Genomic DNA, 72,089 nt, shown 5'->3' on the forward strand with positions numbered 1-72,089 from the left:
AAGATCTGAATAGACATCTCTCAAAATAAGACATATGAACGGCCAACAAGTGTATGAAAAAAATGCTCGACGTCACTAATCATCAGAGAAATGTAAATCAAAACCGCAATGAGATATCATGTCGCCCCAGTCAAGATGGCTTTTATTCAAGAGACAGGCAATAGTGAATACTGGTGAGGATGTGGATACACCCTCATACACTGTTGTTAGGAATGTAAATTAGTACAACCACTATGGAGAGCAGTATGGAGGTTCCTCGAAAGAATTAATAAATATATATATGATCCCGCAATCCCACTGCTGAGTATATATCCAAAAGAAAGGAAATCAATATTTTGAGGATGTATCTGCACTCTCATGTTTACTACAGCACTATTCAAAATAGCAAAGATATAGAATCAAAGTGTCTATCAACAGATGAATGGATAAGTAAAGTGTGGTATATAAACACAATGGGATATTAGCCAGTCATTAAAAGAATGAAATTCTGTCATTTTCAATAGCATGTATGAAAATGTAGGACATTATGTTAAGTGAAATGAGGCACAGCATGACAAATATCACATGTGCTCACTCATTTGTGGGGCTAAAAACGTGAACTCATGGAGATGGAGAATAGAACGAGATGGTTAACAGAGGCTGGGAAGGATAGTGGGTAGAGGGGATAAAGAGGGACTTGTTAATGGGTACAAAAATACAGTTAGATAGAATGAATAAGATCTAGTAGTTGGTGGCACTATACAGTGACTATAGTTAAGAACAATTTTACTATATATTTAAAAATAAAAGAGAGAACTGGAAAGTTCCTAAAACAAAGAAATGCTAAATGCTTGAGGGGATGGATACCCCAATCACCCTCATTTGACCATTAAACACTGTATGCCTGTATCAAAACATAACATGTACCCTATAAATATGTACAACTAATATTTATCCAGAAAAATTAAAAATTTAAAAATCAAAAGAGAAAAAGCAAACAGCAAGTATACCTAGTAAAGGCCTGAAATATAAAGTCTATGTGGTTTGGCAAGCGACAAAAGATATCAGCATATTATACACCCTACATAATCAAAGAATTCTGGCATTGATGCATAATTAGATAAATGGGGGAACAATTAGAAATTGAAATGCAAATGTAAATTGAGTATACTGAATTATGTAGCTGAAACCTTAAATTATTTGGTAAAGACTATATTTTTAATAAATTTAATGGGAAATTAATAAAATATCGGAAAATTTTAAAAATAAGCGTATATTCACAGTGTGTACCTGGAGAAAAATTAAACCATTGAGAGATCTAAATGCGAATGATAAAACCACAAAACCCGTAGGAAAATCAGAGATCAAAAGTACTACATAGCAAAAAAAAAGAAACAAAAGAAAAAAAAAAGACATAACCATAATCAAAAGACAGTGGGAAAATTATTTACCTATATCATAGAAATGGGAAAATATTCTTAATGTATGTATAGGGCTACATAAATAAATCACCGGATCTGAAAGGATCCCTCCGCGTCCAAAAGACCATAGGCTCGCACCACCTGCCAGAGAGGAGTCCTTCCGAGGAGTCCTTCCAAGGATTCCGGGTCGCGCAGTCCCCGGTGACGGCTATGCCCAACATTCTGGGGCGTGTACCTGGACGACTTCCGAGGACTCTGGGGAGTGTAGTCCACCGAGGGGATGCGACACGGAGGGTCGTATAGCCCCGGGCCGCGCCGAGCATGCTGGGTAGCGTAGTCCCGGCCGCGCTCAGGATTCTGGGTAGTGTAGTCCCGGGCGGCGCCGAGCGTTCCAGATCCCTGGGCGTCAGCGAGCCGTGAGGTGCGTGGTACACCGTCGGTGACCTCACCGCCTCGGTTCGCCCTCAGCCGCCCTGGTGAGCCGCGCTCCTGCGGGTCCCTCTCTCCAGCGCGCCCTTCCCGCGCAGGAAGAAGGGCCGGGAAGGCCTGGGACGCGAGGGCGCTGCTGGGGCCGTAGCGCGCACTCCCTCCGGCCCGGCGTCTCCGCGTTCTGGGGAGGGGCGGAGACCCAGGCCGCGCCTTGGAGTGGGCGGTGGGGCTGCGGCTTGCCGAGCGCCTCGGGTCTGGGCAGCGACTGAGTCTCTGTCCCCGGTTACGTGTAGTGGCGACTCGGGCGGTGAACAGCCCAGATTTCACAGGGGCGCCGAGCAACCCAGGTCCCCGTGTGCCAGGGTCGCCGCTCCTCGGGTGAGGACGGGCCAGCGGCCTAGCGAGCTGCCACGGGGGTCTTTTGGCCGGAGGTGGAGGGGGACTCGGCCACAGCCAGGGTCCACTGGTGGGGTGGGGGTTATAGCCCTGAGACTGATGGGCTAGGTCCGACTCGGGTTCCCTCCGACTCTGATGCTCCAGACTTTGTTGTGGGAGGCGGGACCGGGGAGGACTTCGCCCGCGTGTTTTGGGGAAGGGCCGCTGCTTTGAGTTGGGGGCGCCCCGCCTTGGGACGATCTTCCGCGGATAGGAGTGTAGGCCGGGACCGAATGTCCTCACACGGGCACGTCTAGACGTGTGGGGGGGCGGGGGCTCTGCGTGGGGCAGCGTCCGCGGGAGGTGAGGTGGCTGTGGGGACCCAGGTGGCCTCTTCCCTGGGACCTTGCTAATGACAGCAAAATCCGGGTTCTGCCAAAATATATTTAAAAAGGTTTATTCCAAGTCATGACTGTGGCCCAGGTTATTCAGTCTCAAGAGGTCCTGAGAAAATGCCCGAGGCGGTCGGGCTTGCAGGTTAATTTTATACAATTCAGGGAGACAGGAATTTCAGGTAAAATAATAAATCAGGCTGAGCACTGTAGCTCATGCCTGTAATCCCAGCACTTTGGGAGGCCAGGAGTTCCAGAGCAGCCTGGGCAGCACAGCAAGACCCTGTCTCTACGTGAAATTAGAAAAATAAAAAATTAGCAGGGCCTGGTGTCCCATGCATGTGGTCTCAGCTACTTGGGAGGCCCAATCAGTTGAGTCCGGGAGGTGGAGGCTGTAACGAGCTATGTTGGCTGCACTGCACGCTAGCCTGGGCAACACAGCGAGATCCTGCCTCCAAAAAGAAAATCATAAATCAACAAGAGAAAGATATACACGGGTTCCTCCCAAAAAGCCGGTATATCTCCAAACGGGTTTATACCTCTTGGGGACACTTAGGGATTCTTTAGTGGACAGTTGGTTGAGAGACTTAAGCTATTGCCTAAAGACTGGAATGAGAAGCATGCCAGAGTTAAGGGGATTGGCATAGATCAAAGTTCTTATTATGTAGATGAAGCCTCTTAGTGGCAGCTCTCAGAATAGATGGTAAATGTCTATTTTCAGCTTTTTGAGTTTTTTTGTTTTTGTTTTTTAGAAAGAGTCTTGCTTTGTCGCCCAGGCTAGAGTGCAGTGGCATGATCTCAGCTCACTGCAACCTCCACCTCCCAGATTTGAGCAGTTCTCCTGCCTCAGCCTCCTGAGTAGCTGGGACTACAGGCGCCCGCTACCATGCCTGGCTAATTTTTGTATTTTTAGTAGAGATGGGGTTTCACCATGTTGCTCAGGCTGGTCTTGACCTCCTGACCTCAGGTGATCCACCCGCCTGGGCCTCCCAAAGTGCTGGGATTACAGGTGTGAGCCACCGTGTGTCAGGCTGACTGTCTCTTCTAGACCTAGGAAAGGCTTAGAACGAAGGAGGTCTGGCTCTGTTAATGGAGATTCGCTGCAGATGCAAATTTTCCCACTCAGGACAGCTTTGCGGGGCTATCCATTTCAATCTGTTGCCCCTGTGGCAGCCACTTCAAAACATGTCAAAGTATATTTTGTAATTTCCTTCAGCATCTGCTGTCATGTGATGCTGTACCAGAGTCAGGTTGGAAAGTGAGCCTCATTATATAAGAGTAATAAAACTCGTCTGATGAGATTTTATGGTTTCTCAGGCAGGACTCCCCAAGCCTCATAGATAGGCATTTGGGCAAGGGAAAAAAGGTGAATTTAGTCCTCACCAGGTTGGCAGGGCTTCCTCGGTTATTGGAGTGGGAGTAACAGCAACCATTAGGCCCAGCAGTTTTTTTTAAATGCCTTTGGGGCTGTGCAGTGACCATCCAAATAACTGATTTAATCATTTCATTATGGAAAAATTGTCAGCAGAACCCCAAAGTAGAGAGACCCATCAGTCAAGATATACCTCATGACCTTGCAAGCTAATGTAGCTTAACCGAGATCCCCTCCTAACCTATGCAGATTCATTGAGAAATGTCATAGCCATGCCTAACTGGTTAAGACATAGCCCTTTACAGTGAGAGTTGAAACCCAAGCGCTAGCACTTTCTTGGCTGTGTTGCTTTGAGAAAGGTATTTAAATGTTTTGTGCCTGTTTCCTCATCTGAAATTGGTGGGTAATAGTCACTTCATAGGACAGTTGTGAAGATAGAATGCAGAAAAATTTGTGCCATGCCTGGAACCATCCCTGGCATATATTAAATTCTCAATAAGTGTTAAATTATAATGAATATCAACACTTCCTAATTCTGGAAGCACCGACGGGATAAGCTGTGTTTAGGGTTAGCATCATGTCAGGACAGGCTCTGTTGTGATGCCCACACTCAGGATCTGTTCCCAGGAACCTGCGTACAGTTGTTTTCTTCTCTGGAAGACTTTGGGTCCTTTTTTTTAACAAGAAGAGGCTCTACCCTGGGACTGGGAATTTCCAAGGCCACCTCTGAGGATCACAGAGCCAATTTTAGAGCTATTTTAGTCCCCAGCTCCTCTTCCTGCACTCCCACGTTACCCATGAGAGGACTGTCTGCAGGATAAGGGAGGACAGCCCAACCCCAGGTGGGGACTTCTTATGTATTGCCTTCCTGCAGTGCCTTCTCTGCCCTAAACCATGGTGGGTTTCCTTTGCTAATGTCTGACATCTTGTGCCCTACACTGTCCCGTCTGAGGCTCAGAACCTCTCAGCCAGTTCTCATGGGGAACGTTCCCCAGATCTGATGCCCTCATTCAGGACACGTCCATCATTGTCCCTACATTTCTTCTCTCAGTGCTTTATTCAGGCTGCTGCATTCGTGGTGCAGACCAGGTCTTGTAAAAAATTTTTCAGTCAGCATGTGCTGAGCCATTGTCCTGTCTCAGGGACAGGGCTTTATAGTCATTGCCATATTCATCTCTTCAACCAATGTGGAAGTTAGGAATTGGAATCCCCATTTCACAGACTAAGAAGTGGTGTGTTAATCAGTTGAAATAATTTTTACAGCTGGGCGTGGGGGCTCACACCTGTAATTCCAGCACTTTGGGAGGCCAAGGCGGGCAGATTACCTGAGGTCAGGAGTTCGAGACCAGCCTGGCCAACATGGTGAAACCTCATCTCTACTAAAAATACAGAAATTAGCCAGGCATGGTGGCTCACGCCTGTAATCCCAACTACTCTGGAGCCTGAAGCAAGAGAATCACTTGAATCCAGGAGATGGAGGTTGCCGTGAGCAGAGAACATGCCACTGCACTACAGCCTGGGGGACAGTGAGACTCTGTCTCAAAAAATAATAATTTTTACTTTATGTAACATATCTGGGATCAAGTGGACTGGGTTCGAGTTACTTTATGTAACATATCTGGGATCAAGTGGAGCCAGCTGGGATTTTGGGGGTTTCTGTTAAGAATTAGCTTTATTGAGGTATAATTGAGACAATAAAATTCTCTCTCATTTTAAGTTCTAGTTGATGAGTTTTGAGAACTGTATATAGTGAAGTCTTGATCATCAAATCAACATATGAACATTTTTCATCTCCCAAAAATGTAGGAGCTGTTTTTTTTATCTTAGGAGAATTTTAGTGAAATGTGCGTGGAGGAGCTAAATGTTTCAAGTTTGCCTCATATTCATATCTAATTTATTGGTAACTAAACCACTTTCTTCTGGCTCTCAGTTTCTGTTCCTACAGGATATTAACTCCCACAGATGTCAACAGATGGCAGGAGTGAGACCAAACAGTTTGCAATGTTCTCCACTCACACCCTGGAAATGAAAGTTTTCTCTATTTTCCCTCTCCAAATTATCTCAGAAGGGATATTCAATTTTTTTCAAATTTACAATGAAAAATATTGAAGTAGGAACTAAAGTAGAGAGAATATATAACAGATCTCTCTGTTCCCTTGCACCTTAACACTTTGCTCTTCTTATTTCATCCAACCCCCTCCCCACCCCATGCTTTCTGTTTTCAGGCTAGAGCATCTTGAAGCCAATCCAAGACACCATTTTATCTGTAAATTTACTGCAGCTACTTCTCTGAGGACTATTTTTGTTGTTATTGTTTTGCCTTTTAACATAACTAGAGTACCAGAATCATACTCAACAAAATTAGCAATGTATTAATTTCACCCATTACCCAGTTTATGCAGAAATTTTCCAGGTCTCAAAAATTTCTCCTTACAATTCTGATTTCACACTCAGGTTCATTAAGATGGGAAGCATGAGAGAAGAAATATCTAGAAACCAGCTCAGTAGTGCCCCTTGTCTGTTTTACTTCTCTCTTTGTGATCTAGGTAAAGGAAGTTTCCCTACCTTGGCAAACTTCCCATCTGCTTGCTTAGGTGCTGAGGCTTGTTCATTCTTTCCCTGCCATAGCTTTTTCCTGCCCTTCCTTCTTCTGCCTGCCAGGCTTATCTCCTAATTCTCCTTCTGCCCATGAGGATAAATAATGATCACACCACTTACCTAATTGCCTGGCCCTAGTTCTGGTCCCAACTATAATCAGAAATGTGGATTCTGGAATGGCAGTGAGGAGCAATGTGGACTGTATCTCCAGCAAAACACCATAACTGGTAATTTAGAAAACCAAAAACAACCATTTAAACTACACAGAATTTGTCTTAAGACTACTCAGGAATTTAGAGAAACATTTATTCAGAAAAATCAACTGAGCCCTGAGAACAGTGAGAGTCTGTAACATTTGACACACAGACTGCTACCCTCCCCACCCCCATTTTGGTCCACTCTGAGAGAAACTCCACTGTGGGCTGTGAAAATGACAAGATGGAACCCTGTCCCTCTCCAGTTCTCAGTCTATGGTGACAGCTTTTCCCTGAGAGAGGCACGATGCCACTATTCTTAACTTCTCTCCCCCTGCCAGTCCTGTGTTCCTGAAGCTGGTTTCACGTAAGTGTAGTTGAGAAGTGTGTTTGGGTGTGGACCTCCTTGAATTTATTCTTGGAGTTTGTTGAGTGTGCTGGCCTTGTAGATTCATGTCTGTCTTCAGATTTTGAAGTTTTGGCCATTATTTCTTCAGTAATCTATCAGCATCTTCTCCTAGACACTCATATATATGTCCAGTTAATGGCGCCTTATAACTCTTTTGGCTCTGTTCTTTTTTCTTCCTGCTTCTCTGTCTCTGAAATTTCAAATTCTTCTCTTTATATTTACTGATTATTTCTTCTGCCTGCTCATCTGCTGTTAAACCCCTCTACTGAATTTTTCAATTACTGTGTTTTCAGGTCCAGAATTTTTGTTTGCTTCCTTTTTGTAATCTCTGTTGATATTTCGTTCGTATATATTTTCCTGATTTCCTTTTCTCTACCTGTGTTTACATGAGTTTTTGAAAATATTTTAGACAGACTAAAATCTGTCTAGTTTGCCTGAAGCTTAGCTTCTCCAGGGAAGGTTTCCGTCACTTTATTTTCTTCCACCTATTGGGCCATGTTTTCTGAGTTTTTGTTGTTGTTGTTAGAAATTAGGCATTGTGGAAAAAACAACCTCCTTTTCCGGTTTTTGCAGACTGACTCTTTTCCAGGGAGGATTTTTGCTATTATCTTGGCATTCATTGTAAGCTTTGGGATCAATCTGAGGAGAAGGTTTAAGATTTTCTCAGGCCTTTTTGGAGCATGGATCTTACCTTTGCTTGTGGCTTTTTCCATTTTCTCATAGGCAACTGCATTTAAATATTTATTTGTCCCAAGAGTCTCTCCTCTGGGCCTCTGATGGTCTGTTGTATGTCTCCACCCATAATATCTTGCCCAGGCATCTGCTCTTCAGTCTGTCTGCATCTTTACCAAGCATGATCCAGTGCTTTTCCTCCCTAAGGTGTGAGATCCTCAAAACAGAGAGAACAGTCCCTCAGGCAGCCTCCAACAGCTTCGAACCTTGTGAGAAAGGTCTACTGTGCTTTCTCAGGTTTGAGGGAAGGAAGTGGAAACTGGGATGCTGCTTTAGAGGTTCTGTTGTATTCTGCACCTGTAATTTTTTGCCCCAGGGATCTATAGGCAAGTTCACCATGAGATTTTTCCATTAGGCAGCAGTTGGACAGGATAGAACATTGGGAATAAGGTGTATTGGGCTGCAGATATGACTGTCTCCTGTTTTGTTTTTGTTGTTGTTGTTTTGTTTTCTTGAGACTGTCTTGCTCTGTTGCCCAAGCTGGAGTGGAGTGGCATGATCAAGGCTCATTGCAGCCTCAACCTCTTGGGCTCAAGCCAGAAGTAGTTAGGACTACAGGCACGTGCCACCACATCCAGCTTTTATATTTTTTGTAGAGATGAGCCTTTGCCATGTTGCCCAAGCTGGTCCCGAACTCCTGGGATCCAGCGATCCACACGCATCAGCCTCCCAAAGTGCTGGGGTTACAGGAATAAGCCACTGTGCCCAGCCAACTGCCTTCTGTTTTTAATGTGGCTTTTTCTTGATTGGGCAGTTTCTTGAATGCTGGGGACTTTTGAGTATTTTCAAATGAAGTTAGCTCCTATAAGATTATTTTAGCCAATTTTTTGGTAAGCATAGAATTAGCAATATGATTAATGCTTTTTCTGTAAACTACTGTTATGAAAAATCTGAAATGGGTAGCAAAATTGGGAGATGGTAATATGAATCCCCATGTTGCCTTCATCCAGATTTGATCATTTTAAAACCATGGATAGTTTTGTTAGATTTATCCCTTCCCCCTGTTTATGTGCCAAAGTATTTTAAACAAATCCAGATGTCTTATTTTACCCATATATACTTGATCTCTGAGAGGATTTTTAATCAATGTCGAGGTGTAACTTGCATACCGTAAGAAGCACTGCTTTTAACTGTATAGTGAGTTTTGACTCATTAAAGTATACACAGGTCACTTATCACCTCAATCAAGATATAGAACATTTCAACAGAGTTCTGAAGTGCCCTTACATGTAATCATTCCAGAGGAAAATAGTCAAGAATTCTCACCAAAATATGGACAAGTAGTATCCAGCAATACATGATATATTCTAGCCAAATAGAGTTTGTTCCCAAAAAAACGAGGATAGGGTGAACATACAGTAAGCTACCTGTGGAGATATTTAACTTTTTTTTTTTTTTTTGATGCGGAGTCTCGCTCTGTCGCCCAGGCTGGAGTGCAGTGGCACGATCTCCGCTCACTGCAAGCTCCGCCTCCCGCATTCACACCATTCTCCTGCCTCAGACTCCTGAGTAGCTGGGACTACAGGCGCCGCCACCACTCCCGGCTATTTTTTGTATTTTTTTTTTTTTTTTTTTTTTTTTGAGATGGAGTCTCGCTCTGTCACCCAGGCTGGAGTGCAGTGGCGCAATCTCGGCTCACTGCAAGCTCTGCCTCCCGGGTTCACACCATTCTCCTGCCTCAGCCTCTCCGAGTAGCTGGGACTACAGGCACCCGCCACCACGCCCGGCTAATTTTTTTGTATTTTTAGTAGAGACGGGGTTTCACTGTGGTCTCGATCTCCTGACCTCGTGATCCGCCCGCCTCGGCCTCCCAAAGTGCTGGGATTACAAGCGTGAGCCACCGCGCCCGGCCTTTTGTATTTTTTTGTATTTTCAGTAGAGACGGGGTTTCACGGTGTTAGCCAGGATGGTCTCAATCTCCTGACCATGAGGAGGAGGCCCGCCTCGGCCTCCCAAAGTGCTAGGATTACAGGCGCGAGCCACCGCGCCGGGCGGAGATACTTAACCTTACTTAACTTTCTTTCTGTAGTTCTCCGCTTAGGAACAAAAGGAAAGGCAGCTTCTTGGATGAATGGGCTTTCAGCTTAATATTTTTCTTTTGGCAGAGTGGTTTGGGTTCCGACGTTTTTATTTTCCTTTCACTGCTTTCAGGGAGCAAAAGAGAAAAACCTACGTGACTATCTTAATGCAGAAAAATACTTGATAACATTTCACACCTATTCAGGGTAAACATTCTCAGCAAATGAGGAATAGAAAGAATTTCCCTTAATGAAACAAAGGTGATGTGTGACAGCCTGGCTGTCAGTGTGTTCACACTAAGATCAGGAACAAGCATTAATGTTGATTCTTATCACTCTTAATTTAGCATTATCCTAGAATATCTAGCTAACCTATTAAGGTATTAAAAAGGAATAAAAGTCATAAACGTTGAAACAGAAAGAAAAAATTTTTATTCACAGAAGATGTGAGTATGTACATGGAAGAATCTGTAGTTAAACAACTAGATACTGGTAACACACAGTTTAGGAACTTCAGAAAATAAGGTCAGTATTTTTAAAAAGCACTTGTATTTCTGTAACCTAGCAGCAAACAGTTAAAAAATGAAATACATATTTATACTACCATCAAAAACAAAATATTTAAACTTCTAAGAGTAAATGTAGGGGAATATCTGTGTGACTTTGGAATAGGTAAAGATAGCACAGATGGGACATGAAAGGTGTAAACTATGTAAGTATTTAGAAAGAAATAACAAAAACGTTTTAAATCCCCTTTCAGCTGCCCTCAGAAGAAGAAATTTCACTGTTTTTCTTCTCCAACTACATGTAAACCAAAAAGTATCAGAGTCAAGTACCAATTTAGATGTTTATTTTGCCACAGTTGAGGACATGCCACAGAGAGAGGTCAGTGGCTTTCCCCAAAGATGAGTTTGAGAGCTTCATTGTTTAAAAAGGAAAAGTAGGCTGGAGGGGAAAGAGGAAAGGTGTGGTAATCCACCTGTGACATGAGAAAAGGAGCAGGCAGGAGAACAGTTATGCATTCATCTCACACTCAGTAAATCAGCACTTTACATAAGATAAGGTGTGCATAGAGTAGCTACTGTGGAGATATTTAACGTTTTATCTGTAGCTATCTCCTTAGGAACAAAAGGAAAGGCAGCTTCTTGCATGACTCAGCTTTCAGCTTAATGTTTTCCTTTTGGCAGAGTGGACTGGGATCCCTAGTTTTATTTTCCTTTCATAACACCATAGTATTTGTTCGCTTCTGTCTCAAAGTTGCTGGCTAGTGGATGTATGTTGTGTTCATCATAATCACCACATGATAGCATCTTTGTTCCTTCACATTTCCTTCTTTTCACCCCTATGCCTGTGTTTTTACTTTTACTTTTTTTTAATCAAAACATTCACTTAAAAGTATAGTGAATACTCTAATGAAATCATTACACCCACCACCTTAATTTACAGTTCTTTTCCTGTATTTCTACTGGAATTTTTTTCAAAAAATTCAGAGAAAATAATATATTGAACCCAGTACACATTATTCAGTTCTAAAAATTATGAAGTGTGGCCAGTAATGCTCAATTGACTTTTGAGGGTGAGAAGGGGTGTTTAAGCACATCCAGACATCATTTTCACTCATGAATGTTCCAAAAGTTTGTATACAAGGAAGGGCTCATGTTTTTAAAACCCCAAATTTTTTATAACAACAAAATTAATGTTTGATAATCTAATATCCAATTAGTGTTCAGATTTCACTAGCTGTTAAAACTCCTCACATATTCTTTGTTGCAATCAGATCCAAATTGCATTGGATCACTCATTGCCTTAGATTGACCATGTGTCTGAGGACTTTTATTCCTGACAGCTCACACTCCCCATGCTATTAATTTGTTAAAGGCTTTGGTGTTGTACAGTACTGAATAACTGCCAATGCCATCTGCCTGTGGCCTTCTCAAGTTTGTCTGCCCCTGTGGTTATCCTGACTTCAAACCCGGGGAGACAGAGGCTAGAAGAGGCAGACAGCTTTTGTGTGTTCTCCTGTCCAGTGCAAAGAACACCTGGAACTCTGAGCCCTAATCTTAAACGCAGGACCTCATCTGCAGGTGTTCCTCATCCTTTTAGCCCCTCAGTGATATAAGCAACAAACCTCACCCAGCTCCTGGGGCTCAGGGTCTTCACTCCCCGATGAGCTTGTCCTGGATTTGCAGGGAGCCTGGCTCCCTAGACCTTTTGGCCAGACCCCCACAGGGGAATTGTGCAGGTACGCCCTCCCTAGATCCCCAGTTGTGTCACACATGGGGAGGGCAGCTGCACCCAGCCACCCTCTGACTTCTCTCCTCCCACAGATCGGCCATCTGCAAGCTTCCCTTCTCCATGGAGAGCAGGAAGACAGTCATGGGACCCCAGGGAGCCAGGAGACAGGTGAGACTTCCCAGAACTGTCCTTGCTGTCACAGGATGGACCCATCTCCTTCACTGGCCCTAGCAGTCACATTGTTAGCACAGGACCAAGGCCAGCACCGCTCCTGGGGAGTGATCTGTCTTTCCTGGCGTCCTCCAGCAGGTGACTGGCTTGTGGCTGTCACTCATCAAGTAGTGATCTGTGTACAGGTGGCAGAACCTGGAATCTTCCAACTGCCCGAGTGCAACACTGTCCCTGGTGAGCATGCCTGGGTTTTGTGTTACAGGCTTTCTTGGCATTTGGGGATGTCACTGTGGATTTCACCCAGAAGGAATGGAGGCTGCTGAGCCCTGCTCAGAGGGCCCTGTACAGGGAGGTGACACTGGAGAACTACAGCCACCTGGTCTCACTAGGTAAGCGTGGCTTCCCTCGAGCCTAACATTTGGCCTGCAGTGCCTCTGATGTTGCCATAGGGTTAGGTTCAGAGACAAGAATGTTGTTTTCTCTATTCCCCTGAGGAAGGTCTGGCTTTGGTAAAGTTTCATACTGACTGCCACTGGGCACCTGCAGGCCTCTTTCACCACACTGGGGCTCCCCCTGGGGATTTGTACTCTGATCATGGTAGACAGGGTCCTCCTGAGCCTTCCCCTCTGATTCTCCCTCCCTTCCTGCCCTGAGTGGCTCCAGCAAATGGCCCGTGGAGCCTACAACCAGGAGTCACCTCATGGCTTTTTTCCCTGTGAGCAGGAATTCTCCATTCTAAACCAGAACTCATCAGGCGGCTAGAGCAAGGGGAAGCGCCCTGGGGAGAAGAGAGAAGACGCCGGCCGGGCCCCTGTGCAGGTGAGGGGATAGACAGGGCAGACAGAGCACAAGGCACTCAGCCTTTCAGGAGGGAGGAGGCTTCTCTGAGGCCAGGGGACCTGGAAGCTGTTCTGGCCTCCTTGGCTGCTCTTCAGACCACCTGGCCCTGCCTTCTTCCAGTCCTTGCTGAGTGAGCGATTCTCCTGAGGTCCCTGGACTCCTTCTCCCAGGAAGCCTCCTTTCCCCCTACTTGCTAGGCTTCTTTCTCCCACTCAGTCTCCTCATTTGTGACTTTCCTCGTGACTGCCCGACTGCAAGCCTAAGTCTATCACCCCTTCCTGATACTGTCCGGGTATTCCTATTTTAGCTTCTTTTTGTTTTCTTTTGTTTTGTTTTTTTAATTATTTATTTTTCTGTGTAAGTAAATATAAATTTTTGACACAATTTGGATCTCATTCTTCTATATACTTTTTTTTTTTTTAATTTAAGTTCTGGGGTACATGTGCACAACGTGCAGGTTTGTTACATAGGTATACATGTGCCATGTTGGTTTGCTACACCCATCAACTTGTCATTTACATTAGGTATTTCTCTTAATGCTGTCCCCTCCCCTGCCTCCTATCCCCCAGTGTGTGATGTTCCCCTCCCTATGTCCATGTGTTCTCATGGTTCAACTCCCACTTATGAGTGAGAACATATAGTGTTTGATTTTTCTCTTCTTGTGTTACTCTGCTGAGAATGATGGTTTCCAGTTTCATCCATGTTCCCGCAAAGGACATGAACTCATCCTTTTTTATGGCCACATAGTATTCCGTGGTATATATGTGCCACATTTTCTTAATCCAGTCTGTCATTGATGGGCATTTGAGTTGGTCCCAAGACTTTGCTATTGTGAAAAGTGCTGCAATAAACATACATGTGCATGTGTCTTTATAGTAGAATGATTTATAATCCTGTGGGTATATATCCAGTAATGGGATTGCCGGGTCAAATGGTATTTCTAATTCTAGATCCTTGAGGAATCGCCACACTGCCTTCCACAATGGTTGAACTAGTTTACACTCCCACCAACAGAGTAAAAGCGTTCCTATTTCTCCACATCCTCTCCAGCATCTGTTGTTTCCTGACTTTTTAATGATGGCCATTCTAACTGGCATGAGATGGTATCTCATTGTGGTTTTGATTTGCATTTCTCTAATGACTAGTGATGATGAGCACTTTTTCTAAGTGCTCATCACTTAGATGACATTATGCAGCATAATGTCTTCTTTTGAGAAGTGTCTGTTCATATCCTTTGCCCATTTTTTGATGGGGTTTTTTTCTTGTAAATTTGTTTAAGTTCTATTTTAGCTTCTTAAAACCTCTGTCCGTTATTCTCCTTCTTCAATTCTATAGCTTTTTTTCCTTGTTGTTTAATGTTTTAAGCAGTACTACTGTTGCCAGAGGTCACTTCACCTTCTTCCTTCCCCCACTTCCCCCAGATGTACTGCCTGAGTGGGGCTGTGGTCTAGAATTGTGCACCCTCTTAAGTCCCTGTAGTCACTGCAGTGGTTCATCAGGCCTCATGATGATGATGATGATGATGATGATGATGATGATGATGATGATGATGATTCTTACCTCTAGGGTGGACTTGTTCTCTTTTGGAGCAGTTTTAGTTCACAGTTAGGCCCTGTGTTCCTCTCTTCTCTTTTCATGCTGTTTTACTGGCTTCCCTCACTCCTCACAGTGGGACCACAGGAGACTGCTGAAAAGTGGTGTTAAGTTTTCTGCTTATGACAATGATAAATTTAGTTTTCTCTATCTTGTTATGTGTTAGTTTCAGGGGTCATCTGTTTCTATTGACCTTTATATGCTATTTGGAGAATGTGTGGACAGATTTAGCCTTATGCAGCTGCAGTTCTCGAGTACTTGGAAGTCTCTTTTATGTCTTGTTTAAGAAACCCTTCCTAGATCAAGTTTATAAAGATACAAAGATTTAAAGATACAAAGTTTTTTTTTTTTTTTTTTTGAGACAGTTTCACTCTTGTAGCCCAGGCTGGAGTGCAATGGCGCGATCTTGGCTCCTTGGAACTTCCACCTCCTGGGTTCAAGCAATTCTGTCTTAGCCTCTTGAGTAGCTGGGACTACATGTCCTCACCACCAGGCATGGCTAATTTTTTTTGTATTTTTAGTAGACGGGTTTCACCATGTTGGCCAGGCTGGTTTTGAACTCCTGACCTTAGGTGATCCTCCCACCTCAGCCTCCCAAAGTGCTGGGATTACAGACATAAGCCACCATGCTTGGCCAATATATAAAGATTTTTGTTGTTGTTATTTAACTCTTCCGTGGCTTTATAGTTTTTTGGGGGAGGGCAGTTTGAACTATCTAATACTTGAAAAGATGATTTTTACATCTTCTATATTCATAGTGGACTGTTCCATATCTACTAAGTTTTGTAGGACTTACTTTATATATTTTAGCCTACTATTAAATACATGCAGGGTTAGAATTATTACAATTTTATTGGCTCACAGGGAATCTTGTGTCCTCTGTACTTTCACCGTCATCTCCCATTCCTGGATTATTTTGAAGCAAATCCTGGTCATCATATTTCATCTGTAAAACCTAATAATAGTTACTGTATTATAATCTATTTTGTTTAATATTAATATTAGTTCCTAAGATTTTTTTTGGTGACTGTAACCCTCATTTAACTTTCCTTATTTCATGGCATATATATTTTGAGTTTACATCCTATAATACTTCCTTTCCTCCAGCATTTTTTTGTGAAGCAAATGTTGAACAATTATATTTTGGTGGATACTAAAAAGTTGAAAGGCTTATAGAATGAACACCTGTCGATCTGCCACCTACAGTCAGCATTTAGCTTTGTGCTCCATATTCTTTATCGCTTACTTACCCAGCTGTGCATTGCTCTCTCCATCCATAAGTCCATCTTCCTTTTGATGCTCTTTAATATTGTGGACATCATTATCCTTTACGCATAAGCACTTCAGCATGCATATCAATAAGTAGTATTATAATGTTTCTTTGTGGTTCTTTTTAGGATTTATATAAGATGCATAAATCTTAAGTGTAACATTCAGTGAGCCTTGACATATGCATAATTTTGTGTAATCTGGACCCTTATGACAACACAAAAGAATTACTCTCACCCCAGAAGTGCTTTTGTGCCTTTTTCCAGTCATTTCCTGCCCCCACATCCACTAGAGAAAATCACTATTTGGATTTTGTTCAATATGCCTTAATTTCACCTATCTTAGAACTTCATGTAAGTGGAATTACACAGTATACTCTCTGTCAGAAAATTAGCAGGTTGATTTTTTTTTATGGTTATTGTTGACTTTGTCCTATTGTCTGCAAAAAAAGCAGGTTCATACAGACTGTGGAGTTCTTTCCCATTCCTTGCTTCCCACCACCCCATAAAAAATGTGGGGGCATCCACTGAGAAATTTGGAGCTGGCCTGAGTTTTCACGTGCATAAGATCTCTGCTTTTGGATCCGTGCCACTCCCTCAGTTTACATAGGTGGGAAGAGACTCCTTTCTTAGTCATCTTGAGTATCGTAGAAATGACGAAATATCATAGACTGGGAGGCTTAAACAGCAGACATTTATTTCTTACAGTTCTAGAATCTGGGAATTCCAAGATGAAGGTGCTGGCACCTTTGCTTCATTGTGAGGGTCCCCATCCTGGCTCACAGGCTGCCACCTTCTTGCTGTGTCCTCTCATGGGCTCACCCCATGATCTCAACTAAACCTGTTTATCACCCAACAACACCACCTCCAAATACCATCACATTGGGGGTTAAGGCATCAACATATGAATTTGGGGGGGATGCTAACGTTCAGTCCATTATCAACTCCCTTCTCTCGCCCCTATCAATTACTTGCTGATTTGTCTGTCAGTGAATTAAAATAAAAGGCTTCTTGTCTGCCACTGACTTCTGAAAGTGTGAATGTTTAATATAATGGGAGTATATGTTAGGATTTTATTTAACTCATAAGTGAGGTTACTGGCAGAATGACAAAGCTGGTTCAGTGCAGGTATGAGAAGGTGGGATGTATGTGGGTAGTGCCAAAATAACACCATTGTAAGTTACCCTGTAACTTATACAGAATCAGCAAACTTAACTGTCATTATCTGAGTGATCAGAAAAATTAGAAATTATACAGAGGATGTAGGAAAGCTCATATAATCATATATCTGACAAGTTTTGGAGTATTTTTCCTGAATAATAAGCACATTGACTGTCATCGTACCAGCAGTATTTTCTATCAGTTTGCTATTTCTCTTTTCACTTTAGTTTTTCCTTTCTTAATATGAATATTCATTTTAATGTATTAAAAAAGATAATTCTTTATTATTCTCCATTTATATATAAATATCTCCCCTTTATAGATGCCTACTATTTTGTATTAGTTTTGGGGGGATTATTTTCTTATTTGTTGATACATAATAATTGTACATTATTTATGGAGTAGATGTGGTCTTTTGATATATGCATACCATATGTAATGATCAAATCAGGATCCATAACCTCAAATATTTATCATTTCTCTGTATACTCAATTTTTTTCTATTTTGAAATATAAATTACAGTTAACTATAGTCACCTTACTGTGCTATCAAACACTTATTTCTTCTATCTAACTATATTTTTGTACCCATAATCAACCGCTCTTCATTCTCCCTTCCCTCTCCCTTTCCTAGCCTCTGCTCCCACATATGAGTGACAATATGCAATATTTGGCTTTCTGTGCCTGGCTTATTTCACCTAACATAACAAACTAATGATACTGATTATATCATTAGTTAATGATAGTGATTCTAATGATACTGCTGTGACAGTAATATTCTTATTCTTCTTTATGGTTGACTAACATTCCATTATATATATGTACTACATTTTCTTTATCCATTCAACCATTGATGGACATTTAGGTTAATTCCATATCTAGACTATTGTGAATAATGTTAACATGGGGGTACAGGTATCCTTTTGCCATACTGATTTCCTTTTCTTTGGATAAATATGAAGTAGTGGGATTGCTGGATTGTATCATAGTTCTATTTGTAGTTTTTAAAGGAATCTCCATACCATTTTCCATAATGGCTGTACTAATTATACTCCAAGAGTGTATAATTATTGCCTTTTTTCTACATCTTTGCCATTATTTGTTATTTTTTGTCTTTTTGATAATAGCCATCCTAATTGGGTTAAGAGGATCTCTCAGTGTGATTTGCATTTCCCTGATGATTGGTGATGATGAGCATTTTTTCATATACCTGTTGCCCATTTGTATGTCTTATTTTGAGAAATGTCTATTCAGATCCTTTTCCCACTTTTTAGTTGGATTTTTTGTTGTTGTTGTTTGACTTCTTGTATATTCTGTATATTAGTCCCTTGTAAGACAAATACTTTGCAGATATTTCCTCCCATTCTACATTCTGTATCTTCACTGTTGATACTTTCCTTTGCTGTACAGAAGCTTTTTAGTTTTTAGTTTAATGCAGTTGCATGTGTGTATTTTTGCTTTTGTTGCTTGTGATTTTGAAGTCTTAGCCATAGAATATGGCTAGTTTAGGCCAGTGTCCTAAAGCACTTCTCCTGTGTTTCTTCAAGTTGTTTTATAATTGTGGAACTCATGTTTAAGTCTTTAATCTATTTTGAGTTTATTTTTGTATAGTATGAGAAACAAGCATCTAATTTCATTCTTATTCATTTTGGAATTCACTTTTTCTAATACCATTTATTAAAGATTCTGTCCTTACCCTAAGGTATGTTTTTAGTGCCTTTGTCAAAAATCATTTGGCTGTAAATATATGGATTTATTTGTAGATTATCTATCTCTTCTATTGGTCTATATGTATTTCATTTTTGTTTTTGTTTCTATGGACAGGGTCTTGCTCTGTCCACCCAGGCAGGAGTGCAGTGGTGCCATCATAGCTCACTGCAGCCTCTAACTCCTGGGCTTAAGTGATCCTCTTGTCTCAGGTAGCTAGGACTATAGGCATGTGCCACCATGCCCAGCTAATTTTTTTTTAATCTTCTGTAATGATGGGGTCTCATCGTGTTGCCCAGGCTGGATTCGAACTCCTAGCCTCAAGCAATCCGCCTGCCACAGTCTCTTGAAGCACTGGGATTACAGGTGTGAGCCACTGTGTCTGGCCAGTGTCTATTTTTAGACCAATACCATGCTGTTTTGGTGACACTAGCTTTGTATTATATTTTGAAGTGAGGTAGTATGATGCCTCCCACTTTGTTCTTTATGCTCACTGTTGCCTGTTGGAGGTCTTTTTGGTTCCTTATGAATTCTAGGAGTATTTTGTCTGTTTTTATAAAGAATGTCACTGGTATTTTAATAGGTATTTCAGTGAATCTGTACATTGCTTTGGGCAGTATGGTCATCTCAGCAGTGTTATTTTGCTCCATGAACATAAGATGTCTTTTCATTTGTTTGTGTCCTCGTCTATTTATTTCATTGTTTTTATCATAGAGAACATTTAATTTGGGGTTAAGTTTATTCATATACTTTTTTGTACCAATTATAAGTGGGATTGCTTTCTTGATTTCTTTTTCAGCTGGTTGTTATTGGCATATAGAAACACTACTGATTTTTTTTTCTGATTTCATATTGTGCAACTTTATTGACATCATTCATCAGTTCAAAGAGTGTTTAGGTTTTCTATAGGTACGATCATGTCATCTGCAAAAAGAGACAATTTGACTTCAGTTTTCCAGCTTGGATGCCTTTTATTTCCTTTTCTTGCCTTATTTTTTTCTCTTACCATAGTTCTGACTAGGACTCCCAGAACTATGGTAATAAGAGTGGTGAAAGTAGACATTCGAATCTTCTTCCAGTTCTTAGAGGAAAGACTTTTATATTTTCCCCATTCACTAAGATGTTTGCTGTGGGTTTGGAACATATTGTCTATATTATGTTGAGATATGTTTCCTGTACACCTGATTTAAGTTTTTATCATAGGCCGGGTACGGTGGCTTATGCCTTTAATCTCATCACTTTGGGAGGGCAAGATGGGCAGATTGCTTGAGCTCAAGAATTTGAGACCAGCCTGGACAACATGGCGAAATCCCATCTCTACAAAAAATACAAAAATTAGCCAGGCAATGGCACCTGTGGCTTGACTACAGGCAGGCACCTGTAGTCCAGCTATTTGGAAAGTTGAGGTGGGAGGATCGTGTAAGCCTGGGAGGTCGAGGCTGCAGTGAGCCATGATCATGCCACTGTACTCCAGCCTGGGTGACAGAGTGAGACCCTGTCTCAAAAAAATAAGTTTTTATCATAATGGGATTTTGAATCGTATCAAATCTTTTTCTGTATCTGTTGAGATGATCATATGTCTTTGGTCCTTCACTCTGTTGATATGATGTATCACAAGTATTGATTTGTGTATGTTGAATCATGATTGCATACCTGGGATAAATCTCATTCGATCACGGTGTATTATCTTTTCTGTGTTGTTGCATTGGGTTTGCTAGTATTTTGTTGAGGATTTTTCCATTTAGCATCATCAGGGATACTGGCCTGTAGTTCTCTGTTTTTGCTGTGTCCTTGTCTGGTTTTGGTATCAGGATAATGCTGGCCTTGTAGAATGAGTTAGGAAGAATTCCTCCCTGCCCCGCTTCAATTTTTTGGAATAGTTTGAGAAGAATTGGTGTTCGTTGTTCTTTATGGGTTTACTAGAATTAAGCAGTAAAGCAATCTGGTCCTGGGTTTTTCTTTGATAAAAGACTTTTCGTTACCGATTCAGTCTCATTGTTGGTCTATTCTCCAGGAATATATGCAGAACATGTCCTGCGGCCCAAGAATCTTGGACTTGCACATCAGAGGCAACAGCAACTACAATTTTCTGATCAAAGCTTCCAGAGTGACACAGCTGAAGGTCAAGAGAAAGAAAAAAGCACTAAGCCCATGGCATTTTCCAGCCCACCCCTAAGACATGCAGTAAGCTCAAGGAGGAGGAACGGTGTAGTGGAAATAGAGTCTAGTCAAGGCCAGAGGGAAAATCCTACAGAAATAGACAAAGTATTGAAAGGAATGGAAAATTCAAGATGGGGAGCATTCAAGTGTGCAGAGCGTGGGCAAGACTTCAGCCGGAAGACTATAGTAATCATACACAAAAAAGCACATTCCAGGCAGAAACTTTTTACATGCAGGGAGTGTCACCAGGGCTTTAGAGATGAGTCAGCATTGCTCTTGCACCAGAACACACACACAGGCGAGAAGTCCTATGTGTGCAGTGAGTGTGGGCGAGGCTTCAGCCTCAAGGCAAATCTCCTCAGACACCAGAGGACACACTCAGGAGAGAAGCCTTTTCTGTGCAAGGTGTGCGGACGAGGCTATACCAGTAAGTCATACCTCACTGTGCATGAGAGAACACACACAGGAGAGAAGCCTTATGAATGCCAGGAGTGTGGGCGAAGGTTTAACGATAAGTCCTCATACAACAAGCACTTGAAGGCGCATTCAGGGGAGAAGCCTTTTGTGTGCAAGGAGTGTGGGCGAGGCTATACTAATAAGTCATACTTCGTTGTGCACAAGAGAATACACTCAGGAGAGAAGCCTTACAGATGCCAGGAGTGTGGCCGAGGCTTTAGCAATAAGTCACACCTTATCACACACCAGAGGACACACTCAGGGGAGAAGCCCTTTGCGTGCAGGCAGTGTGAGCAAAGTTTTAGCGTGAAAGGAAGTCTCCTCAGACACCAGAGAACACACTCAGGGGAGAAGCCTTTTGTGTGCAAGGATTGTGAGCGAAGCTTTAGCCAAAAGTCAACTCTCGTCTACCACCAGAGAACACACTCAGGGGAGAAACCTTTTGTTTGTAGAGAATGTGGGCAAGGATTTATTCAGAAGTCAACCCTTGTGAAACATCAGATCACACACTCAGAGGAGAAGCCTTTTGTGTGCAAGGACTGTGGACGAGGCTTTATCCAAAAATCAACCTTCACTTTACACCAGAGGACACACTCAGAGGAGAAGCCTTATGGATGTCGGGAGTGTGGGCGAAGGTTTCGGGATAAGTCCTCCTATAACAAGCACCTGAGGGCACACTTGGGTGAGAAACGTTTTTTCTGCAGGGATTGTGGGCGAGGCTTTACCCTGAAGCCAAATCTCACCATACATCAGAGGACACACTCAGGAGAGAAGCCCTTCATGTGCAAGCAGTGTGAGAAAAGTTTTAGTTTGAAGGCAAATCTTCTTAGACATCAGTGGACACACTCAGGGGAAAGGCCATTTAATTGCAAGGATTGCGGGCGAGGCTTCATCCTAAAGTCAACTCTCCTCTTCCACCAGAAGACACACTCGGGGGAGAAGCCTTTCATCTGTAGTGAATGTGGGCAAGGATTTATCTGGAAGTCAAACCTTGTGAAACACCAGCTTGCACATTCTGGCAAGCAGCCTTTTGTATGCAAGGAGTGTGGGCGAGGCTTCAACTGGAAGGGAAATCTCCTCACACACCAGAGGACACACTCAGGGGAGAAGCCCTTCGTGTGTAATGTGTGTGGGCAAGGCTTCAGCTGGAAGAGAAGTCTCACCAGACACCACTGGCGGATACACTCAAAGGAGAAGCCTTTTGTGTGCCAGGAGTGTAAGCGAGGCTATACCAGTAAGTCAGACCTCACTGTGCATGAAAGAATACACACAGGAGAGAGGCCTTATGAATGCCAAGAGTGTGGACGAAAGTTTAGCAATAAGTCATACTACAGTAAGCACTTAAAGAGACACTTACGTGAGAAGCGTTTTTGTACAGGGAGTGTGGGTGAGGCTTCATCTTGAAGTCATATCTCACCAGCCATCAGAGGACACAGGAGAGTAACTTTGCTTTGTTACAAGCTTTAGTTGAGGCTATATAACTTGGTCGTGAAGATATAACAAAGGCAGACAGAATCCAGAGGGCTACAGAGAACCTGAATTCAACCCATGTGTCCCCAAGAGATTCAGAGAAAAGAGGTCAATGTTTAGGGAACAGAGATGCCAGTTGAGGGGAGGGCATTACCTGGGCTATTGGGGAAATGTGGTCTCTTTCCTACTGAGCACATATTCTTGTTGTATTTGTGTGCCAGGCTGTGCTTTCTAAGGACTGCTCTTAGCCAGTGACTGCAGAGCAGGGATAGCAAGGCAGGCCTGTTACTGACACTCTCCCCAACCTCCTTGGACTGCAGGCAATCTAGGACACCTCCACCAAACCTCCTCTTGCACTTTCCTTCCCTCTGGCTGCCCTCCCAGCCTTCCTTGGTTTGGATGTTTTGTCCCTTCCTTAATTTATGTTGAAACTCTACATAAACTGTTTACTGTTGAAACAGTGTAACAGTATTAGGAGGTGGGACCTTTGGGAAGTGATTAAGTCAAGTCACGAAGATAGAGTTTTGTGAATGGGATCAGGTGCCCTTATGAAGAGGCTTGATAGAGGGAGTTTGTCCTGTGGCCCTTCTATTTTCTGCTCTGTGAGGACACAATGCTCCTCGCTTCCAAAAGATGCAGCATGAAGGCATCATCTTGGAAACAGACATGAGCCCTCAACAGACAACTGAACCTACCGATGTTTTGATGTTGAACTTCCCAGCTTCCAGAACTCTGGGAAAATAAAGTCCTCTTTATACATTTCCTAGTCAGTGGTATTTTGTTATAACAGCTCAAATAGACTAAGTAACTGCTCCCCTCATCCTCTCACAATCATATCTTGAAATAAAATCTCTGTATATGCAGTCCCATATTGGTCTTTGCAGAGAACTCCCTCCAACACAGCTGATACCAAGAACAGTCTGACAAAACAGGTGGTAAAATAGGGATCTGGGGACCACTCACCTGCCTGGCAGGAGTAACGCAGGTTGGCTGGTGGGGCACAGGTAGGTGGTTAGCTGCAAAATATTTCACAGGTGATTTCCTGAGAAAATGCCTCAATGATAGAGAATGTTGCGGCAGGTGTGATGATGCAGGCCTTTGAAAATGTAGGGAAAGTGCCTACAAAGAACAGAGTAGACTGATTATTGCCGATCTGCATTACCACCTGCAGAAGGACCTTGAGAAATTGAAGACTTCATTCAGCCATTAGCAAACAGTTAATGGTTAAGTAAACCAGGACTCCTTGGTGAGTGCTTACAAGGCCTTTATCTTCTTGGATAGAAGGCGGAATTATTGCCCAAATATGTAGGCTGAAGCCCTTGTAGTTAGAGTGGCAGAGCTCTACAGATGTTGAAATGCTCAGCTAATGCATGTCTATTTTGTAGAGGTCAGACCCTTTGTGAGGAAAATCTGGGGTCCTGAAAGATGACACAGGAACATCACCATGGATGCCCAAGATTGCCTCTGCTATGCTCCCAGCCACAGACCATCTGGGTGTGTAGAGATGGCCCATCCTTCCTTATGAATAGCATTTCCACCATTCATTAACACAGAACCTTCACAATGAAGGCCAGCTTAATGAGCATGTGCCCTACATAGCTGCACACAACACTTGTCCAGCACAGGGAAGATACATGCAATATGCCTATCCTTTTGTAAATGGTATTTGTGATGCTTGCCCTTCAACTTCATACCTTTCCTCATACTTATTTTGAGTTTCACTGCACATTGTGGGTTCACCAGAATTCTGTGCTCCTCTTCCATATTAAACACATTTACATCTGAGTAATCTGGGACACTGACAGCCCCAAGAGACACCACTGTCCATTTGGACCCAGAATTTGATTTGAACTCAGAAGACAATGTCTTAGCATAAACAGCCAAGGAACCCGGTCAACGCATTTCCTGCTCAAGTTCCTCTTATTAGCCAACCACTTGTGTTGAAAATGATCACACAGAAGGGATTGGAAACATAAGGCAACTCATAGCTACTTTTTCTCTGTTTCTTACTCAACCTGAAGTTAGAGTGCACTGGTAGAATGTGCATATGGAGAAGTGAAGTAAAACAGTTGAATTAAACATTAGACACAGTGGTTCACGTCTATAATCCCAACACTTTCTGATGCCAAGTTGGGTGGGTTGCTTGAGCATAGAAATTCAAGACCAGCCTGGCCAAAGTGGCAAAATCCCATCTCTACAAAAAACTAGCCAGGTGTGGTGGCACATGGCTGTAGTCCAAGCTACTTGGGAGGCTGAGATGGGAGGATCACCTGAGCCTGGGAAGTTGAGGCTGCAGTGAGCTGTGATTGCGCCACTGTACTCAAGCCTGGGCAATAGAGCGAGACCTTGTCTAAAAAAAACAAAAACAAAAACAAAAGGCTGAATTAGTTTCTGCAACATTTCTAACGTTCTAAAAAAAAAATCCTAATAGGAGCAACAAAGTAGAAATTGTGTCATTTCACTGATTGTGCTGATTTAAATGGGCAATGCACAACATAATGATGAACACGAAAGGTCGACAAATATATATACACACACACACATACATATACATTATGTCAAGAAAATACATAATTTTATTTATATGTGTGTATATATATATATACACATATATATATACATATATATGTGTATATATATATATGTATATATATATACTTTTTTTTTTTGAGATGGAGTCATGCTCTGTTGCCTAGGCTGGAGTGCAGTGGCATGATCTCAGGTCACTGCAACATCTGCCTCCTGGATTCAAGCAATTCTCCTGCCTCAGCCTCCCAAGTAGCTGGGATGACAGGCTTGCACCACCATGCCTGGCTAATTTTTGTATTTTTAGTAGAGACGGGGTTTCACCATATTGGCCGGACTGATCTCAAACTCCTGACCTCGTGATCCACCCACCTCAGCGTCCCAAAGTGCTGGGATTACAGGCATGAGCCACCGTGTGCGGCCTTATATATATTATTTAAAACACTTAAGCAAGAGAAAAGGACCACAGAAAAAAAGAAACTTTGTTTTTATGGCATGTTTTCCTCTACCTTTTGAACAAAGGTCCCCATATTTTCATTTTGTACTGTACCTACAAATTATGTTCACGAAGGAACAGGTGCTGCTCTCCCAGAAGCTGGTCCAACCTCCTCTCCCAGCCACCAGGCCCGTAATTATGATTATGTCTAAGGATAACCCAGTGCGCAAGTGTTGGTCTCGATAAAGGAGGAAAATGGTACATAGATACCTAAAGAATTGCCGAGAACTACCCAGCATGTATCAGCAGAAAGTTGAGTCCCTAATGTGACACTATTCCTCAAGAAGATAAACTACTTACTTAGGGACAAATTGATTACATCAGCCACCTGCCATTCTCTAAAGTACGGTGTTTCAACCTCACAGGGATAAATACCTGGATTTATTCCAAACATGGATTTGCCTTTCTAGTCCTGTAAGGCTCAGCCAGCACTATTATTCACGCCTGATCCAAAGACATGAAATACCAAGTAATATAACATCCAACCCAGGAGATTCACTTCATAGCAAAAATGCTACCGGAGTGTTAGAGTAAATAACTCTAAATATATATATACCCAACAACAGAGCACTCAGATACATAAAGCAAATATTATTCACTATAAAAATAAAGATTCCAAGAAAATAACTATTGAGAACTTCACTCCACTGTCAGCATTTGATCATCTAAACAGAAAATCAACAAACACTGGATTTAAACTGCACTTTAGACCAAATGGATCTAACAGACATTTTCAGAATCTTTTATCCAACAGCTGTAGAACACACATTCTTCTGATCAGCACATGGGACATTCTCCAGGGTAGACCATACATTAGGCCACAAAACAAGTCTCAACATTTTTTTTTTTTTTTAGACACGGTCTCGCTCTGTCATCCAGGCAGGAGTGCAGTGCTGTGATCATAGCTCACTGCAGCCTTGAACTCCTGAGCTCAAATGATCCCCTCTTCAGCCTCCCAGGTAACAAGCACTATAGGTGCACACCACAATGCCTAGCTAATTTTCAACTTTTTGTAGAGACAATGTCTCACTATGTTGCCCAGTCTGGTCTCAAACTCTTGGCCTCAAACAATCCTCCCACTTAAGGATCCTCAGATTCCAAAATACTAGGATTACAGGCGTGAGCCACCAAGCCTGGCCTCAACAAATTTTTTAAAAATTAAGGCTGGGCGCGGTGGCTCATGCCTGTAATCCCAGCACTTTGGGACACCAAGGCGAGCGGATCACAAGATCAGGAGTTCGAGACCATCCAGGCTAACACGGTGAAACCCCGTCTCTACTAAAAATACAAAAAATTAGCTGGGCGTGGTGGTGGGCGCTTGTAGTCCCAGCTACTCGGGAGGCTGAGGCAAGAGAATGGCGTGAACCCAGGAGGGTGAGCTTGCAGTGAGCTGAGATCACGCCACTGCACTCCAGCCTAGGCGATAGAGTGAGACTCCATCTCAAAAAAAAAAAAAAAAAAATTGAAATCACATCTAGCATCTTCTCAGACAACAATGGAATAAAACTAGAAATCAATAACGAGGAACTTTAGAAACTACAAATACATGGAAATTAACATATTCCTGAATGATGGTCAATGAAGAAATTAAGAAGGAAATAAAAACATTTCTTCAAGTAAAAAATATTGGAAACACACATCTCAAAACCTATGGGATACAACAAAAGCATTGCCATGAGGGAAGTTTGTAACAATAACTAACTAGAGTCAAAAAGCAGAAAGACTTCAAATAACCTAATGAGACACCTCAAGGAAAGAAAAAACAAACCCCGAATTAGTAAAAAGAAGACATAATAAAGATCAGAGCAGAATAAAACAAAATAGAGACAAAATCTACAAGGAAACAATGACAGGGAAAGTTGTTGTTGTTTTTTAAGATAAAGAAAATCAATAAACCAGTAGCTAGACTAACCAACAATAAAAAGAGGAAGACCCAAATAAATAAAATTAGAAATGAAAAAGGAAACATTACAACTGATTCCACAAAAATGCAAAGGTTCATTAGAGACTCTTATGAACAATCATACACTAACAAAGTGGAAAACCTAGAGGAAATGAATAAATTCCTAGCTGCATTTTATATAACAAGATTGAATCATAAAGAAATACAGGCTGTTCTAGACATGGTGGCTCCACTAGGTGGTATGTTCTCTTGGCAGCCACCAGGGCCCCCACTACCCACATTGGAGCTCCGGGGCCAGGCTTCACTTCAGGCAGCACCAGATACTCTGAGACCTTCTAACAGTACCTGGTGAATAAGTGGGAGTCATCTTTCGAGGCTTGCTTTGCTTCTCTGGTGAGTCAGGACTATGTCAATTGCACTGACCAGGAAAACATTCAAACTGCTGTTGATCAGTATGTCTAGGAGTTTCTGGATATTGCAACACAGGCAGAATGTTTTCCTACAAAAAACGATTGCAATTATTTGTCCAGACACCAGAGCAAGTTACCAAAGAGGATGTCTCAGAACTAAGGAATGAATTACAACAGAAACACACACTGGTCCAGAAGCACTTGACAAAGCTGAGGCATTGGCAACAGGTGCTGAAGGGCATCAAATGTGCAGCACAGAACACCAGGCAGCAGCCCTCAGGGCTCCTCCACGTACCTCAAGCAGGCATCTGCCAACATCCCTGCACCTCAGAAGCTGACCTGAGCACAAAGGCCAAGGCCGTCAGCCCGAGATTGGGCTGGTGTCTGAGGCAACTCTGTGCAGTTTGCCACAAATCCCTTCTTGTGAACTTGGCATTTTGAACGAAGGAGTTAGTTTTATGCTCCCACCTAAATTTTTTTCACTATTTTTATAAGCTGTTAATGTCTTGAGTACTTTATAAAATGCCCAGAGCTTGAGTAAACCAAATAAATTCTTTTTCTCTTTAGCACAGTTAAGACTGTTAGTGTGATGACACTTACAGATTCTGTTTTTATTTTTGTATGACTTTTCATCTTTTTGTGTGTGTTTCCTATTATTTGATCTGAGGGAAAGAGAATTGGGATGAGGATTTTGGCTGTAGGCCTTTTATGATAATTACCCTTCAGTGGTAGTATAGAAAAATATGTAAATTTGCTGTGTTTCAAGGCTTCAGAATACCTCAAAGGAGGAATCTAATGCAACAATGTTTGTACTGCTTCCAAAGCTCTTAGAATGGGGATTTTTTGTGTGAATAGGTCAGAACAGGATTAAGGTTTCCTGGGTTAGGGTAGTCACATTACAGTAGGATCCTTAGGTCCATGCTGACTTTTATTCAGGGTAAGGTTATATTTTGTGTGGTGTTTGTTTACTTTTTTTTTTAATAGGGAGGGACATAGTAAGATCAGTGATATGCTAAATTTTGTCATGTTCTGCAGTAATGAATCCATTTAAGTAATGGGGCAGACCCTGTTCTCAGTAACATGGCAGTTGGGGCATAGGTGAAGTATGAGAGGCTAAAGCTTGCTCTGATTATCTCTTTTTGTTTTCAGTTTTGTTTGCTTATATTGTTTTTGTTTTACATTTTGGGAAGGGAGAGATTTTCCATTAAGGAAGATTTTTGCTGTGGATTTGATTCCAAGGGACTGGGGTCTCAGAGTGGAGGTGGGCTTGCGGTGTGATCCTTGGCTACTTAACCTCCACCAAGAGCATGTGGTGCCTCTGCCTTTAGGAAGATATTTTGTTCTCTCGTTCATTCCTCAGATACTCTTTTGAATTGCTGTTAAGAAATACTCACAAGCATTGTTTCCTGCTCTTGTTGCGTGAGGTTTTCCAGTGTTTTATGCAGTCTTTTATTAGATTACATATTTTTACTCAGAACAAATGCTTCACTGTCATCTGAGCAGGGAGTACTCCCTGTGGCTCAAAACACTGTGGCTCAGTGTTTTGGCTCACTTTGTTTTCTCCAGCCTTGAAGGTCCCTCCCACAAACATTGACATCCATTCATATCTTGATCTGACCTAGATGCCACTTGGTCCCTAAAGCCTCCCAGCACCCTTTCTGCTGCATCCCTAGGGCACAGGACTTTTATCTCTTCTATTGCCCTTGTTAGGTTCTCCCTTTTGGGTTAGTCATTTGTATCTGTCTCCCTGCCCATCACTAATTGTACACCCATAAAAATTAGACATTATTCCACTTGACTATACCAGGACCATATGTTATTTATCCTTATAAATGACACCTATTACTCTGTTTTGTTTGTGTATATACAGTATCTCACACTTGAACCTGTGATTAATCACCTGAGACCAATGAATCCCCTCTGTTAGAAAGTATAGTTCAAACAAAGCTTTTAAAATCCACATTATATGACCTCAAGGTTGTTAGCCTAGTCATCTAATGGTGATTCAAAACTCTGATTAGCAGCTTTAGATTTCTTGATTAAAGACCTAAATAAACTTTTAGGCTTTTTTTTTTTTTTTTTTGAGACAGAGTCTCACTCTGTCACCCAGGCTGGAGTGCAGTGGTGTGATCTCAGCTCACTGCAACCTCCACCCCTCCAGGTTTGAGCAATTCTCTGCCTCAGCCTCCAGAGTAGTTGGGATTACAGGCGCATGCCACCACGCCCAGCTAATTTTTTGTATTTTTAGTAGAGATGGGGTTTCACCATTTTGGCCAGGCTGGACTTGAACTCCTGACCTTGTGATCCACCTGCCTCGGCCTTCCAAAGTGCTGGGATTACAGGCGTGAGCCACCGTGCCCGGCTTTTTTTTTTTTTTTGAGACAGAGTCTTGCACTGTTGCCCGGGCTGGAGTGCAATGGTGCCATCTCGGCTCACTGCAATCTCCGCCTCCCAGGTTTAAGCAATTCTGCCTCAGCCTCCTGAGTAGCTGGGATTACAAGCTCCCACCACCATGCCCAGCTAATTTTTTCTGGAATTTTTAGTAGAGATGGGGTTTCACTGTGTTGGCCAGGCTGGTCTCGAACTCCTGACATCATAATCTGCCCATCTCGGCCTCCCAAAGTGTTGGGATTACAGGCCTGAGCCACCGCACCTGGCCAGTTTTAGGCATTCTTTAAAAGGGGTTCTTAGTGAAAAGATTGGAAACTATTCTATTTAGTGCTCAGTGAAAATATTTTGAATTAATGTATATACCAGTTATTGCCATTTCCCTACTTAATTCAGAAGTTTTTTTAAATAAATAGCAATTTTTCAATCTTGAAAAAAAAAGGAATACAAAACCTGAACAGACTAATAATAAGTAATGAGATTGAATCCATAATAAAAAGTCTCCCAACAGTGAAAAATCTAGGACCAGATGGCATTGCTGTTACATTCAACTTATAAAGAACAACTAACATTAATTCTCAAATTATTCCAAAAACATGAAGAGGCAGGAATTCTTTCAAACTTGATCTATGAGACCAGCATTACTCTGATACTAAGGAAACAACAGCAAAAAAAGTCCCTAATGAACATACAGTAAAAATCTTCAAGAGTACTAGCAAACTGAACCTAGCAACACATCAAAAAGATAATATAGGCCGGGCGCGGTGGCTCACGCTTGTAATCCCAGCACTTTGGGAGGCCGAGGTGGGCGGATCACGAGGTCAGGAGATCGAGACCACGGTGAAACCCCGTCTCTACTAAAAATACAAAAAATTAGCCGGGCGTGGTGGCGGGTACCTGTAGTCCCAGCTACTCGGAGAGGCTGAGGCAGGAGAATGGCGTGAACCCGGGAGGCGGAGCTTGCAGTGAGCCGAGATTGCGCCACTGCACTCCAGCCTGGGCGACAGAGCGAGACTCCGTCTCAAAAAAAAAAAAAAAAAAAAAAAAGATAATATACCATGATTAATGGAATCTACCTCAGGGATGCAAAGGAGGTTGAACATATGCAAATCAATAAATGTGATATATCACATCAACAGATTGAAAGACAAAAACTATGATCCTCTCAATAGATGCAGGAAAAGCATTTTATGTAAGTTAACATCCCGTCCTGATAAAAACTGTCAACAAATTAGGCATAGAAAAAACATACCTCAACATAATATATAAGCCACATATTACAAACCCACAGCTAACATCATAATGAATAGGGGAAAGCTGAAAGCCTTTCCTCCAAGAACTGAAACATGAATCAAATGCCTACTTTCACCTCTCTTATTAACATAGTAGTGGAAGTCTTAGAATCAGGCAAGATAAAGAAATAGGCATCCAAATTGGAAAACAGAAAGGCAAATTATCCCTCTTTACAGACAAGATGATCTTAAATATAGAAAATTCTAAAGACTTCACCAAAAAACTTAGAACAAACAAATTCAGCAAAGTTGCAAGAGACAAAAATCAACATACTAAAATCAGTAGCATTTCTGTACACTAATAATGAACTAGTTGAAAAATCGAAAAAGCAATCCCAACTATAGTAGCTACAAAAAAGTTAAATACCTAGGAAAAAATTTAACAAAGAAATAAAAGGCCTAGGCAATGAAAACCAAAAAATACTGATGAAAAAAATTGATGAGGACACAAATGGAAAGGCATGCCACGCTTAAGGAGCAAAAGAATTAATGTTGTTAAGATGACCATACTACCCAGAGCAATCTACAAATTTAATGCAATCCTTATCAAACGACCAATGACATTCTTCACAAAAATAGAAAAAACACTCCTAAAGTTTGTAAGGAACCACAAAAAATCTCAAAATAGCCAAAGCAACGTAAGCATAAAGAACAAAGTGGGAGGCATCCTTTCTATATATACTAGACCAATGAAGAGAATAAATAGCACAGAAAAACATTCATGTATTTACAGCCAACTGATTTTTAACAAAGTCACCAAGAATATACATTGGGAAAAGGACACTGTCAAATGGTACTAGGAAAACTGGACAGCCATATGCAGAAGAATAAAACTATACCCCTATCTTTTACCATATGCAAAAAAATCTGCTAAAAACAGATTAAAGACTTAGTGTAGGACCTGAAATCATAAAACTGCTAGAAGCAAACAAGGGAAAATGCTTCAGGAATTGATCTAGGCTAAGATTTTGTGACGGAGACCTCAAAATCACAGGCAACAAAACCAAACATTGACAAATGGGACTATATGAAACTAGAAAGCTTCTGCCTAGCAAGTTAAAACAACAGAGTGAAAAGACAACATATAGAATAGAAGAAAATATTTGCAAACTATTTATCTTATAAGGGACTAATAATATACAGAATATACAAGGAACTCAAACAACTTGACACAAAAACCAAATAATCTAATTTAAAAGTGTCAAGGGATCTGAATAGGCATGTCTCAAAAGAAGACAGACATACAAATAGGCAACAAGTATATGGAAAAATGCTCAACCTCACTAATCATCAGGTAAATGCGAGTTACAATGAGAGATCCCCTTACCCCAGTTAGGATGGGTATTATCAAAAAAGACAAAAAAAAAAATCATGGCAAGATGTGGAGAAAAGGCAATTCTTATATACTGCTGCTGGGAAAGTAAATTAGTACAGCCGTTATGGAAAATGATATGGAGGTTCTTTTTAAAACTACAAATCGAACTGCCATACAATGAAGCAATCTTAAAACTTGGTATTTATCCAAAGGAAAGGAAATCAGGCAGGGTGTGGTGGCTCATGCCTATAATCCCAGCACTTTGGGAGGCTGAGGCTGGTGGAACACTTGAGGTCAAGAGTTCGAGACCAGCCTGGCCAACATGGTGAAACCCTGTCTCTACTAAAAATACAAAAATTAGCCAGATGTGGTGTCACACACCTGTAATCCCAGCTACTTGGGAGACTGAGACAGGAAAATCGTTTGAACCTGGGAGGCGGGGGTTGCAGTGAGCCAAGATCGCGCCACTGCACTCCAGCCTGAGTGACAGAACAAGACTCCTCAAGAAAAAAAAAAAAAAAGGAAATCAGTATACCAAAGGAATACATGCACCCTAATGTTTATTGTAGTAGCACTGTTCACAATAGCCAAAACATGGAATCAACCTAAGTATCCATCAGTGGATGAATGATATATAAAATGTCCTATATATACACAGTGGAATATTATTCAGCCATAAAAACATAATTAAATCCTGTTATTCTACACCAAAATGGATGGAACTGGAGGTCATTATGTTAAGTGAAATAAGCCAGGCACAGAAACACAAACATCACATGTTCTTACTCATATGTGGGAGACAAGAAAGTTGATCTCATGGAGGTAGAAAGTAAAACGATGGTTACCACAGGTTGGGAACAGGGCAGGCCTAGAGGAATGAAAAGGCATCGGTTAATGCGTAGGAACATAGAGTTAGATGGAAGGAATAGGTTCTAGTGTTTGATAGCACAGTAGGATGGCTATAGTTAACACCAATATATTGTATATGTCATAATAGCTAAAAGAGAAGATTTGCAATGTTCCTAACACAAAAACAGTAAACGTTTGAGGTGATGGATAGACGGAGTACTCTGATTTAATCATTTCATATTGTATGTATACATTCAAATATCACATGTACTTCATAAATATGTGTCGTTATTATGTATCAATAAAACTTTAAAGGAAACTATTATGCTAAGCAAAGAAACCAGACATAAAATACCTCAAATTGTATGAGTTTACTTATTAAATTTCCAGAAAGGCAAATCTTAAAAATAGAAGGCATATTAGTTGTTGCCTAGGGGTGGGAAGGTCAGATGAAGAATGACTACAAAGTGAACTTTTGGGAGTGAAGGAAGTGCTGTAAACTAAATCATGGTGATCGTCACACAACTGTATAAACTAAAACTCATCAAACTGAATACTTTCCATGGTTAAATTTCAAAGTACGTAAATTATACCTCAATAAAATGTTCTTTTTAAAAAAGGATTAGGCCAGGCGCAGTGGCTCATGCCTGTAATCCCAGGAATTTGGGAGGCCAGTGCGGACGGATCACTTGACCTCAGGAGTTCGAGACCAGCCTGGCCAGCATGGTGAAACCCTATCTCTACTAAAAATACAAAAATTAGCTGGGTATGGTGGCACACGCCTATAATTCTAGCTATTTGGGAGGCTGAGGTATGAGAATCGCTTGAACCTGGAAGGCAGAGGTTGCAGTGAGCCAAGATCATGCCACTGCACCCCAGCCTGGGTGCCAAAGCGAGACCCTGTCTCAAATTAATTAATTAATTAATTAATTAATTTAATCTAATTTAAAAGGATTATACTCCATGACCAAGTGGGACTTATTCCTGGAATGCAAGGATAATTGAGTATATAAAAATCAATCAATGTAATACACTACATTAACAAATTGAAGGGAGAAAACCACATGAACATCTCCATTGATGCAAGAAAATTATTTGACAAAATTGAACACCTCTTTATGATTAAAACAAAATTCAACAAACTAGGAATAAAAGGAAACTATGTCATGGGAAGGTAGTTTCTGTAAAGGAAACATAATAAAGGCCATATATAAAAACCCACAGCTAACATCATTCTTAATGGTGAAAGACAAAAGTTTTTCCTCTAACAGCAGGAACAAGGCAGGGATGTCCACTTCTATCACTTCTATTTAATATAGCACTGGAATTTCTAGCCAGAGCAATTAGGCAAGAAAAAGAAAAGGTATCCAATTTTGAAAGGAAGAAAAATCATCTGTTTGTAATTATGATCTTATGTGTAGAAGATTCCACACAAAAAACTGTTAGAACTAATAAATAAATTCAACAAAGTTGCAAAATACAAATACAAAAAAAAAGAGGTGGCCAGGCGTGGTGGCTCACGCCTGTAATCCTAGCACTTTGGGATGCCGAGGTGGGCGGATCACGAGGTCAGGAGATCAAGACCATCCTGGCTAACACGGTGAAACCCTGTCTCTACTAAAAATACAAAAAATTAGCCAGGCGTGTTGGCGGGTGCCTGTAGTCCCAGCTACTGGGGAGGCTGAGCCGGGAGAATAGCGTGAACCCAGGAGGCGGAGCTTGCAGTGAGCCGAGATTGCACCACTGCACTCCAGCCTGGGAGACAGAGCGGGGCGACAGAGTGAGACTCCGTCTCAAAAAAAAAAAAAAGAGGTGACCTTGAATTGGCCAACCTAAGTCTTCTTCAGTGTCTGAATAGAGCTGGAAATAGAAATTATGTTCTCATCTAAAAAATTTAAAAATTATATTGTTCAGGCACCAAATTTTGGCAATTCCCAATCTAATTTGCATTATCTATGCAAAGACATCTAAACAGATTGTCATTGAATAATTTAAATATCCAGAGCCACAAATTAGTATTTCCCTACTTCATTCCTATCCCAAGGAAATACCTTCACCATGGCAAAACTTTCTCCAATAAATTTGCCCTGATGATGAAATTCATTTGCCTCTGCAAACTGATCAAATATTTATCTAGACACTCACACACACCTCCCACCCCACCCCACTTCTCTCTCATTCACTCACAATTTGGCTTACACTTTTTAAACTTTTTTATTTTTTTGACACAGGGTCTTGCTCTGTCACCCAGGCTGGAGTGCAGTGCTGCAATCATGGCTCACTGCAGCCTTGACCTCCTAAACTCAGGTGATCCTCCCTCCTCAGCCTCCCAAGTAGCTGGGACTACAGGCACATGCCCCCATGCCTGGCTAATTTTTGCATTTTTTGTAGAGACTGGGGTCTCCCTATGTTGCCCAGGCTGGTCTCAAACTCCTGGGCTCAAGTGATCCTCCCACCTCAGCCTCCCAAAGTGTTAGGATTACAGGCATGACCACCGTGCGATAAGAGAAAATTTTACTATTTTTAATTGGTTAAAAAAATATATCTAAGACATAGCCTTTACATTTATTTTGATGTTTTAAAAATTGCAGGCTGGATGCAGTAGCTCATGCCTGTAATCCCAGCTGAGGCAGGAGGATTGCTTGAGCCTAGGAATTCAAGAGCAGCCTGGGCAACATAGCAAAACCTCATCTCTACAAAAAAAAAAAATATAAAAATTAGCTGACGTGGTGGTGCATGCCTGTAGTCCCAGCTACTTGGGAGGCTGAAGTGGGAGGATCGCTTGAGCCCAAGAGGTTGAGGTTGCAGTCAGCCAAGATGGTGCCACTGTCCTCCAGCCTAAGCAACAGAGTGAGACCCTGTTTCAAAAAAAAAAATTATATTAAAACACACAACAAAATTGACCAACTTTGTCATTTTTAAGCATATATTTTAGTATCATTAAATATATTCGCAATGTTGTGGACCAGATCCCCAGAACTTCTGCATCATGCAAAATGGAATCTCTATAGTCATTAAACAACTCCCCATTTTTCCCCTTCCCTCCACACCCTAGTAAATACCATTCTACTTTGTGTTTCTATGAATTTTTCTACTTTAGATTACTCGTGTAAGTGAAATTACACAGTCATTTTGTGACTGGATTCTTTCACTTAGCACTCAAGATTCATCCATGTTGGAGCATGAGACAGGATTACCTTCCTTTTTAAGTCTGTGTAATAGTCCATTGTGTATATATTATGGGTCTTCCGTATCCATGAGTTCTGTGTCTCTGTATTTAACCAAACTCAGATTTAAAATATTCAAAAATATGTTAAATTTCACAAAGTTCCAAAAAGCAAAACTTGACTTTTCCCTGAGCCAAATACTAAGTCAAATCCACACCAATAAAGTTATATGTAGGCACTGTACTAGGTATTATAAGTAACCTAAGAATCTAGGTATTATAAGTAATCTAGGATTTAAAGCAGTGGTCCCAAGCTCCAGGCCGTGGATGGGTACCAGTTCATGGCCTGTTAGGAACCAGGCCACAGAGCAGGAGGTGAACAAAGGAGCCAGCAAGTATTACCGCCTGAGCCTCACTTCCAGTCACATCAGCGGTGGCGTTAGATTCTCATAGGAACATGAACCCTATTCTGAACTGCACATGCAAGGGATCTAGGCTGCACACTCCTTATGAGAATCAAACTAATTCCTGATGATATAAGGTGGAACAGTTTCATCCAAAAACCATCCCCCGACCCTGTCCGTGGAAAAATTGTCTTCCACAAAACCGGTCCCTGGTGCCAAAAAGTTAGGGACTGTTGTTAAAGTATATGAGAAAATGTGCCTAGATTATATGCAAATACTATGCCAAATTATATAAGGGACTGGAGCATTTGTGAATTTTGGTATCCGCAGAGTATCCTGGAATTAATCCCCTACAGATACTGAGGGAAAAATGTGTCACATTTTGCTTATCCATTCATCTGTTGATGGACATTTGGGTTGCTTCTATCTTTTAGCTATTCTGAATAGTGCTGCTATAACATGCGTGTGTAACCATCTCTTCAATACCCTGCTTTCAATTATTTTGGGTATATACCCAGAAGTGGGATTGTTGGATCAATAGCAGTTTTAATTATCTGAGGAATTTCAATGTTGCTTTCCAAAGCAGTGGCACCATTTACAATCCCCAAAAAGGTGCACGAGGTTGTAATATGTTCACATCCTGACCAACACTTGTTATTTTGTTTTTCTTATAGTAGCTATCCTAATAGGTATGAGGTGGTATCCCAATATAATTTTGGCTTGCATGTCTTTAATGATCAGTGATGGTGAGCATCTTTACATATGCTTCTGGGCCATTTGTATATCATCTTTGATGAAATGTCTATTCAAGTCCTTTGCTATTTTTAACGTTATTTGTCACTGAGTTGTAATTCTTTATACATTCTGCACATAAACCCCTTATCATATATATGATTTGTAAATATTTTCTCCTACCCTGTATGTTGCCTTTTCACTTTATTAATTATATTCTTTGATAAATAAATATTCTTATTTATTATATTTAAGAAATATTTATATTCTTAAATATGTATTCTTTATATATAAATAATTATATTCTTTGATAAATAAATAAATTTGTTTATTTATTTATTATTTTTTGAGACAGCCTCGCTCTGTCACCCAGACTGGAATGCAGTGGTGCAATCTCAGCTCACTGCAACCTCTGCCTCCCAGGTTCAAGCGTTTCTCCTGCCTCAGCCTTCTGAGTAGCTGGGATTACAGGAGTGTGCCACCACGTCCAGCTAATTTTTTTGTATTTTTAGTAGAGACAGGGTTTCACCATGTTGGCCAGGCTGGTCTTGAACTCCTGACCTCAGGTGATCCACCTCAAGTGATTACAGGCGTGAGCCACCATATCCGGCGATACACAGAAGTTTTAAAGTTTGATTTAGTGGTCTTTAAATTTTTGAATGCTTTACAGGAGGCATAAAACTGCCATACTACATGAGAACTCAAATGGTAAGTACTTAAATAAATATGAATTCTGGAACATTAGATTCTAAATGGGAGGCATGCAACAGATAGAACTGGAAAGGTCCCTGAAAGGACAGGAAAACAGACTATACCCTCTGGTTCACCCTCCCAAGGCTCAGTCCTTCCCTCACTGTCCCAGGCCCACGGCAGAATCTCTCAAAATAGACATATCCTGGACAACCCACCAGACTTGTCACTAACAAATGTATGCAGGATTGGGAACGGTTCCAAAAGGAAAAGCATTAATAGTAGGGTCATTGAGTCCTGTATGCCTTAATGCTTTGACTGGTTTCCAGTCTGTACCTAGAAAGCTTGGAACCAGTGCCTTCCCCTTCATGTTTTTGGATAACTCCAGATGTTTCCAAACAAAAGGAATGCCCAGATCACCATACTGTTCTTCCCATACTCCCATGAGAAAAATATACTCAAAGGTTGAAAGGAAACTACAAGAGAGTGGCCAGGCACAGTGGCTTATTATGCTTGTAATCCCAGCACTTTGGGAGTTCAAGGTAGGAGGATCACTTGAGCTCAGGAGTTCGAGACCAGCCTAGGCAACATCATGAAACCCTATATCTACAAAAACAAAAAACAAAAAATTAGTCAGGTGTAGTGGTATGTACCTGTAGTCCCAGCTACTCAGGAGGCTGAGGTGGGAGGATTACTTGAGCCTGGGAGGTCAAGGCTGCAGTGAGCCAAGATGGAAGCACTGCACTCCAGCTTGGGTAAGAGTGAGATCCTGTGTCAAAAAAAAAAGGAACGAAAAGAGAAAGAGAAAGAAAATTACAAGAAAGTAATTATAACATCTGTTACAATGTGGATGAACCTTGAAGATAAGACATTATGCTTAGGGAAAACAGACAAACACAAAATGTCACATATTGTATGATTCTATTTAAAACATTCAGAGTAAGTAAATCCATATGGATGAAAAGAACACTGGCAGTTGTCCGGGACTAGGAGGAGGGAGAAATAAGGAGCCGCTTAACAGGTAGGTACAGAGCTATATTTTGACATGGAATTATTTGGAACTAGATGGAAGCAATGGTTGAGCAACACTGTGAATCTACCAACTGCCACTGAGTCGTTCTCTTTACAATGGTTAGTTTTATATTATATAAAATCTCGCTTCAATAAAGAAATCAATCAATCAATGTATAAAACACTGAATGTCACCTCAAATCCCATGATTAAGGCAGAGACTCATTGGCCCCATGATTAAATGGCTTCCTCTCCATTCACTCCCAAGCCTGCATACATTTGTCAGTGTGAATCTTAGCAGGGTCTGACCCACACCCTCTGCAGTGACCAGCTCAGAAAGGCAAACCAGGAACTGCTGTAGCAACCAACCCACACCAGTCAGGACATGGCAGTGATGCAGCTTCTCTAATTTATGCCCTGGCTTCCAACTCAGAACCAAGCAGAGAAAGCCAAATGGACTCCCATAACCAGTCATATGAGATGCCTCAATGCTTTTTAGACACTTCCAGTGTCCCATGTCAATAGCCTTCAGTCAACAGCACATCTGATGCCTTCCCTTTTGTTCACTACAAAGCTTTCCCACTTTGTCAAAAGTGGCTGACTCTCTTGCTTTAGCAAGCACTTTCTAAGTAGGCCCTGATTGTTCCCATTTGAGTTGTCTTTATTTCCACACAGCTGTCAAGCCATTACCAGGGATTTTCACATTTCGGTGACCTTCAGTGATAATCACATCTACCATCACACACCACAGTACACAGACACTCTCCTAAACAAAATGCTTTCTTCAACAATGGGTGAACATCCTATGTACAAATGATGAAGTAAAAACACAGTGCCATTCAGATCTTTACTGATATTTAAACAAAGTATAGAGGAAAATTCCAAGTAAACAATACAGACACGAAAAAATAAGTGCTGGTCGAAACTACTGAGAAGTGACCTGCAGTTTAGTGAATCAAAGGTTTTCCTTGTTCTTTTTTTTTTTTTTTTATACTTTAGGGTTTTAGGGTACATGTGCACAATGTGCAGGTTTGTTAGATATGTATCCACGTGCCATGTTGATTTCCTGCACCCATCAACTCGTCATCCAGCATTAAGTGTATCTCCCAGTGCCGTCCCTCCCCCCTCCCCCCACCCCACAACAGTCCCCGGAGTGTGATGTTCCCCTTCCTGTGTCCATGAGTTCTCATTGTTCAATTCCCACCTATGAGTGAGAACATGTGGTGTTTGGTTTTTTGTCCTTGCGATGGTTAATGAGAATGATGTCTTCCAGTTTCATCCATGTCCCTACAAAGGACACGAACTCATCATTTTTTATGGCTGCATAGTATTCCATGGTGTATATGTGCCACATTTTCTTAATGCAGTCTATCGTTGTTGGACATTTGGGTTGGTTCCAACTCTTTGCTATTGTGAATAGTGCTGCAATAAACATACGTGTGCATGTGTCTTTATAGCAGCATGATTTATAGTCCTTTGGGTATATACCCAGTAATGGGATGGCTGGGTCAGATGGTATTTCTAGTTCTAGATCCCTGAGGAAACGCCACACTGACTTCCACAATGGTTGAACTAGTTTACAGTCCCACCAACAGTGTAAAAGTGTTCCTATTTCTCCACATCCTCTCCAGCACCTGTTGTTTCCTGATTTTTTAATGATGGCCATTCTAACTGGTGTGAGATGGTATCTCACTGTGGTTTTGATTTGCATTTCTCTGATGGCCAGTGATGTTGAGCATTTCTTCATGTGTTTTTTGGCTGCATAAATGTCTTCTTTTGAGAAGTGTCTGTTCATGTCCTCTGCCCACTTTTTGATGGGGTTGTTTGTTTTTTTCTTGTAAATTTGTTTGAGTTCATTGTAGATTCTGGATATTAGCCCTTTGTCAGATGAGTAGGTTGCAAAAATTTTCTCCCATTCTGTAGGTTGCCTGTTCACTCTGATGATAGTTTCTTTTGCTGTGCAGAAGCTCTTTAGTTTAATGAGATCCCATTTGTTGATTTTGGCTTTTGTTGCCATTGCTTTTGGTGTTTTAGACATGAAGTCCTTGCCCACGCCTATGTCCTGAATAGTATTGCCTAGGTTTTCTTGTAGGATTTTAATGGTTTTAGGTCTAACATATAAGTCTTTAATCCATCTTGAATTAATTTTTGTATAAGGTGTAAGGAAGGGATCCAGTTTCAGCTTTCTACATATGGCTAGCCAGTTTTCCCAGCACCATTTATTAAATGAAGAAAGTCATTGGTAGCTTGATGGGGATGGCATTGAATCTATAAATTACCTTGGGCAGTATGGCCATTTTCACGATATTGATTCTTCCAACCCATGAGCATGGAATGTTCTTCCATTTGTTTGTATCCTCTTTTATTTCATTGAGCAGTGGTTTGTAGTTCTCCTTGAAGAGGTCCTTCACATCCCTTGTAAGTTGGATTCCTAGGTATTTTATTCTCTTTGAAGCAATTGTGAATGGGAGTTCACTCATGATTTGGCTCTCTGTTTGTCTGTGATTGGTGTACAAGAATGCTTGTGATTTTTGTACATTAATTTTGTATCCTGAGACTTTGCTGAAGTTGCTAATCAGCTTAAGGAGATTTTGGGCTGAGACAATGGGGTTTTCTAGATATACAATCATGTCATCTGCAAACAGGGACAATTTGACTTCCTCTTTTCCTAATTGAATACCCTTTATTTCCTTCTCCTGCCTGATTGCTCTGGCCAGAACTTCCAGCACTATGTTGAATAGGAGCGGTGAGAGAGGGCATCCCTGTCTTGTGCCAGTTTTCAGAGGGAATGCTTCCAGTTTTTGCCCATTCAGTATGATATTGGCTGTGGGTTTGTTATAGATAGCTCTTATTATTTTGAGATACGTCCCATCAATACCTAATTTATTGAGAGTTTTTAGCATGAAGGGTTGTTGAATTTTGTCAAAGGCCTTTTCTGCATCTATTGAGATAATCATGTGGTTTTTGTCTTTGGTTCTGTTTATATGCTGGATTACATTTATTGATTTGCGTATGTTGAACCAGCCTTGCATCCCAGGGATGAAGCCCACTTGATCATGGTGGATAAGCTTTTTGATGTGCTGCTGGATTCGGTTTGCCAGTATTTTATTGAGGATTTTTGCATCAATGTTCATCAAGGATATTGGTCTGAAATTCTCTTTTTTGGTTATGTCTCTGCCAGGTTTTGGTATCAGGACGATGCTGGCTTCATAAAATGTGTTAGGGAGGATTCCCTCTTTTTCTATCGATTGGAAAAGTTTCAGAAGGAATGGTACCAGTTCCTCCTTGTACCTCTGGTAGAATTCGGCTGTGAATCCATCAGGTCCTGGACTCTTTTTGGTTGGTAAGCTATTGATTATTGCCACAATTTCAGAACCTGTTATTGGTCTATTCAGAGATTCAACTTCTTCCTGGTTTAGTCTTGGGAGGGTGTATTTGTCGAGGAATTTATCCATTTCTTCTAGATTTTCTAGTTTATTTGCATAGAGGTGTTTGTAGTATTCTCTGATGGTGGATTGTATTTCTGTGGGATCGGTGGTGATATCCCCTTTTTCATTTTTTATTGCATCTATTTGATTCTTCTCTCTTTTCTTCTTTATTAGTCTTGCTAGCGGTCCATCAATTTTGTTGATCTTTTCAAAAAACCAGCTCCTGGATTCATTAATTTTTTGAAGGGTTTTTTGTGTCTCTATTTCCTTCAGTTCTGCTCTGATTTTAGTTATTTCTAGCCTTCTGCTAGCTTTTGAATGTGCTTGCTCTTGCTTTTCTAGTTCTTTTAATCGTGATGTTAGGGTGTCAATTTTGGATCTTTCCTGCTTTCTCTTGTGGGCATTTAGTGCTATAAATTTCCCTCTACACACTGCTTTGAATGTGTCCCAGAGATTCTGGTATGTTGTGTCTTTGTTCTCGTTGGTTTCAAAGAACATCTTTATTTCTGCCTTCATTTCATTATGTACCCAATAGTCATTCAGGAGCAGGTTGTTCAGTTTCCATGTAGTTGAGCGGTTTTGAGTGAGTTTCTTAATCCTGAGTTCTAGTTTGATTGCACTGTGGTCTGAGAGACAGTTTGTTATAATTTCTGTTCTTTTACATTTGCTGAGGAGAGCTTTACTTCCAACTATGTGGTCAATTTTGGAATAGGTGTGGTGTGGTGCTGAAAAAAATGTATATTCTGTTGACTTGGGGTGGAGAGTTCTGTAGATGTCTATTAGGTCCACTTTATGTAGAGCTGAGTTCAATTCCTGGATATCCTTGTTAACTTTCTGTCTCGTTGATCTGTCTAATGCTGACAGTGGGGTGTTAAAATCTCCCATTATTATTGTGTGGGAGTTTAAGTCCCTTTGTAGGTCACTCAGGACTTGCTTTATGAATCTGGGTGCTCCTGTGTTGGGTGCATATATATTTAGGATAGTTAGCTCTTCTTGTTGAATTGATCCCTTTACCATTATGTAATGGCCTTCTTTGTCTCTTTTGATCTTTGTTGGTTTAAAGTCTATTTTATCAGAGAGTAGGATTGCAACCCCTGCCTTTTTTTGCTTTCCAGTTGCTTGATAGATCTTCCTCCATCCCTTTATTTTGAGTCTATGTGTGTCTCTGCACGTGAGATGGGTTTCCTGAATACAGCACACTGATGGGTGCTGACTCCTTATCCAGTTTGCCAGTCTGTGTCTTTTGATTGGAGCATTTAGCCCATTTACATTTAACGTTAATATTGTTATGTGTGAATCTGATCCTGTCATTATGATGTTAGTTGGTTATTTTGCTCGTTAGTTGCTATAGTTTCTTCCTAGCCTCGATGGTCTTTACAATTTGGCATGTTTTTGCAGTGGCTGGTACCGGTTGTTCCTTTCCATGTTTAGTGCTTCCTTCAGGAGCTCTTTTAGGGCAGGCCTGGTGGTGACAAAATCACTCAGCGTTTGCTTGTCTGTAAAGTATTTTATTTCTCCTTCACTTATGAAGCTTAGTTTGGCAGGATAGGAAATTCTGGGTTGAAAATTCTTTTCTTTAAGAATGTTGAATATCGGCCCCCACTCTCTTCTGGCTTGTAGAGTTTCTGCTGAGAGATCAGCTGTTAGTCTGATGGGCTTCCCTTTGTGGGTAACCCGACCTTTCTCTCTGGCTGCCCTTAACATTTTTTCCTTCATTTCAACTTTGGTGAATCTGACAATTATGTGTCTTGGAGTTGCCCTTCTCGAGGAGTATCTTTGTGGCGTTCTCTGTATTTCCTGAATCTGAATGCTGGCCTGCCTTGCTAGATTGGGGAAGTTCTCCTGGATAATATCTTGCAGAGTGTTTTCCAACTTGGTTCCATTCTCCCCATCATTTTCAGGTACACCAATCAGACGTAGGTTTGGTCTTTTCACATAGTCCCAAATTTCTTGGAGACTTTGTTCATTTCTTTTTATTCTTTTTCCTCTAAACTTCCCTTCTCTCTTCATTTCATTCATTTCATCTTCCATCAGAAATACCCTTTCTTCCAGTTGATCGCATCTGCTACTGAGGCTTCTGCAATCTTCGCGTAGTTCTCGAAACTTGGCTTTCAGCTCCATCAGCTCCTTTAAGCCCTTTTCTCCATTGGTTATTCTAGTTATCCATTCTTCTAATATTTTTTCAAAGTTTTTAACTTCTTTGCTATTGTTTTGAATTTCCTCTCGTAGCTCAGAGTAGTTTGATCGTCTGAAGCCTTCCTCTCTCAACTCATCAAAGCCATCCTCCATCCAGCTTTGTTCCGTTGCTGGTGAGGAACTGCGTTCCTTTGGAGGAGGAGAGGTGCTCTGTTTTTTAGAGTTTCCAGTTTTTCTGCTCTGTTTTTTCCCCATCTTTGTGGTTTTATCTACTTTTTGTCTTTGATGATGGTGATGTACAGATGGGTTTTTGGTGTGGATGTCCTTTCTGTTTGTTAGTTTTCCTTCTACCAGACAGGACCCTCAGCTGCAGGTCTGTTGGAGTTTACTAGAGGTCCACTCCAGACCCTGTTTGGCTGGGTGTCAGCAGCGGTGGCTGCAGAACAGCGGATTTTCGTGAGACCACAAATTCAGCTGTCTGATAGTTCCTCTGAAAGTTTTGTCTCAGAGGAGTACCCGGTTGAATGAGGTGTCAGTCTGTCCCTACTGGGGGGGTGCCTCCCAGTTAGGCTGCTCAGGGGTGAGGGACCCACTTTAGGAGGCAGTCTGTCTGTTCTCAGATCTCCAGCTGCGTGCTGGGAGAACCACTACTCTCTTCAAAGCTGTCAGTCAGACAGGGGCATTTAAGTCTGTGGAGGTTCTTTGCTGAGTTTTTGTTTGTCTGTGCCCTGCCCCCAGAGGTGGAGCCTACAGAGGCAGGCAGGCCTCCTTGAGCTGTGGTGGGCTCCACCCAGTTCGAGCTTCCTGGCTGCTTTGTTTACCTAAGCAAGCCTGGGCAATGGCGGGCGCCCCTCCCCCAGCCTCGCTGCCGCCTTGCAGCTTGATCTCAGACTGCTGTGCTAGCAATCAGCGAGACTCCGTGGGCATAGGACCCTCCGAGCCAGGTGCGGGACACAATCTCCTAGTGTGCCGTTTTCCAGGCCCGTTGGAGAAGCGCAGTATTAGGATGGGACTGACCCGATATTCCAGGTGCCGTCTGTTTCCCCTTTCTTTGACTAGGAAAGGGAACTCCCTGACCCCTTGCACTTCCCGAGTGAGGCAATGCCTCGCCCTGCTTCGGCTCGCGCACAGTGCGCTTCACCGACTGTCCTGCACCCACTGTTAGGCACTCCCTAGTGAGATGAAACCGGTACCTCAAGCAGAAATGCAGAAATCACCCGTCTTCTGTGTCGCTGGGGCTGGGAGCTGGAGACCAGAGCTGTTCCTATTCGGCCATCTTGGCTCCACCCCTCCTTGTTCTTTAAACACTTTTTAATAACAGGCGTGTCCTTCCTAGAGAAGCACATACCTTTCTCCTAATTTTATTCTTACCAGAGATTTTATTGTATTTCTTTACAATTACATACTATCCTCCACACCTGTGGTTATGTCTTACTTTTGGTTTTCTTTTTCTTTTTCTTTTTTTTTAAGAGATGGGGCCTTGCTATGTTGCCCAGGCTATTCCAAGTGATCCTCCTGCCTTGGCCTCCTGAAGTGCTAGAATTACAGGTGTAAGCCACCATGCCCAGCCACTTTTGTTTCTTATGCTCTTTATTTTATAACTATTCTTGCTAAATATTTTTCTATTTTAATTTTGATCAAAGAACTAGCTTTCTGTTTCCTTGATCACTAATTCACTTCTGTTTTTGGTTTTGTAGTTTGTTAACCTACATTTTTATATTTACTTATTTTCTTGGAAATTTGTTTGAGCTATTTTTATTGCTTTCTCTTTCTCTTTTTTTTTTTTTTTTTTTGGTCTTGCTCTGTCACCTAGGCTGGAATGCAATGGTGTGATCACAACTCACTGCAGCCTCAAACTTATGGGCTCTAATGATCCTTTCCTGCCTCAGCCTCCCAAGTAGCTGGGACTACAAGCAAGCACCACCACACTTGGCTAATTTGTGTACTTTTTGTAGAGACAGGGTCTCATTCTCTTGCCCAGGCTGGTCTTGAACTCCTGGCCCCACGTGATCTTCCCACTTCAGGCTCCCATAATGCTGGGATTTCAGGTATGAACCACTATGCCTGGCCATTTGGTCCTTTTCCAGCTTCTTACATTGGTATTACACTCATTTGTTTGCTTCTTCTTGTTTTTATCAAAATATCTTTAAGTTTCTAAAATGTATGCTGGATGTCATTTCCTTTCTTTAAGCTGCAATTTTTACTTTTACTTCTTCTGTAAGCTAAGACTCCAATGTATGTTTTCAATGTCCAAATGGATACATTTTTTGTTATCTTTCATTTTTAAATTTCTGCATTGTGGTCAATGTCTCACATTACTTCTGCCTTTTCAAATTTATAGTTTATTTTTGAAATCAAGTACCTGATAAGAACTTCTGAATTTTCATGTTTTAGAGTAAACTGTAGTATCTAAAAGGAAAGTGTAGGTATGTATATACACATACACAGAAATCAACTGTTCATATTTCATCTCATTTTAATTTTTCCGTTGTTTCATACTCTTTAATATTGTCTCATTTTTATTTTAAAACATCTACTAAATTATATATGTAAAGAAAACATACAAAATATACTTTTTTTTACTATTTATGTTACACTTATAAATAGATGTGTTTAAAAACACATGACAAGAAGTTCCAAGCTAGCTTCAATCCCCACCACAGAAAACCAAAACCAAATATGCACCTCCAAACTCCTCACCAGCAACAACCCAGAGCTCAGGTACAAGGATGAGACCATTCCCAGGGCCACAGAGAAGGGGAAAAACTTCAAGCAAAGGACAGGAGAATTGGACTTCCATATCCATGATGCCCCTCCCCCTATTATGACTGGCACCAGTCTCCCCACAGCTCATGGTTTCTACAATGGAAAAAGTAAAATTGAGGTGGTCAGCCACTTCTCCAACTTCTTGGATTCCCAGGCAGGAGACCTCTCCATTCTTTAACCTATGGGTAGCATCGTGACTGCCTGAAGGGAGAACTAACCCTAAGGACAGGCAGAAACAAGCAGGGTAGCTGGACTACCATCCCCAGCCTCAGAAACCACTTTGTAACTCAGCCAAAGGAGATGCTAAATCAGAGTGTCTGTTCACCAGCATCATGCTGTAGGAGAAGTTCCCTAGGTCCCCTGGACATGAACTCCTAGACAATCTTCCTTCACTGCTGGAATAATATCTTTAGGACCTCTTCCATTTAGGACAGGCAGCGCTCTGACCACTTAGAATAGAAGAGGCAAACCTGGGCTTAACGCGCCACCTAGAGCCACAGAGGAGGCAGCGACTTAGTAGCGAAGATTCACTAAGCAAATATGTTCAATAAAAAGCAAAACAAGCCAGAGAAAACTTAAATAACTAATCCTCCATTGCAAAAACATAGATATATACCCACAAGAAACAACACTAAACAGAGGAATATGACCTCCCCAAAAGGACAAAGCAAAAATCCAGAGAGTGACCCTATCTAGATGGCGACTTGTGAGCTCTCTGACCAGGAATTCAAAATAGCAATTTTGGCCGGGCAAGTGGTGACTCGCGCCTGTAATCCCAGCGCTTTGGGAGGCCGAGGCAGGTGGATCACTTGAGGTCAGGAGCTCAAGACTGGCCTGGCCAACATGGCAAAAACCCATCTCTACTAAAAATACAATAATTCAGCTGGGGTGGTGGCTGGCGCCTGTAGGTGGGAGGATCGCTTGACCCCAGGAAGTCGAGGCTGCAGTGAACCAGGATCGTGCCACTGCACTCCAGCCTGGACAACAGAGCAAAACTCTTCCTCAGTAAAAGAAAGAAAGAAGATAGAGAAAATTACCTCCAAAGACCAAATCTAAGAATGATGTTCAAGAGTCAGCTGACCAAGAGCAAAGGGTAGAAATCTTCTTCAAAGAAATGATAACAGAAAATGCCAAAAACAGGAGAAAGAGATAAATATCCAGGTGCAGGAAGGTGTTAGAACATCAAACAGATTCAACCCAACAAGACTATCCCAAGGCATATAATAATCAAACTCTCAAGGGTCAAGGACAAAGAGAAGATCCTAAAATCAGTGAGAAATAAGAAGCAAATAACATACAAAAGACCTCCAATATGTCTGGCAACAGACTTCTCAGTGGAAATCATACAGGACAGGAGGGAGTGGAATGACTTTCTCAGTACTCAAAGAAATAAAAACTGCCATCCAAGGATATCGTATCCAACTGAACTGTCATTAAAATATTAAGGGGAGATAAAGTATTTACCAGATAGAATTCACCACCACCAGATCCTTCTTGCAAGAAATGCTAAAGACAGTTCTTCAACCTGAAAGAAGAAAACACTAATGTGCAAAAGAAAACTTATTATTTTACATAAAAATGTATAAATTGGCTGGGAGCATTGGCTCATGCCTGTAATCCAAGCAGCTTGGGAGGTTGAGGCTGGCAGATCACCTGAAGTCACAAGTTTGAGACCAGCCTGGCCAACATGGCAAAACCCCATCTCTACTAAAAGTACAAAAATTAGATGGGTGTGGTGGCAGGCAACTGTAATCCTAGCTACTCAGGAGGCTGATGCAGAAGAATTGCTTTAACCCGGGAGGCAGAGGTTGCAGTAAGCTGCGATTGCACCACGGCACTCCAGCCTGGGAGACAGAGTGAAACTCCATCTCAAAAAAAAAAAAAAAGTATAAATTGAGACAACTAAAAGTTAAAACGTGGGGGTAGGAATTAAACTGTAAAACTTTTGGGGGGTTTTTGGCTTTGTTTGTTTCTATTATTTGGGATCTAAGATAAGTTGTCATCTCTTTTAAATAACTCATCTATAAAAACATTTTTGTAAGCTTCATGGTAACCACAGCAGTTTTTATAATAGATCCACTACAAGTAAAAAGCAACAAATTAAAACATACTATGAGATAAGGAAGACAGTAAGAAAGGAAGAAAGAGACAAGTCTCAAAACAACCAGAAAACAAGCAACAAAATGGTAGTAGTTAAGTCCTTACTTATCAATAATAACACTGAATGTAAATGTTCTCACTTCTCCAGCTAGAAGACATGAGTGGCTGAATGGATAAAGAAGCAAAAACCAACTATATGCTACCTTCAAGAAACCCGTTTCACCTCTAAAGACACATGTAGACTGAAAGTGAAGGGGTGGAAAAAGATATTCCATGCAACTGAAAAATTTTAAAAAGCAGGACTATCTATACTTACATAAGATAAAATATGCTACAGATCAAAGACTATAAAAAAAGAAAAGGAGGGTCACTGTATAATGATAAAGGCATCAATTCAGGAAGAGAATAAACAATTATAAATATCTGTGCACCCGACCAGGCGCAGTGGCTCACACCTGTAATCCCAGCACTTTGGGAGGCTGAGGCGGGTGGATCACGAGGTCAGGAGATCGACACCATCCTGGCTAACACGGTGAAACCCTGTCTCTACTAAAAATACAAAACATTAGCTGGGCGTAGTAGCCAGCGCCTGTAGTCCCACCTACTCGGGAGGCTGAGGTAGGAGAATGGCGTGAACCTGGGAGGCGGAGCTTGCAGTGAGCAGAGATCATGCCACTGCACTCCAGCCTGGGCAACAGAGCGAGACTCCATCTCAAAAATAAATAAATAAATAAATAAATAATCTGTGCACTCAACACCAGAGCTCCCAGGTATACAAAGCAAACATTAATAGCTCTAAAGGGAGAGTTAGACTATAATACAATAATAGTGGAGGCTTTTAACACCTCACTCTCAGTAATGGACAGATCATCCACACGGAAAATTAACAAAGAAATGGCAGAGTTAAACTACACAAGATCTAATAGGTCAAACTGACATTTAAAGAAAATTTTGGCTGGGCACGGTGGCTCACACCTGTAATCCCAGCACTTTGGGAGGCCAAGGTGGGAGGATCACCTCATGTCAGGAGTTCAAGACCAGCTTGGCCAAAATGGTGAAACCCCGTCTCTACTAAAAATAAAATTTAAAAAATTAGCCAGGCATAGTGGCGCATGCCTGTAATCCCAGCTATCTGGGAGGCTGAGGCAGGAGAATTGCTTGAACCCAGGAGGCAGAGGTTGTAGTGAGCTGAGATCATGCCATTGCACTCCAGCCTGGGTGACAAAAAAAAAAAAAAAATTTCACACAACTGCTATCAAATGCAGCAGTTTTGCCAGTACATGGAACATTCTCCAGAGTAGACCATACCTTAAGCCACAAATCAAGTCTGTATCAAGTCTGATTTCTATTCAAAAAAAACAAGTCTGACTTCTATTTGAAAAAATAGAAATCATATCAAGTATTTTTTCTGACCACAATGGAATAAAACTACAGAAATCAATAACAAGAGGAATCTCAGAAAAATACACAAACATATGGAAATTAAACAACATGCTCCTGAATGACCAATGGGTCAAAGAAAAAATTAAGAAGGAGCCAGGTGCAGTGGTACATGCCTATTGTACAAGTTACTCAAGAGGCTGAGGCTGGAGGATCACTTGTATCTAGGAGTTCTGGGCTATAGTATGGTATGTCAATTAGGTGTCCACGCTAAGTTCAGCATCAATACAGTGACCTCCTGGGAGCAGGGGATCATCAAGTTGCCCAAGGAGACTGGGAAGTGACCCAAGTTGGAAACAGGGCTGGTCAAAACTTGCATGCTGATCAGTAATGAGCTATGCCCAGGCAACATAGCATAGGCAACATAGCAAGATCATCTCTTAAGAAAAAAATAAAAGAAGAAATTTTTTTTTCTTTTGAGACAGGGTCCTGCTCCATTGCCCAGGCTGGAGTACGGTGATGTGATCACTGCTCACTGCAGCCTCAAACTCTCAGGCTCAAGTGATCCTCCTGCCTCAGCCTCCTGAGTAGCTGGGACCACAGGCATGCGCCACCACACTTGGCTAATTTTTTATTTTTATTTTTGTAAAGACTGGTTTTTGCCATGTTGTCCAGGCAGGCCTCAAAATCCTGGACTCAAGAGATACACCTACCTTGGCCTCCCAAAGCATTGGGATTACAGGCATGAGTCACCACACCTGGCCTAGAAAAAGGAAATTTTAAAATGTCTTGAAACAAATGAAAATGGAAATATGGCATACCAAAGTCTATGGGATACAGGAAAAGCAATACTAAGAGGGAAGTTTATAGCAACTAACGCCTATATCAAAAAAGTAGAAAGACTTCAAATAAACAACCTAACGATACACCTCAAGAAACTAGAAAAGCAAGAACAAACCAAACCCAAAATTAGTAGAAGGAAAGAAACAATAAAGATTAGAACAGAAATAAATGAAAAGAAATCAACAAAATGAAAAGGCAGTTTGGTGGGCTTTGTTTTTTGGTTTTTTTGTTCTTTTTTTTTTTTGACAGGGTCTCACTCTATTGCCCAGGCTGGAGTGCAGTGGCACCATCTCTGCTCACTGCAACCTCCACCTCCCAAACTCAAGCCATCCTCCCACCAAATAGCTGTGACTACAGGCATGTGCCCCCACACCCAGCTAATTTTTGTATTTTTTATAGAGATAGGGTTTCGCCATGTTGCCCAAGCTGGTCTTGAACTCATGAGCTCAAGTAATCTGCCCACCCCAGCCTCCCAAAATGCTGGGATTACAGGCATGAGCCACCATGCCCGACCTTGTTTTTTTGAAAAGATAAACAAAATCAACAAATCTTTATCTAGACTAAGAGAAAAAGAGAAAGATCCAAATAAATAAAATCAGAAATGGGAAAGGAGATACAACAACTGAGACCTTACAAAGGATTATTAGATACTATTGAAAGCAGTTATTTAGCTTCCCTTAGACAGATAACAAGGGAAGGGTGCCAGAGAGCCCCTGGCCCGTGGATCAGTGCCTCATTCTCACATAACATAAAAAGCAGCCTGAGAGGCCCCGGCGGTGGCTCATGCCTGTAATCCCAGCACTTTGAGAGGTGGAGGCGGGTGGATCACGTGGTCAAGAGATAGAGACTATCCTGGCCAACATGGTGAAACCCTGTCTCTACTAAAAATACAAAAATTAGCTGGGCGTAGTGGCGTGCCATCTGTAGTGCCAGCTACTCTGGAGGCTAAGGCAGGAGAATCGCTTGAACCTGGGAGGCGGAGGTTGCAGTGAGCTGAGATCGCGCCACTGCACTCCAGCCTGGCGACAGAGCAAGACTCTGTCTCAAAAAAAAAAAAAAAAGCAGCCTGAGAAAAAATTTAGGCTGATAAGGGAACTAACACAGGGTGCTGTGCCTAGAGACATGCCCATGGTGGCACAGATAGTAAAGCCTCTGGCCCTTTGGGATACAAACTTGCGCAAACCTCCAGCTCACTCAGATAAGAGAACAAGGCCTGGCATAGAAATGCCTTTGTCCTTTGTATACTCAGCAGGTTCTGAGGAAAAGTTTCTTCTCCTTTTGTGGGCATGGGCACAGTGGGCTCCAGTGGGTTCTAGTGGGCACTCTATTTTCCTTTATTTGGACTGTAAGTCTGGCTTCTATGAATTATCATTTCAGCCCCTGATTGGTCCCAGGCTAAGGTCCTGGGCCAAGCTTTCAATTCAGCTTCTGATAGGTCCTGGGCCAAGCTGAGCAGCATCTATAAATCATGATTTCAGCTCCTGATTGGTCATGGCCAAGGTCCCTGGGCCAAGCTGAGTCACGTGTTCTCCAAGACAGCCCAGGAACTAAGCACATTCCTTCCCCTTCCCAGTCCATAAAACCCGGGACCCCAGCCTCATAGTGGGCACCCAGAGAGCTTTCTTCTTTCGCTTATTAAACTTTTGCTCTAACCTCAACTTTGTGTCTGTACTCCTTAATCATCTTGGAGGTAGGACAAAGAACTCCAGGTGTCATCTCAGACAAGGAGAGACTGTTACATCTCCATGCATTGCTGAGACTACAACACTATTATGAACAACTATACAACAAATTTCAAAACCTAAGAGAAATGGATAAAGTCCTAGACCTATAAAGCCTACCAAGATTCAACCATGAAGAAATAGAAAACCTCAACAAACCAATAAGATCCAAGCCATAATAAAAAGTTTCCCATCAAAGAAAAGCCCTGAACCTGATGGATTTACTGCTGAATTGTACCATTAAAGAATTAATACCAATCCTACTCAAACTCCTCAAAAAAACTGAAGAGAAAGGAATACTTCTAAACTCACTCTACAAGGCCAGCATTACCCCAATACCAAAATGAGAGGAGGACACAACCAAAAAAAGAAAACTACATGCCAATATCAATGATAAACATAATGTAAAACTCCTCAACAAAATACTAGCAAACCAAATTCAGTAACACATTGAAAAAGTCATTCACCATGATCAAGTGGAATTCATTCCAGGGATACAAAGATGGTTCAATGTATGCAAATCAACAAACATGACACAATTGCATTAACAAAGTCAATAACAAAAACCATTACTTCAATGGATGCCAAAAAAATATTTGATAAAACTCAACATCCTTATATGATAAAAAAAAAAAAAAACTCATCAAAATGGGTATAGGAGAAACTACTTCAAAATAATAAAGGCCATGTATGACAAACCCATAGCTAATAGCATACTCAACACAGATAAATTGAAGGTCCCTCCTCTAAAGGCTGTAACAAGACAAGGATGCCTACTTTCACTGCTGTTATTCAGCATAATACCAGAAGTCATGGCCAGAGCAATTAGGCAAGAGAAGAAATGAAAGGCATCCAAATTGGAAAGGAAGAAGTCAAACTAGCTTTGTTTCCAGATGACATGATCTTATAATTACAAAAACCTAAAGACTCCACCAAGAACACTATTAGAACTGATAAACGAATTTAGTAAAGTGGCAGAGTACAAACAAAACAACATACAAAAATCAGGAGCATTTATATATGTCAACAGTGACTGATGTGAAAAAGAAATCAAGAAAGCAGGGCCGGGCACAGTGGCTGATGCCTGTAATCCCAGCACTTTGGGAGGTCAAAGTGGGCAAATCACCTGAGGTCAGGAGTTTGAGACCAGCCTGACCAACATGGAGAAACCCTGTCTCTACTAAAAATACAAAATTAGCCAGGCATGCTGGCACATGCCTGTAATCCCAGCTACTCAGGAGCCTGAGACAGGAGAATCGCTTGAATCCGGGAGGCAGAGGTTCTAGTGAGCTGAAATCAGGTCACTGCACTCCAGCTTGGGCAACAAGAGCAAAACTCTATCTCAAAAAAAAAAAAAAAAGAAAGGAAGAAAGCAATCCCATTTATAATAGTTACAAAATATATAAGACACCCAGGAATCAATCTAACCAGAGAAGAAATATCTATACAAGGTCAGGCGCGGTGGCTCACGCCTGTAATCCCAGCACTTTGGGAGGTGGAAGTGGGTGGATCACGAGGTCTGAAGTTTGAGACCATCCTGGCCAACATGGTGAAACCCCATCTCTACTAAAAATACAAAAAATAAAATAAAATAATGAGCCAGGCATGCATGGTGGCATGCACCTGTAGTCCCAGCTACTCAGGAGGCTGAGGCAGGAGAATCGCTTGAACCCAGGAGGTGGAGGTTGCAGTGAGCTGAGATCACAGCACTGTACTCCAGCCTGGCAACAGAGTGAGACTCCGTCTCAAAAAAGAGAAAAAGGAAGGGAGGGAGGGAGGGAGGGAGGGAGGGAGGGAGGAAAGATCCATACAAGGAACACTATAAAATTCTTATGAAAGAAATAGAAGAAGACAAAAATGAAAAGATTTTCCATGCTCATGGTTTGGAGGAATTAATATTGTTAAAATAACAATACTACTCAAAGCAATTTACGGATTCAATGCAATCCCTCTCAAAATACCAATGACATTCTTCACAGAAATAGGAAAAAAAATTATAAAGTTTATATAGAACCACAAAAGATCCCAAATAGCCAAAGAAATCCTGGCAACAAGAACAAACCTGGAGGCATCACACTACCAGAATTCAAAACTTACTAAAACAGCATGGTACTCACATAAAAACAGACATATAGACCAATGGAACAAAATAGAGCACTCAGATATATACCCACATATTTACAACCAACTCATCTTTGATAAAGGTGTCAAGACCATACAATGAAAAAAAGACAGTCTTTTCAGTAAATGATGCTGGGAAAACTGGGTAAGTATCTTACAGAAGAATGAAACTAGACCCCTATCTCTCAGCATACATGAAAATCAAATCAAAATGGATTCAAGACTGAAATCTAAGACCTGGAATGATGAAAGTACCAGGAGAAAACATTGAGGAAATGCTCCAGGACATTGGTCTGGGCAAATAATTTTGTATATGACCTCAAAACACATAGGCAACCAAAGCAAAAATGAAGTCCTAGCTAGTCAGGAGGCTGAGGTAGGAGGATCACTTGGGCCCAAGAATTTGAGGTTATAGTGATCTGTAATTGAGCCACTACATTCCACTCTGGGTGACAGAGTAAGACCCTGTATCTGAAAAATAAAAAAAAGTAAAAAGATTAAAAACAGACAAAAGATCTTAACAGACATATCCCAAGAGAAGACATACAAAATGACATTTTGACATATAAAGACACACAAAAAGACAATGTACAGATGGCCAACAGGTATATGAAGCTATACTCAATATTACTAATCATTAGAGAAGTTCAAATCAAAACCACAATGCAATATCATCAATCTCACCCCAATTAAAATAGTCTGCATCAAAAAGATAGGCAATAACAAATTCTGGCAATGATGTAGAGAAAAGGGAACCCCCATACACTGTTGGTGAGAATATAAATTAGTACAGCTACTATGAAGAACTGTATGGTAGTTCCCCAAAAAAGTAAAAACAGAGCTGCCATATGACCCAGCAATTCCACTACTGGGCATATTTTTAAAAAGAAGAAAAAAGGAAATAAATACAACAAAGAGCTATCTGCTCTCCCACGTTTGCTGTAGCACTATTCACAATAGCCCTAATACAAAATCAACTGAAGTGCTCATCAACAGATGAACAGATAAAGAAAATGTGGTAAATATACACAATAAAAAATTATTCAGCCATAAAAATAATGAAATCCTGTTATTTATAGTAATATGGATGGAACTAGAGGCATTATGTCAAGCAAAATAAGCCAAGCACAGAAAGACAAATATCACATGTTCTCACTCATATGGAAGAGCTTTAGAGCTTTACAGCTCTTACATATGAGTAAGATACAGAGTAGAGGCTGGGCACGGTAGCTCACGCCTGTAATCCCAGCACTTTGGGAGGCCAAGGCGGGAGGATCACGAGGTCAGAAGATCGAGACCATCCTGGCTAACACAGTGAAACCCCGTCTCTACTAAAAATACAAAAAATTAGCCGGGCGTGGTGGTGGGCGCCTGTAGTCCCAGCTACTCGGAGAGGCTGAGGCAGGAGAATGGCGTGAACCCGGGAGGCTGAGCTTGCAGTGAGCCGAGATTGCTCCACTGCACTCCAGCCTGGGCAACAGAGCAAGACTCCATCTCAAAAACAGATAGATTGGTTGTTACCAAAGGCTGGAAAAAAAGGATAGGAAATAAAGGAAAAATTATATAAATGTATTATACATTGAACATGATAAATTATATACATATTATTTACCTTACTAAAGACAAAGGAAGAAAAAAACAGCAATTGGTAGAAGCTCAGCATCTTATGCTGCCTGAAGTGATGAAGGAGAACAACCAAGTGTAGAGACCCAAGAAGACACGACTTCACATGCTATAGAAAGATTATGGGCTTTGAATTAATGGGACTGAGTTCAAATCTTGGCTTGCATTCTTACTATGAGATATTAGATGAGTTATCTGGCCTCTCTAAATCTGCTTCCTCCTTGTATAAAGGAGATAGGTAAAATAACTAAAGCAAGGGTGGGCCATAAGTGCTCAGTGAATATCTGTTTCCTTCATGTTTCCTCTTTCAGCCATTAAAAAAAGAGACATGTCAGGCTGGGCATGGTGGCTCATGCCTGTAATCCAAGCACTTTGGGAGGCCAAGGCAGACAGATCATCTGAGGTTGGGAGTTTGAGACCAGCATGACCAACATGGAGAAACCCCGTCTCTACTAAAAATACAAAAATTAGCCAGGCGTGGTGGTGCATGCCTGTAATCCTAGCTACTCGGGAGGCTGAGGCATGAGAATCACTTGAACCTGGGAGGCGGAGGTTGCAGTGAGCCGAGCCAAGATTGCACCATTGCATTCCAGCCTGGGCAACAAGAGCGAAACTCTGTCTCAAAAAAAAAAAAAAAAAAAAGGAGACACATCACTGCAGTTGAGAAGTCCTTGCATAGGGGTGATAGGGTACACCAAGGGGCCGATCATGGGTGCTGTATTCTTGAAGCATAAATCCAAGATATGAGGTTTTGCAAATCCAATATAAGGCTGCCACCCACTTGCCTTAGCCTAGGGTCCCCCAAAAGGCTTGTGCATAGGTATCTTGTTTGCTAACGTGATTCTGGGGAGCAGAAATGCAGGATGGGGGAGTGAAACAGAGCAAGGGAAAGACCAACTCAAGGATGCATTATTACATTAGCTGTTTGATCCCACTGGGACGTGTAGGGGTTTTCTGAAGCATCTCAGAACTGTCCATCAGGAGATGAAATGGGGATGCATTTATCCATTGACTCCAGATCTTCATTGGTCAAGAGTAGACCTCATGGCACTGACTCCCCATCACAGCTGGGTTGCGCTTGAGTGTGAAGTGGATGCCTAGGACTATTAAGCTGAAGAATAGAGATGCATAGGGCAGGAAGCAAATAATACAGTATGAGGGATGAGGTGAGGTCACTGCCCAGGTGCACGTGTGCAAAGCTGCTCAAAACATGCAGGGAAACAGTCCCCTACAGTTGTGGCTGAAATAAGAGGAGAAACAGAGAATTGTGAAATGGTGTACAAGAGGGGTCCAATACACTATCTTTCATGGGGATGCCTTATCTTTCTGCCTAGAAAGAAGGTGCTAAAATAAATTTCTTGGAGTGTCTTTGGCCTTTCAATTCTATGATTCATGAAGATTAAACCAAAACTTACTAAAAATCTATTGAATAGTAAAATGTGAACAGACACACACACACACACACACGACCATCTCAATTGATGCAGAAAAAAACTTGACAAAATTCAATGCCCATTCATGATTACAGCCAATAAATTACAAGTAAAAGGACTCTGTGTCAACATAATAAAAATTGCATATAAATAGGCCAGGAACAGTGGCTCACACCTGTAATCCCAGCACTTTGGGAGGCTAAGGCAGGCAGATCACTTGAGATCAGGAGTTTGACACCAGCCTGGGCAACATGACAAAACCTCGTCTCTACTACAAATACAAAAATTAGCTGGGCCTGGTGGCACATGCCTGTAATCCCAGCTCCTGGGGAGGCTGAGGCAGGAGAACCACTTAAAACCAGGAGGTGGAGGTTGCAGTGAGCTGAGATCAGGCCACTGCACTTCAGCCTAGGCAAGCAAGACTCTGTCTCAAAAAAAAAAAAAAAAGATTGTATGTAAAAAGCCCACAGCTAATATTATACTCAACAATGAAACACTGCAAGTTTTCTCTAAGGTCAGGAACGTGATCATGATGCCTGCTATCACCATTTCTATTAAACATAGTACTGGATAGTACTGGATGTTCTAACCAGAGCAATTAAGCAAGAAAAAGAAAACTCCCTTTCCCCTTCAACTGAGAAAGGAAGAAGTAAAATTATCTGTTTGCAGACAACATGATCTTATATGTAAAATTATCATGTTTGCAGACAACATGATCTTATATGTAAAAACACAAGAGATCTTACATGTAAAAACACAGACACAAAATGTTAGAATTAAGAAATGAATTTGGCCAGGTGCGGTGGCTCACACCTGTAGTCCCAGCACTTTGGGAGGCTGAGGTGGGTGGATCACGAGGTCAGGAGTTCGAGACCAGCCTGGCCAAAATGATGAAATCCCATCTCTACTAAAAATACAAAAATTAGCTGGGCATGGGGGCGGGTGCCTGTAATCCCAGCTAATTGGGAGGCTGAGGCAGAAGAATTGCTTGAACCTGGGAGGCGGAGGTTGCAGTAAGCTGAGATCATGCCACTGTACTCCAGCCTGGGTGACAGAGTGGGACTCCATCTCAAAAAAAAAAAAAAAAAAAGAATTCATTATATTCAATTCAATTCAGTTCAAGTTGCGAGATACAAAATTAATACTCACAAATCCATTATATTTCTATACACTAACAATAAACAATATGAAAAGGAAATTAAGAAAACAATTATGTTTGCAATAACATCAAAATTAATAAAATACTTATGAATAAATTTAACCAAGGAGGCAAAGGATTTCTACACTGAAATAACAAAATGTTGCTTAAAGAAGTTAAGTAAGGCACAAATGGAAAGACACACTGTGATTATGGATTGAAATAGTAAATACTGTTAAGATGCCAATACTATTCAAAGGGATCTACAGATTCAGTGCAATCTCTACCAAAATTCCAGTAATCTTCTTTGTAGAAATAGAAAAGGCCATCCTAAAATTCATATGAAATCTCAAGAGACTCCCAAATAATAAAAACAATCTGAAAAGCTTAGAACAAATTCGGAAGATTCATACTTCCTGATTTCAAATCTTACTACAAAGCTATAGTAATCAAAACAGTGTGGTACTGGCATAAAGGCAGATATATAGATCAATGGAGTACAATAGAGAGCACAGAAATAAATGCTTGCATATATAGTCAAATGATTATTGACAAGGGTGTTAAGACAATTTGGTGAGAAAATAGTTTTTTCAACAAATGCTGCTGGGAAAACTTCATATGCTCATGCAAAAAAAAAAAAAAGTATCTCTTTATCTTATACCATATATAAAAACTGCTCAAAATGCATCAAAGTCCCAGCACTTTGGAAGGCTAAAGCAGAAGGATTTCTTGAGCCCAGTTCAAGACCAGCCTGGGCAACATAAAGAGACCTCATCTCTACAAAAAATTTAAAAATTAGCAGGCTGTGGTGGCACTCACCTGTAGCCCCAGCTACTCAGGAGGCTGAAGCAGAAGGATCACTTGAGCCCAGGGGTTCAAGGCTGCAGTGAGCTATGATGTTGCCACTGCACTCCAACCTGGGTGACAGAATGAGACCATTTCAAAAAAAGGAAAAATATTTTAAAAATTAATTTAAAAATGTATCAAATAACTAAATGAAAGGGATAAATCTATAAAACTCTTAGGAGAAAATAAGGGAGGAGGCCAGGCATGGTGGCTCATGCCTGTAATCCCAGCATTCTGGGAGGCTGAGGCAGGTGGATCACCTGAGGTCAGAAGTTCAAGACCAGCCTGACCAACATGGAGAAACCCATCTCTACTAAAAATACAAAGAAAATTAGTCGGGGTGGGTGGTAATCCCAGCTACTCAGGAGGCTGAGGCAGGAGAATCGCTTGAACCTGGGAGGCAGAGATTGTGGTGAGCCAAAACCGTGCCATTGCACTCCAGCCTGGGCAACAAGAGCGAAAAAACTCTGTCTAAAAATAAAAAATAAAAAATAAATAAAATAAAATAAAAAATAAAAACAGAAAATAAGGGAGGAAAGCTTCATGACATTATAATGACATTATATTTGGCAATGATTTCTTGGATGTGACATCATAAGCACAGACAACAAAAGCAAAATGGAACTACATCAAAGTATAAAACTTTTGTGGACACTATCAAGAAAGTAAAATGGAAATTTACAGAATGGGACAAAAGATTTTCAAATCATACATCTGATAGGTGGTTAATATCCAGAATATTTAAAGAAATTCTGTAACTCAACAAAAAAACCAATAACACATAATCCTAAAATGAATAGGAAACCACAAAAGACTTCAAGTAGTCAAAGCAATCTTAAGCGAAAATAACAAAAGAGGTATTACACTACCTAACTTCAAAATATACTACAAAGCTATAGCAACCAAAACAGCATGGTACTGGCATATGTGAAAGGAAAATAAATCTTGGAGCCCCAAAAATCACTAAGCTAAAGGGAAAAGTCAAGCTTGGAACTGCTTAGGGCAAAACTGCCTTTCATTCTATTCAAAATTATCCCTCTGCTCACTGACATAAATGCATATCTGATTGCCTCCTTTGGAAAAGCTAATCAGAAACTCAAAAGAATGCAACCGTTTGTCTCTCATTTGTCTCTCACCTACCTGTGACCTGGAAGCCCCCTCCCTGCTTGAGTTGTCTTGCCTTTCTGGACAAAACCAATGTGCGTGTTACACATACTGATTGATGTCTCATGTCTCCCTAAAATGCATAAAACCAAGCTGTCCCCTGGCCACCTTGGCACATGTCATCAGGACCTCCTGATGATACAGGATATAAAAAGAAATTATTTGGGCAGATAGTGAGGGCAAACGAGTCCTTGGCAAAACTTCTCTTCTAACAGCAACCCTAGAAATAACTTCTTTTCTAACACAGAGCAGCCTGAAAGATAGAGCTGCAAATATATAAAAGGAAGCTGGAATCTTGCACAGGGGGAGGCCTGTGGCTACCCCAATAAAAAGGGGCTACCTGGGGGCCAGGCATGTCCACCATGGGGCTCCACTTTCCCTTTTTTGTTAGCACATATACAGTAAGAAATGGGCAACATGAAGAAGTTCAGGCACAGAACCCACCTGCATAATAAAAAATTGGGGTGGAGGCTGCCAGAGACTCACACCCTGTGCAGATGGCACACCTGGTCCTGGTGGTTTTTCACACCCTATGTAGATCAGACACTGCCTCCCCACTAGCTCATCTATAAAAGCCCCTGCATTTCACCATGGATCAGCAACCCATTTTTCTAGGACCCCCCTCTGTAGCAGAGAGCTATTCTCTTTCACCTATTAAATTTCTGCTCTTAAAGTCACTCTTTGTGTGTCTGCATCCTTGATCTCCATGGACGTGAGATAATAAACCTCAAGTGTCACCCCAGATGATGAGGCCACTTTATTGAGGCTGTGTCACAGGCATGCATCCTCAACCTTGGCAAAATGAACTTTCTAAATTAACTGAGACCTGTCTCAGATTTTCAGGGTATACATTTTGGTAACTACAAAGGGATTCTGAGTGGAGGTGCCCCTGACCTTTGACAAATCTCTTATCAGTGCTTGATACCAGTTTGAGCTATCTTTATGGCTCAAACCACTAGGACAATTTGCTGAAGCCTGAAGGCGCCCCCCCACCCCCCGCCGCCCCCAGAGAATCTCTGATCTCCCAAGATTTAAAGTTTATTTTGCTGTACAACTTTTTTTTTTTTTTTTTAGTTTTACTTGCTTCCAACACAATCAAGGCAAGTTTTTCCTGCTTCCATGAAATTCTTGGAAGGCAGGTAATTCCTTTATGGAGCTTGAGCTCCCTTCCAACAGGGAGGACAGATTTGAGTTTGTTCCTGCTTCTAGGATGGTAGAGAGCATTCTTCCTCCTGAGACCCATCCCTAGGAAAGTGACTGAATTGGGGTTTGTCTTGGCTAAAGTTTAACAACGAGCTGTTCTTAATTTCTCCTTGCCATTGAAGCACTCAGTAATCATATAAGTTGTGTCATTATTTGTTTTCCTTAACTGTTTTCTTGTTGTTATTTCTTTCTGTTTTTGTTGTTGTGTTGGTCTTTTTCCCATTGAGTTTGATCAACTCTATCTGGCTGGATCAAATCCAGAGAAAAGTTCCAAATAATGGAGAACAAGGCCTCTGAAGTGGCTAAATTCACACACACACACACACACACACACACACACACACACACACACACACAAAGGTGATGTGGTGGGGGGAGAAAAATGGCTGGCAAAAGGAAAAAAAAGAGGAAAGACTTTTTACCACTAAAGGGGCTTTATTTACATAACAACTGCCTTTTTGCTAGCCAGGCCAAACTGAAACAGCAATGGCTGTATTTCTGAAACAGCAGCAATTTGTCGTAGCTGAAATATGGACGTGAGATTTTAAGATTTTTTTCCAAATGATCTCAATGGTTAAAAGTCACCTTAGTTGAAAGCTAACATCCAAGATGTGTACGTGTGTGTGTGTGTGTGTGTGTGTGTGTGTGTGTGTTTAAAAGGCCTTCATATTTTTGTTTCTCTCCTAGGACCTTGTCTTTTTTTTAAGCAAATTTTTTTTTCTTCTCAGTTGACTGAATTCTGTTTTCTTCATTTGCTTCTGCTGTCTCTCCTTTCTCTTGCACCTTCTGCTGCATGAGGGACCTAAAACAGTTTATGATAGCCAGAGGTTCCTTACAGAAAATGAAGAAGGGGCCAGCCACACTGACTCATGCATGTAATCCCAATGCTTTGGGAGGCCAAGGTGGGCAAATCACCTGAGGTCAGGAGTTCGAGACCAGCCTTGCCAACAAGGTTGGTCTTTGGCAGAGACAGCCTTGAAACCCCATCTCTACTAAAACTACAAAAATTAGCAGCCAGGCATGGTGGTGCATGCCTATAATCCCAACTACTCAGGAGACTGAGGCAGGATAATTGCTTGAACCTGGGAGGCGGGAGTTGCAGTGAGCCAAGATCACACCACTGCACTCCAGGCCGGGCACGGTGGCTCACGCCTGTAATCCCAGCACTTTGGGAGGCCGAGGCAGGTGGATCACCTGAGGTCAGGAGTTTGAGAACAGCCTGGCCAACCTGGTGAAACCCGTCTCTACTAAAAATACAAAAATTAGCTGGGTGTGGTGGTGGGCACCTATAATCCCAGCTACTCAGGAGGCTGAGGCAGGAGAATCACTTGAACCCAGAAGGTGGAGGTTGCACTGAGCCAAGATCATACTATTGCACTTCAGCCTGGGCAACAGAGTGAGACTCTGTCTCAAAAAAAGAAAAAAGAAAAGAAGGCACCAGACTCCCGATGCCCTTTTGGGGAGAAATCTCTGTTTTTAGTTATGGAACCCCAAGAGTGTAAACAGACAAGTTCGTCTCAGCTCTTAAGCTGCTTACTTGTATATTATGTTACCTGTTTCTTTTTTCTTTTAAACTAAAATAGTTATTGCAACAGAGGCTACACTTGGGTTTTTAAGGAAGAGTGTAGTTTAGACACATAAAAAGTCTTTGTTTAAAAAAAATTTTTAAGTGCACTGTAAAAGCATCACCCGCCCTAACCTCATCATAATTCTCCCTTTTTGGAGACCTAGGATTTAGTGTGGGCTCTTCTCAGACCTCAGAGATCCAGTTAAAAAATAAGTAGTCCCTATCTAAATAAAATTGGTCTCCTTGTACAATCCTATGATACATTTCTATAATTTTGTTTGATTGGTGTGCATCTTTAATCTCCCTCTAGCACCACTAGACTTTCTCTGTCTACATTATGATGTAAATTTTGCTATTTGATTTTCACCTCAGCTGTTTCCTTCAATAGTAAAATTTAAGGCTATTTAGCTGACAACTGTCCAGGGTTGTGAAACAGGTTATCAAGAATCTGAAAGTCGGCCGGGCGTGGTGGCTCACGCTTGTAATCCTAGCACTTTGGGAGGCCGAGGCGGGCGGATCACGAGGTCAGGAGATCGAGACCACGGTGAAACCCCGTCTCTACTAAAAATACAAAAAATTAGCCACGCATGGTGGCGGGCGCCTGTAGTCCCAGCTACTCAGAGAGACTGAGGCAGGAGAATGGCGTGAACCCGGGAGGCGGAGCTTGCAGTGAGCCGAGATTGCGCCACTGCACTCCAGCCTGGGCGACAGAGCGAGACTCCATCTCCAAAAACAAAAGAATCTGAAAGTCTAAGACAGAGGAAGAAAGCAGTTTTTATGAATCTATAAGATATATTTCTATAGGCATGCCTAATACATCTATGTGTTCATGTGTTGTGTATACAATGTTTCACTACTGCCAATACATAATAGAGCTCTAATTAATTGGCTTAAGAAAATAAAAGTGCTTGAATCAAATACATTATCAGGAAAAAAGAACAGACTAGTCAAATACTTTTTCAAGTTTACATAACAATTTAAACCTTTAATAAATAAGTTTGTTTCAAGATTGTTGGTAAAGTAATATTAGAAATGTCTTAAGAATTGCCAGCATACATTTTTGTTTGCATTTATTAATCAAGCAATTTCATACTTATCCCTGACAAATACTATTTGCTGTCAAAATTTGGTATAGGGGCTACAAAACTGTAAACCCAGCCCAAAACAGAATAATCTTTGCTTATGTAATTTTTAATAAATAAGACATTGATATTGGTTTAATCAAAATAGCTACATCTTGAATTATTCAGTAAAATTACCATAACTTCTAATCTTGTGGCTTTAGGCAATTGAGTTCACAAACAGTAAGGAGGTTTGTTTGGGAAAGGACAGTTATTGTCTTTGCTTCAAAGCCAAACTATGAACCAACTTTCTCCCAAAGTTAGTTTGGCCTATGCCCAGGAATGAACAAGAACAGCTTGGAAGTAAGAAGCAAAAGGGAGTCAGGCAGGTTAGAACTTTTTCACTGTTTCAGTTATAATTTTGCAATGGCGGTTTCATAACTTTAAACAATAATGATCACAGTTTCCATAAATAATCTAGGTAAACAATTAAAATAGGTAAATGTAATGGGATAAATACTTGTTGAAAAACTTGTCATTATTTAGAGTCTAAAGTTATATTAAATTAAATAATAGATATTTCATTATTTGAGTATTTTCCAATTAAGATAATTGAAGGAAAACATACTTGCTAGAAAAAAAAGTGTCCTTTTTAAAAATGGCGAACAATTTTTGTCTAATTCAAAGCTTATTTAAAGGTTACATATAAAACGAGGTAAAAGGGACCAAGAAATAAGAGAGATGTAAAGAAAGTTATCAAAATAAAGAGGGTTGTTTTTGGTTAAATAAATAAATAAAAAGAAATCATTTTATATGAGAAAATCTTGTATGGTAGATTTAGTCCTAGAATAAAATGACTGGTTGTTTAAGAAAGAGGGATGTTTAGGCCAGGCACTGTGGCTCACGCCTGTAATCCCAGCACTTTGGGAGGCCGAGGTGGGTGGATCACAAGCTCAAGAGATCGAGACCATCCTGGTCAACATGGTGAAACCCCATCTCTACTAAAATACAAAAATTAGCTGGGCGTGGTGGTACGTGCCTGTAGTCCCAGCTGCTTGGGCTTGAACCCGGGAGGCGGAGGTTGCAGGGAGCCGAGATCACACCATTGCACTCCAGCCTGGGCAACAGAGCAAGACTCCGTCTCAAAAAAAAAAAAAAAAAATTAAAGAAAGAGGGATGTTTAGAACACACCAGAAAGTCCAAGTCATGAACACTCTGTGTAAGCCACAATAAGAGGATTTATTTTAAAACACAGAAAAGAAAAAAAAAAGAGGCCAGGCACAGTGGCTCATGCCTGTAATCCCAGCACTCTGGGAGGCCAAGGTGGGCAGATCACCTGAGGTCAGGAGTTGGAGACCAGCCTGGCCAACATGGCAAAACCCCATCTCTACTAAAAATACAAAAATTAGCCAGGTATGGTGATGCATGCCTGTAATCCCACCTAGTTGGGAGGCTGAGGCAGGAGAATCACTTGAACCTGGGAGGCAGATGTTGCAGTTGCAGTGAGCTGAGATCACATCACTGAACTTCAGCCTGGGCGACAGAGCAAGACTCTGAAAAAAAAAAAAAAAAAAAAAAAACCTTTTATACGATCAAGTTGTCTATAATTAAAAGGAAATTATAGTGATCTTTCTAGAGATTGGGCTTGATGTAAAAAAAACACTTATACATGAAATAATTGCCTAGAACAATGAAATTTTCCTAAGGGATTGATTTACTCTTAATAGATTATAAGACATTTTAATTTTTTTAACCCAAAGTTCAACTTTTACTGCATCTCACCATTTTTTTGTTTTCTCTCCCTTCTGAAATAGTAATATACCCTCCTTCAACTCATTTTCAGCTCATATAAGTTTTTTTCAAGTTCTGTTTGTTGAGGTCTGATGCTAACAATATTTTCTTAAAGGTCTAAACAAAATGTTTTCTTCCAATGTAATATTCTGTGCAGTGCAGAAGGTGTTTTCTTTTGCCTTTTGGTAACTAGCCTAACAGATTTTATGGTTTATTGAAACAATTCCTATGCCATTATTATTAAGTTTTGGTTTGCTTAGGAAAAAACTGAGATTAAAACAATTTTTTAAATTAAAGTTATTACATCCATATATCTTTCTGTATGTGCTTTTAGAGTCCTTGTGACATTGATTTATAAGGCTTTGACTCCTGGGTCTAAAAAGGACACCAAGTCCTGATAAATCTTAAACAATGACAGCAATTAAAGCCTCATCTTCAGGCCTGGTAAAAGATGCCAATCAAAATAAACTGCATTCCTGAGACACAGAAATTAAAGCTATTCAACTCCTCAAGGCCAAGGGACTATCAAGGAAGAGGTGGGCATGTGAGATTGTATGGGCTGATTTTGAGAGATAAAATAGTTCAGTTTCTCTATAAATTAACCTTTAATGTCAAAGGCACACAAATGCAAGACCAGCATATGGGCCCCTGTGTCAGATTAACAAGGTTTTCTTAAAGCATTAACAGACTCCCTAATAAAGATCATAAATGTTATAAAAAGTTTATGGAAGTTATATCTTATGATTAACCTTAAAATTTTATAGATTGTTTATAAAATTTTGAAAAATTTAATTGGCTTCATGCTGTTTTTATTAGGGTATATCATTTGGAAAATTAAATCTCCTCTCTGGAAGAATGAAGGTTTTTTGAAATCCTTAAGTTATCACTTCAGTTAAATGAATAATATATTTTACAATGACCTGTAATCTCATTTTGTAATATTGAGTGTTTTAAACCTTTGATACTTGACAAACTTTCCAAAGTGAAATTGTAAATTATGTCTTTTTCTGACATAATTAATCCTTTAAGGTATAAAGTTCCCTAAAGTCCAAAAATGACATATATGGGGGTTTTCTGGTATAAAAATTATACAGGAAACATTGTCAAATATGAAATGCTGTTTGGTTTTCTTTGGGCTGTATTTGTATATATTATTGATGTGTTCCAAAATTATGAAAAACTCCTACAATTCTGATATGACTTAGTGTACGTTATCAGTAATAATTACAGTTATGTTAAATTATTGTGTGCCACAGAGGTAACAAATTTTCTTCTCAATTGTGTCTTTGACTATGACTACTCTAAAATTTTTTGTCATCCATGGACAATTGTTGTTTTGGTCCTCTTTAGAAGGTGGTTTTAAAATCAGCTATAAAACTCTTAACAGGTGCTCCTCAATGCAAGTTTCTGATAACTTTGGAGGCTGCAACATCAGAATAGAGGAAAAACTTTCAGGACTCAAAGAGAGCTGAAATGTTCATGAATATCAAGCAAAACAAAAGTTAACTGCATGGACTGAACTAATAGAAGACTGAAGTAATTTTTGTGACTTTTTACTTAAAATGTTGCTGATCTTTTGTTCTGTTTTTTCCGTCAAAGAAACCTTTCTTTTGAGCTATTGACGGCTTTTAACAATTAAGTATACTCCTATGAACAAAATCTGGAACATATTTGTTTCTCTCTACCTGATTTCTCCATAATTTGGAAGCTATTTGTGAGTATTCTTAACTTATGGCAATATAGTTATTGCATAAGCAGAGTAAGAATCTGTTTTCATTTGTAACAGGACACAATTTGAGAATCTGGTTATTTTACCAAGGCTTTGACTGGAATGGTGTGCTTTCCTTTAAGGAATCAAACTTGACTTACAGAGCCAATAAAAGCTCCTTGAGAAAACTGGCCCACACCTCATCTACACGGTTCCTGAAACAGGGCTCCTGACCTGTAGTAAGTAGAGACTGTCATTTTCTGACAGGCCCAGGGCCCCAAGTTATCTTAAAGCCTCAAGAGGAGAATTCACACAATTCATGAGTATTTGATGGTACAAATCCATGGCTGTGCTTGGCTTTAAAAAGTCTTATCTGAGATTTCTTCTATGAAACAAAGTTCCATCAAAACCAATTTTAAAAGCCTATTGAAAATATCCTTTTTCTTGCTGCACTTTATACAAATAAGCTAGTCAAGTATACTAAGCCAAATTGGTCCTATCATGACTTGTCTTTAGTAAAAATGGGAAACTAGAGACAGAAAAATTATGTTTCAAAAACTATAGTACACCTGTCCTTAGATTCTAGTCTTGCCTGTTTTTCAATTTTTATCATTTTCAACAGTTTGAACTCAGTTCTAATTTTTCCCGGTTACTGGTCTCCAAAATAATGTTTTCAATACTTGCCTTCTTTTCCTTTTTTTATTTTCCTAACTTGAAATCACTGAAAACTAAGATGTGATTTCTTAAAGCCCTGCAAACTGAATCTGGACAACTTAAACATCAGAAGAAAGTAACAGCAACCTAATTACTTACATAAGCCACTTTCATTCCTGCCTATTGATGTATAGACTTCAGAGTAACGTGGCCTATATTGATTTTCCATGATTGTTCTTTTGTTTGTTGTTGTTTTTCTCCCTTTTTGTCCCTATTTTCTCTTCATAGAACATGAGAATTCTAACCTGCTAAAAATTGCTTTCTTAACTCAGGACCTACACATCTAGGAATAAACCATCCTAGCCATGAATGATCAGAGAAAACCTGAGACCAGAGACGTGCTTTCTTCTAAAATGCTTTCTCCAGAAGATTTTAAAAAAAGAAAAGGGGGGAAATGTGAAAGGAAAATAAATCTTAGAGCCCAAAAAATCACTAAACTAGAGGGAAAAGTCAAGCTGAAAACTGCTTAGGGCAAGCCTGCCTCCCATTCGATTCAAAGTCATCCCTCCGCTCACTGAGATAAATGCATATCTGATTACCTCCTTTGGAAAGGCTAATCAGAAACTCAAAAAAAATGCAACCATTTGTCTCTCACCTACCTGTGACCTGAAAGCATCCTCTGTGCTTGTCCCACCTTTCCTGATGGAACCAATGTATATCTTACGTATATTGATTAATGTCTTATGTTTCCCTAAAACGTATAAAACCGGCCAGATGTGTTGGCTCATGCCTGTAATCCCAGCACTTTGGGAGGCTGAGGCGGGTGGATCACGAGGTCAGGAGTTCAAGACCAGCCTGGTAAAGATGGTGAAACCCTGTCTCTACTAAAAATACAAAAATTAGCCAGGCAAGTGTTGGGCGCCTGTAATCCAAGCTACTCAGGAGGCTGAGGCAGAGAACTGCTTGAACCTGGGAGGTGGAGGTTGCGGTGAACCAAGATTGCACCACTGCACTCCAGCCTGGGCAACAGAGTGAGACTCTGTCTCAAAACAAAACAAAACAAAACAAAACAAAAAACAAGCTATGCCCCAACCACTTTGGGCACATGTCATCAGGACCTCCTGAGGCTGTATCACAGGCACACATTTTTAACCTTTGCAAAATAAACTTTCTGAATTCACTGAGACCTGTCTCAGATTTTTGAGGTTGACACGTGAAATCAGACATACTAGTAGAACAAAATA

General features: G+C 41.0%; 1 protein-coding gene and 1 pseudogene across 5 annotated transcripts; both read left to right on the forward strand.

Moving 5' to 3' along the window:
* The first annotated feature begins 1,781 nt into the window (after positions 1 to 1,781).
* ZNF337 (zinc finger protein 337) lies at positions 1,782 to 25,016 on the forward strand. 5 transcript variants are annotated; one of them, XM_032142404.2, is made up of 5 exons: positions 1,782 to 1,876; positions 12,247 to 12,322; positions 12,588 to 12,714; positions 13,049 to 13,144; positions 20,909 to 25,016. In XM_032142404.2, the coding sequence occupies exons 2-5, from the start codon at positions 12,275 to 12,277 to the stop codon at positions 22,912 to 22,914; spliced, it is 2,277 nt and encodes a 758-aa protein (XP_031998295.1). In that variant the 5' UTR covers positions 1,782 to 1,876; positions 12,247 to 12,274; the 3' UTR covers positions 22,915 to 25,016. The 5 variants fall into 5 exon arrangements, with proteins under 5 accessions (XP_031998295.1, XP_031998299.1, XP_031998298.1 ...); XM_032142407.2 differs by having other exon boundaries at positions 1,798 to 1,821; positions 20,909 to 23,791; XM_032142406.2 differs by lacking the exon at positions 1,782 to 1,876 and adding an exon at positions 3,815 to 7,127 and having other exon boundaries at positions 20,909 to 23,791.
* Positions 25,017 to 27,245: 2,229 nt separating this feature from the next.
* On the forward strand, positions 27,246 to 28,820 carry LOC131382209 (mediator of RNA polymerase II transcription subunit 28-like; annotated as a pseudogene).
* Positions 28,821 to 72,089: the final 43,269 nt, after the last annotated feature.

This window comes from Hylobates moloch, unplaced genomic scaffold (genome assembly GCF_009828535.3).
Source record: "Hylobates moloch isolate HMO894 unplaced genomic scaffold, HMol_V3 SCAFFOLD_21, whole genome shotgun sequence".
Classification (NCBI taxonomy): Eukaryota; Metazoa; Chordata; class Mammalia; order Primates; family Hylobatidae; genus Hylobates; species Hylobates moloch.

Bases quoted from the DNA above. Each gene is read 5' to 3' on its own strand.
- ZNF337 (XM_032142404.2), top strand. From the start codon at position 12,275: ATGGAGAGCAGGAAGACAGTCATGGGACCCCAGGGAGCCAGGAGACAG. The intron at 12,715-13,048 runs GTAAGCGTGGCT...CCCTGTGAGCAG, and splicing joins CAGCCACCTGGTCTCACTAG to GAATTCTCCATTCTAAACCA. The intron at 13,145-20,908 runs GTGAGGGGATAG...TCTATTCTCCAG, and splicing joins CCGGCCGGGCCCCTGTGCAG to GAATATATGCAGAACATGTC.